General features: G+C 32.5%; 2 protein-coding genes, 2 long non-coding RNA genes and 1 pseudogene across 10 annotated transcripts in view; 2 read left to right on the forward strand and 3 right to left on the reverse strand.

Moving 5' to 3' along the window:
- Positions 1-1,444: 1,444 nt before the first annotated feature.
- LOC118450392 (uncharacterized) lies at positions 1,445-25,295 on the reverse strand. Of its 4 annotated transcripts, XM_085664498.1 has the most exons (6): positions 25,218-25,295; positions 24,817-25,108; positions 13,081-13,586; positions 11,760-11,859; positions 1,794-10,113; positions 1,445-1,719 (listed from the first exon to the last, which is right to left on the reverse strand). In XM_085664498.1, exons 5-6 carry the CDS (start codon positions 1,957-1,959, stop codon positions 1,445-1,447), a joined length of 441 nt encoding a protein of 146 aa, XP_085520624.1. In that variant the 5' UTR covers positions 1,960-10,113; positions 11,760-11,859; positions 13,081-13,586; positions 24,817-25,108; positions 25,218-25,295. The 4 variants fall into 4 exon arrangements, with proteins under 4 accessions (XP_085520624.1, XP_085520625.1, XP_085520626.1 ...); XM_085664499.1 differs by lacking the exon at positions 24,817-25,108 and having other exon boundaries at positions 25,218-25,237; XM_085664500.1 differs by lacking the exons at positions 13,081-13,586; positions 24,817-25,108; positions 25,218-25,295 and adding an exon at positions 12,315-12,453.
- LOC146872057 (uncharacterized) lies at positions 6,599-7,564 on the forward strand (annotated as a pseudogene).
- On the reverse strand, positions 15,480-17,848 carry LOC146872058 (uncharacterized). The gene is made up of 3 exons (XR_014983732.1): positions 17,687-17,848; positions 17,220-17,605; positions 15,480-15,525 (listed from the first exon to the last, which is right to left on the reverse strand). It is a non-coding gene; the product is annotated as an uncharacterized LOC146872058 (long non-coding RNA).
- A 3,045-nt stretch (positions 25,296-28,340) lies between the features above and the next one.
- LOC118450395 (uncharacterized) lies at positions 28,341-33,733 on the forward strand. 2 transcript variants are annotated; one of them, XR_014983705.1, is made up of 6 exons: positions 28,341-28,616; positions 28,781-29,081; positions 29,450-29,616; positions 29,704-30,023; positions 30,107-30,264; positions 30,351-33,733. It is a non-coding gene; the product is annotated as an uncharacterized LOC118450395 (long non-coding RNA). The 2 variants fall into 2 exon arrangements; XR_014983704.1 differs by having other exon boundaries at positions 30,107-33,733.
- Positions 33,734-70,827: 37,094 nt separating this feature from the next.
- LOC118450394 (uncharacterized) overlaps positions 70,828-72,089 on the reverse strand; it is a 2,245-nt gene continuing 983 nt past the window's right edge. For 2 of the 3 annotated variants that reach the window (XM_085664509.1, XM_085664508.1), the window contains 4 exons: positions 71,787-71,953; positions 71,390-71,699; positions 71,138-71,295; positions 70,828-71,050 (listed from right to left, as the gene is read on the reverse strand). In XM_085664509.1, the coding sequence (XP_085520635.1) occupies positions 70,964-71,050; positions 71,138-71,295; positions 71,390-71,447 (303 nt within the window). In that variant the 5' untranslated portion in view covers positions 71,448-71,699; positions 71,787-71,953 and the 3' untranslated portion in view covers positions 70,828-70,963. Of the gene's footprint in view, positions 71,296-71,378; positions 71,700-71,786; positions 71,954-72,089 lie in introns of all 3 variants that reach the window. The other variant, XR_014983725.1, reaches the window with a different exon arrangement.

Consider the following 72,089-nt stretch of genomic DNA (forward strand, 5'->3'; position numbering starts at 1 on the left):
CTTTAATGGCATCAACTCGTTCGCACATTGGAATGTAACCATGTTCATTAATGGTGTAACCCAGGAAGTTTATTACTGTTTGGTTGAACAGGCAGTTTTTGAGATTGATAACGAGGTTGTTGTCTTTTAAGCGTTCAATGTGTATGTGTACCAGATATTAGTCTTCATCGTCCGAGAATACCAGAATGCCATACACGTAGACGAAGACGGAGTCCAGTTCTCTTAAAAGAGCGTCCATAAATCGTTGGAACGACTGGGTGGGGTTTTTTAGACAAAAAGGCATAACTAAGAACTCAACCCAAGGTGTTACGATGCCAGTTATTCGATGTTGTCTACGTGCATAGATAGTTATAGATACACTTTTTCGCAGTCGAATTTGCTGTAATGTTTTCTATCATGTAAAGAGATCTTGAATGAGCGGAGAACTATATGTCAGAATCAGTAGCATCATCGAGTTTACCGTAAATATAGTCACCGCACGTTCTCCAGGTGATGTCTTTCTTTCGTATCATATGGATAGGATTGGCGTAAATTCTGCTGGAGAATCTAATGATTCCGGAGTTCAGAAGTTCTCTGATTTGAGTTTTTGCCGCCGTTGCCTTTTCACCCGCTAGTTTACGTGCTCGTGCAATAAGACTAGTAGACCATGCGTAATAATTTTGTGCGCAAATGGACGTACTTTTAAATTTAAGCATGTCTTGCTCTAATTGACCAAGTGATTTCAACGAATTGTTTTAAAAGTTCAGCATATTTAGTAGGCAAATCTGAACTTATGGATGAGATGCCGTAATGCTGTGCTTCCATTGCATTACCTTTTGACAAGAGGTGAGACACTGGATCTATCAATTGTTGATATTTTTAATCAATCAACAAGTTTTAGTGAATTAAGAAATCAGTTCCGACGATTGCTATTTCCACGTCTGCGATGATAAAAGACCAGCAAAAACCTCTACGGAGATTTAAATCAAAGTTGATAATTTTCGTGCCGTATATTTGTGATGAATTTGCAGCATAAAGTGTGAGTCGGTATTTCTATTTTTATGAAACGTTTTGCAGATGTTATAAACACGACCGACCCAGAGTCAAACAAGAATTTCTGTTTGGTAGTGTAGACGGAGCTCTTTTGGTCTGGAATTGCTGTCTTTCACTGCTCTTACTAATGACAGCGACGTTAGTTTCCCTGATTTGTTGTTGTCAGGTTGTCATTGAAGCAAATTTACAAGGTAAAAGGCAGCGTTTTGCTTCGCTGCCAAAACTTTGGTGATAATAGGAGATTCTATTGCGAGTAGGTGTCGATGATCTTGGACTGCTGCGACTATAATGCGTCGGAGATTGTCAAGCCTGTAGTTGTTGGTTTTGTTGTTGCAGTAGAATGAGTTGTGATATGAACACATTGATCTCCATCACAAAAAATTTTTGAATTTCTATGAACTTTGAGTCAATGTCATAAAGAGTCGGTGATGCAAGATAGCATGTAAAGGTTGCCATACATAACCTGGTTATTGTGTTGAACGTAAGGCATCAGCTCGTAAAAACGGTCCGCATTCTCGGCTATAGGATCATGTAAAAGTTTACTTGTGGTAATCATATAGGTTTTGATATATGTTGGTATTCGTTCAAGCCAAAGTTGTTGCAATATGCTATCATCAACGAAACCATCAGCCAATTCGCGTATTTGTCGCAGTAGCTGAGGTGTTCTATTTGGGAGCATTGTCTCATCTAAAAATTTCTTTGTTTATGTCTGAAATCAGAGAGTCGTGAGATTACCTCGTTTCTTAAAGCTTTATATTTACCTGTAGCGGGCTCCTGTTGTATCATGTCTGAAATCAGGGCCTTAAGGACCGTCAGGTATTTTACTTTATCATAAATGATTCCAAAAGTAGTGAAATCAGCCTCAGCCATGATGAACCAGAGATCCGGTCGAATTTTGGTGAACGCCGCAAATTTAAGTTTACTCATCGAATAATATTTGTCACGCAATATACTGTTACAGCCAGGTGATTGATTACAATTGTACACAGGTTCTACATACCAAAAGTATTTCCTACTATTGTTCCTGTTATTGACGCTGGTGCGATAGAAAAAACTGTCGCAGTGTTTCGTGGCGTCATTTGTCCGTTGTTATTCTGTTTTTTTTTATCAGAATGAGTTCCTTTGTCGTCTGTATCTTCTGTGCTTAACTAGCCGTTGCTGTTAATTCCTGGAGATTGGATTCAGTTTCGCGCTAAATCCTGTGTATCACGTCTGAAATCAGCTCGATCGTGTCTTAATCAAGATCCTTAAGGACTGTCAGGTATTTTAGTCTGTATATATACTGTTGGCTCTTAACATGGTGTTCGATGTTTGTGATTCTTTTTCAAGTGTTCTGAACATGAGGCCCGTATTTTAAGATGAGGCAGGATGGCTGACGCCGATACGTTTTTCCTTTTATACGATATCTTGAGGCACAAGGATCACGTCAGTGTCACCAATTGTTGTCAAATTATCGTTGATAAGTCTCTATGTGGAAAGAACTTCGCACATTCAGTAACAATAGTGATAACAATAGTGATCAAGTAACAAAAATAAGTACATAAATATAATTAAAATGATTCTGGAATGAAAACACGAATTAATCGATTTGATACTCCATTAGACTACTACAAGCTATTCTTTTCCGAAGAATTGATATTATTAATTGTTGAAAAATCAAATCAGTTGAAAAGAAAAATCGGACACAAAATAAAAATTCTGTGTTCATTTAGAAAACCTTATGAATAAGCAACAACTCTGAGTGAAATTTATTGTTTTTTTGCAATTAGGTTATTAATGTCGCGAGTTAAAAAATAGCATTACTCCGAATGTTGGATAAAAGATAAATTTTTGCCTAATGACATTTTCGGACGCAAGATAAATAGATAAATATTTCTCATGCGAATGCTTTACTTCAGTGAGATTAGAAATAGGCTAGTAAAAATAAGAGAATTCTATAATAATCCTTGCCTTTCATTTCAAAATAATTTTAATCCATTTTGTAACATATGCATCGATAAAAATTTATTATTATACAAAGGCAGGTTATCGTTCAAACAGAATATTCCATCCAAACGGAATAGATTTGGCATCAAATCTTTTATATTCTACGACTGTAAAACTGGATACGTTCCAAATTTTATTGTATATGCAGGCAGGGATTCGCAGATAACAAAAATAACTGAAAAGTCTCTCGGAAAATCAGGTGAAATTGGAATTCCATCATTAGAACCATATATAAGAAAAAAGCACACCTGTTTATTAATAATTGGTATATTAGCCTGACTTTGTTCGCTTGTCTCCGCAATAATACAACAAACGTACTGTAAAACAACATCGAAGAAAGGATATGACTATCATGAATGAAAAATTAAAGGCACGTGAAATATGTTTTCGGTCTTTGTCTAATATGTTATCGCTCAAATGGCAAGACAAACGCGAAGTATACATGCTGACCACTTTTCACTTCGCAGATTTTATAAACACAAAAAGATTAAATTACCAAATGAAGTAAGTTATCCGAAAAAACAGTCTTGCATAGCAGATATTATATTATACTGCAAATATGGGCACGGTAGATAATAGAATAGAGATAAAGTAATAACTAACGTTGAATCCATCAAGAAAAGTACTAAATGATACAAAAAATTTCTTCCTTTTATTTAATGTGGCTGTTTGGAATGCATTTTGTTTCTACAAGATGAAAAAGTGACAATGCGTGCATTTCACCTTCAATTACTAAAAGATAGTTAAAAAACATAAGACGTTAAACAATAATTATAGCAATCATAATATTAGGTCCGTGCGTATGAAATGTCGGATTTTCTTTAAATGTGAACGTTTGTCTCCCTGTTTTTGTTATATTTTTGTTTTTGACATAACCTGGTTTATAGTCGTACTGTCCATTGCCAGAATCACATTTTAGCAAAGAAGATTTTCTCAAAAGTGTTTCCTTTTGTTATTTGCTATGAATTTTGCACCGATATGAATTCAACCGATATTCGTGTAATTTTCTTATATGAGTATAAACTTGGTAATAATGATGCAAAAGCTGCGCGCAGTATAAACCAGGCATTTGGGGAGAATACTGTGAACGATCAAAAAGTGCAGCGTTGGTTTGAAAAATTTCAGTCTGGTGATTTTTCCCTGCAAAATGAACCGCGTGGAAGACCCGAAACGCCTGTGAAAAATGATACTCTGAAAGCATTGGTGGAATCCAACTGTTTCTTCAAGGGAATTTGCTGCCAGAATGGAAGTTGACCATACAACAATATTGCGATATTTTTCTGAAATTGGCATGGTGAAAAAAATGGATAAGTGGATACCGCACGAACTAACCGAGCGAAATAAGCTGGATCGCTTGAACGTATGCTCATCATTGCTAACCCGATTTAATCGAGATCCATTTTTCGATCGGATCATTACTTGTGATAAAAAATGGGTTCTTTACGACAATAGGAAAATGTGTGCTCGGTGGCTTGATAGGGGCTCGCGCTTGTGCTCATACTCTACGACCATCACTTCATCTACGGAAAATTTTAATCACAGTTTGGTGGAATGTGACTGGAGTAATACACTACTCATTCCTTCGAACTGGAATGACAATTACAGCCGTAAAGTATTCCCAGTATATTGAAGAAATGCATGAAAAATTGAAAATTATACGCCCATCACTTGTTAATCGGCATGGCCCAATACTTCTCCACGACAACGCTCGGTCGCATACATCGTACAAACAATTGCGAAATTAAATGAATTAAAATATGAAATTTTGCAGCACCCATCTCCTTATTCACCAGATCTTTCGCCAACCGACTTCCATTTATTTAAACATTTAGAACTGTTTTTACGGGCTAAACAGTACGAAAATGAAGACAGTCTGAAAAATGCCATATCAGAGTTCATTGATTCTAAAGATCAGAATTTCTTCAAGACAGGCATCTATCCATTAAAATCTCGTTGAGAAAAGTGTATTGAAGTAAATGGAGCATATTTTGATTAAATAAACAGCTTTTAGAAAAAGATATGCAGTTTAATACATTCACTTAAGAATCCGACATTTCATTCGCGCCAACCTAATACATCTACTGCCTATCAGTCATAATGATTAACAGATAAATATTACCCGTCATTCTGTAAAATTATGAATAGCAAAAAAACGTTGCGAAACTGTGTAGGGTGGTCAAAAAATAATATAAGGAGAAGATCACGGTACGAATATAAAGATTGTGATATGTGATTCTGCATCGTTCCTTATTTTAGCATATATAATTATACTATTAATTAATAAAGTATAAGTCTTCTTATTAGTTTTTTGCGTATTTTTCAAACTTTTTACATAAAAATGTATAAATAAATTATAATTTATTCCTTTATAACGCTACTTCGATTTAATGTCATAGTAAGAAGCGTCATGCACAGTTTACGCGCAGTTCGTGTGGAAACATGCTGTACAGAAATACAATCCCGCGGAAAGTCCAGTCGTAACTAAAAATTTAAGAAATTACAAAAGGAAGAAGAGAGAAGGATTAATAGCAGAAAAAAATATTGATACCATCAAACTTGTAAACTGAAAATTTGCACAATCCATGTTTGGAATCTATACAAGTAAACGCAAATAATTCTAATTTCTCTCTACCTTCTTAGCAAATAGAACGCATATCAAATATATTGTGTTGTTCGGAAAGTTATCTCGTTTTTTTCCCAACAGAGGTATCTGTTGTATTTTTAAGCAACTAACTTCATTGTTAAACTATATTGTTATTACATATTTTAACATCTAACATTTAAAGGAATGTTTGTAAACAATTCTGTTTGATTCTGTGCAACTGTTTTTTCTTGGTGTATTATGAAAAATGAAATATCAAAAACAGCATTTTTGGCCTATTTTGCTTTTTTATTACGAAGGCAAAAATGCTGTTCAAGCGAGGGAAAAGTTAAGTGACATATATAGAGAATTTGTCTTAACGTAACGCCAATGCTCAAACTGATTTGAAAAATTTCGTTCCGGCAATTTTGATATTGAAGAAGCATCACGTTCTGGAAGGCCAATTGAAGCTGATAAAGTCTAAAAATAAAGGTATTGCAAACTGCCCAATAATAACACAAAACATCGCTGCGAGATTTAGAACACTAGAACTACCGACCGGTCAAAATGACCAATTATATTAATTGTTCACAAGATTTTGTCTTGAAATTTTATTTAATATTTTATAATAATGTTATGACTTTTACTAAATTCATGTATTTAACATATATTATAAATTATTTTGATCGTTCACTTAAATTCATTTCAAAATAACCGGTCAGTATTTTTAATGTTTCTGTGTGAAACTTTTTTATTTTCTTATTGATAACTGTTGTATACAGTTGAAATACCTACACTCAGTACAGTATTCAGTAATTTTTTTATTGGCAGTTTTTGTATAAGGTTGAAATAATTTCAATATTGTGGACAATTGTGCTGAATATATTTCTTTCAATTTATAGTTATCGTAGCTTGAAATGTAAGTAAATTGTGAATATTTTTATTATAATAAGGGAAAATATATTTAGAATATTTCTATCCAGACACTTTACCCTAAAAATGCCGAGATGTCCGAAAATACCTAAAATTTTAGAGAACATAACAAATATAAGAGAAGACTTTTCCGATATCGACCAAAGTGATTTTGATCCTGAGATTGGACCAGCAGATATTTCAGAGGATCAATTAGAAGAAGAAGCGTGTGTTTCCTCAGACAGCAATAGTGAAGAAGAGAACATCCTGAATGTACGTAAATAAAGAAGACTTTTGAGATTGTCGTCATCTTCGGATGAGAATGACCGTCAACAAACTGAAATTGCTCCTGATGGAATTATCTGGATAAAAATAAAAGTTGGATCCACTCCAGAAAGGACATCAATAAATAGCATTTTCAAATCAATAATTGGACCCACAGCATATGCAAAACGAAGTATAATGAAGGGCACTGTAAGTAGTGCTTTTCTTTTGATAATTAATCGACGAATGATGGATTATATTAGAACATGCACAAGACTAGAAGCTTTTAGAGTTCTTGGTGAAAAACGGGATCTATCTCAAGAAAAGTTTTACGCTTTTCTTGCAATTTAATATGCACGTAGTGCTTATGAAGCTAAAAATTTGAAATTATCTTATTTATGGACTCAAAAGTGGGGACCAGCGTTTTTTTCGAAAACTATGAGTAGAAAGGAGTTTACGGATATTTTAAAATTTATCCGCTTCGATAAAAAAAATGAACGGAATGTACGATTACAAACGGATAAATTTGCATTGATTTCAAATGTTTGGTATTCATTCATTGAAAATAGCCAGAATTGTTACGTTCCAGGACAAAATATTACAATCGACGAGCAATTATTTCCAAGCAAAGCGAGATGCCGATTCACGCAGTATATGCCGAACAAACCCGATAAGTTCGGAATAAAATTTTGGTTAGCATCTGATCTCCAAAGTAAATTTATAATAAATGGGTTCCCATATTTGGGAAAGAAAGAAACAAGACAGTCATCAATTTTTTGTTCCAATTAGCAGAAGAACTTATCACAGAGTATAAAGATTCAGCTGAACTGGAAAATTTGAATGACTTCTTGAAGAGCCCCGAGAGTTCTAATATACGAAAAACTCGCAAAATAGGTTTTTGTAATGAAAATAAAACTATGAATATATGTTTTGGCTGTAAAAAATATGTTTGTGGTAAATGTACATTGAAAAAAATTTCTTTATGCAAAAATTGTGGTGATCCAAATAATAATTAAACCTAAATAAAAAACAAATAATAGTATTACCTTTTATGTAAATAGATGTATGTATCATGTACTTGCAACGTTAGAATAAAATATATTTTATTTTCTTTAAAACTTTTCTTTGAATTTTTATATTTTGCCAACTAAATATTAGACCGGTCAAAATGACTGGTTTGGTAAAAATAGGTATATAACAACTGTTGGTAGTATTAAATCTGTCGAATTCGACCATTTATAATCACGTGAAATGATTTGATTTTGTTTCAAAGATCGATATATGAGTTCCATATATTCTTATAGAAAAAAATTGCTCCGTCGGATTATGATTTGCTTCTCAAACGACAAAAAAATGATCCATTTCTAAAGCTAAATCATAACTGGAGACGAGAAATCATGGAGCAAAAGAGATGAGCTCGCTCAAAGTACCTCGAAAACACTAATTCGAACATTCTCACCATTGATAAGCCAATCTACTGGCTGCTAACTTATAATAAAACTCCTTATCTACTAGATTTTAACATCTTAAAAAATTTAAACTCATAAATTGAATCATGCTTAAAACTCAGCTCTGACCACTAACTTATAATAATTACATATTGGAACAGATCAATCGTTTATAAAAAGTCATGAATCCTGTGTACTGAAAAAACAAATTAAATGCTATTCAAAAAAATCGTATAATTAGAACTGAACTGTAACATTCTACTAAGGACTCCTCTTCAAATTAAAGAAACAGTTAACAAAATAAAAATGTTATACAAAAGGCCGCATGAATAACAACCACACAAAATGATTCATCCAAAAGAATCCTGAATTATCCTGACAATATTTTTTAAACCAAAACAAAGATGACAAGACAAAGCTAGGTGGTAGAAAAATAAGACAAGAATAAACAAAAGACAATTAAACAAATTAATCAAAGAAGTAAACATAAACATACAAAATATCCAGAATAACAATATAACAATAACAAAAGATACTCTTTAAAGACCCCAGAAATCACTTTCACCAGTAACACAAGCAATAAGACACAAAATTCTTTGTGCAAAATAGTCAAAAGATGTAAATGATCAATAATACCAATACCGGACATACGAAAACTCCACGGCTCATGACCAAAAATACAGAAGATTAAATAGAAACATTCACTGATCACATAGAAACAACACTTCACAAAGCACAAATTTATCCCGCTAGTCAATAATATTTATAGAAATACATCCTGCGAAGGCTTGAAATATATATCCTGAAGATATATATTAAGATAGGTAAAAAATTAAACAATATGAATTATATTAAATCTATCTGATATATATTAAATCTATGATCTTATAAATAGAGACGTTGTCTCAATGGACATATTATCCACATGCTACTTTTCATATATAAACAATTTACCTAATATCTATTACTGACAAATTGTAATGAACATGGAATATAAAAAAAAAATTCTATACATTGCTTCGAATTACAAAGGGACTGCCTAACAAATCGCCAAAGAAGTGTAAACAAATGTAAAAAATCTGCATCATTCTGCAAAGAAGCAAGCATATTAAATACAAACAATTAAAGTAATAATCTCCTTTAATTTAGAAGCATAAAATTACCATTGAAGTTTGTACATGACCACGTTCACTGGATGAAAAAGTGAAGAAATGTAATTTTTTAAATTAACAAAATAAGATCTTAAGCTTATCTAATAAAAACAGGCATGCATAATATAAGAAAACAAGGAAAAAAGGCAATTAAAAATCCTAAAACAGAATTACTAATGGTCATGCTTGCCAATAACTTATTGGAAAAATTATAATCAGTAATTTATGTCGCTTCGAAACTTTGATTGCCAGCATAATGTAAGATTAGGAAGATATTCATTTAAATGTAACTTTCGAAAGAATAGTAGAAATAATACTTTAACAACTATATTATATAAATTATGTAATATATTATTATATATATATTATAATTTGTATCATATATATAGTTATTTTGTATTCACTTTAATATTTTGTATCGTATATTGTATCGTATATATATTTATAAATTTAAATATTATAAAATTTGTAAGGTAAGTTAAAGCAGAGCAGAATAATTCAGTTTTACCAAGCATCGAATGTCAAGCAAATGAACAAGAGTAAGTTTGTATATTACGAAAGATAATAGACAAAAAGCATTTGTAGGTTTCCAAATACTTTGGCCTAAACCCAACTACAATAACAAATACTAAAGCGACTTGAATTTGTTCACTTACTACTTAAGAAGTTCTATGGTTCTGAGGTTCCAAAATACTCATTTGCGATGTGAATCGAAATTGACTTGAGAAGCAATGATTATCTGAAAAAAGATTACAAACCAAATTTATATGTTTTATATAAAGTAGGTATTTCTTCTTTAAATGAGGATGCTTTAAATAGACAAGTTACAAGCAGATATCGTATGCTTTCATATATACACTTACAATAAATTAATCTAGTACTAACTAGCAGCATGAGCAAAAACACAATTACTTATTTTAATATCTTAATAGTTTTTTAATAATTTAAACATATGTAATGACATTATATTTTGATCATGGAAATAATTTTTTCTTTTTTTCACGTAAAACAACAGACATTTTACAAAAAAATAAAAGATACGTGAAAATATCTTCTTTTTTGAAAGAAATATGTTAATTTTAACAGATAACAGATACGATTAAAATCCTATAGTTTTCTAAATATTTTTGGACGGTATACGGAAAATTTATAAGGTATTAGAAAGATTAAACAATAATGCGATATCTACGACTGGGGTATTAATCCGTATCTTTACAATTTCCGTTTCTTGATATATCAATATATTAAGAATAGATAGTTAAAAGAATAGATTATCAGTGTTATTTTGCAGTGCAGTGAAAAGTTAATTATCTCCACTAGTATTAAATTTATTATAATAAAAAGAATTGCAAAATTACATTGGCTAAAAATTTCAATATTTACAAACTAATATTATTCTATAAAAGAAGTATGTTAGTATTTTGATCATCTTCCATGATGCACTAACTCTTTTACACAATAATTATTCATTAAATAAGGAGGCGGACAATAAATTGAATTCGTTAAAATCTATTTTAAAATTTGTTTTAAATGTAAATACAGATAACCGAAATAACAGTATAACACAAATATTCCATTCCATAAAAAAGACATTATATAAATTCCGTTATACGAGATACAGATCTAGTACAACAGACGAAGTTAATTTCCGAAATTTTTCTAACATTGATTAAAAATTTTTTTATATCATATAAAAAGCAACTGACGTGACTAATAGGAATAATTTCTATCTCATCCATGTAACAAATAAGGTAACATACAAAAGAAATTTTAATTTCATGCACATAAAGCATAAATATTTTCAACAAAATAAAATAAAATAAGTGAAAAAATAAAAATCTAACAATTTCAATACCGTTTTATATCGTTATAAGGGGGTTACTTGTAAAGTTTGTGATTATAAAAAAGAAGTTAAATAAAACCTTATACGAACAAACATTGACTCTAAGATTGTTTTGCGCGCAATCTATTCAAATACACATATTCCTCAAAATTAATTGAAATCGCAAACCGTAAACAAATTTAAATAAACGTAAAAACTCAGTTAGCTTCGCAATTCTTCTTTTACTTTATTGAATCAAGAATCGACTCATCTAAGGCTGCATGGACAACTGCACAATAAGATCTGATATAAAACGAAAGCAATATTACTAGTATCATTATTATAATATAGAAAACTCTTTGTGAAAGTATATGTATGTTAAGTAAATAAAAAGAGGTTACTTGAATTTTTATTAATAAAAACTAATTGAAATAAAAAAAAACAACACAAAATAATAAGGAATTAATAATTTTGGTTTATTTAATAATAATAATTATCCTAAAATAAAATAAAATAAAATTTTCAATGATATAATTAACAAGAAAATAATATTACTTACGTACCTCTATTTGTATTGTACTTGTATTGTACCTTGATCATATTACTGGATAGTGAGAGGGAAGTCACCTTCCTTGTTTATCATGCGAGAACAAAACAACTTCCCTAAAAAATACCAAGCAAAATAGAACAATAGAATGTTCGTCCTTAATGTATGTGCTTTTATTAGAATTTACTTAAAAATTTTAAAACCACACATTTAACTTAACTTCGGCTACATACGAAAAGCAGTAAAAAATAAATCTACGTTTCCAGTATATACGTACCGTGTATAGAGCTTCGTCAATTCGTAGAATATCATGTATTATAAAATGAAAGTGTTTTACTAATATAAATCAAATATATATATATATATATAAGATATTTTTTGAAACCCCACCTGGAAGATACGAATTGACTAATTCGAATAAGTCTTCGTTAATACGAACTTTATTGACAAAAATACTATAACTAGAATGTAACAACTTGGAAACTATAATTATTTTCTCATAATCTAGCCTACTTAAAACATTACCCGTTAAAAGATAAATCACGCTCTCTTTGACTACCAATCGGTTTACCTCACATATCCATACATACACACGCCTAATTAGTCGAGAATATTCCATCGCTTCGTTCAACTGTCGACCGGTACATTTCTCACACACACACACATGACTAACTAGTCTGGAACCTTCCCATTCCATAATTATATATATATATATATACACACACGAATGTGCAAAATCAGGGTATAGAGCGAAATTGAAACAATTGATCTCACAAAATAATTTAAAGAGTATATATGTGTATATATATATGTATTATATATATATGTATATATATATATATATAATAATGCTACTAACGGTCCGTTCGGCAACACAAAATCTTACAGAATGTTCTCTTTTTGCCTTTCAAGTTTTTTTTCAATCGTAACTGTTTTACAAACCTTTTTTTCAATCGTAACATTCAAGCATCTAAATGCCTCAATGTCAATACCACGCACTTGGCAATAACAATCCTGATATATGTATACCCGTATATATGCGATTTAGAGGAAAGTCGAATATAATAGATAATACATAATACAATCAATTGATTAAATAACCTAAAAATGATTGCATTAATCACTATTAAAACCATAACAAAGAATACACATTACGAATATAAGAGCTGAAACTCCAAAAACAAGTACAACGCAATAAGCTCCACGAGGGGCATGTCTAGATTACAATTTTATTTTCACGAATATATCTCAAATGCAACACTTTTTCAACTTGAATAGTATATTTCGATTAGTATATTGGAAGAATCTGTAATTTAAAAGAAATAAAGTAGATTTACCTGTAAGTAGCAGAACGACGAACTTCTTGGCAAATTGTACCAGCACGCGCAATCTTAAGTGGTCTTGATAATAATAACAGTAGACGATGTCTGTGGATTTATCGTTGACAATCCACTATGTAGAGAGAAACTTTGCACATCAAGTAACAATTGTGATGTTTATTCAGCTTTGTTCGGTGTGTAGCAGGTATAATTAGACTGTGGCTTCCAGCAGTTATGACTGTTGTCTCTAGGAGAGTCGAAGAAAGAACAATGATTTTCTTTGTGTTTCCGGCGTCTTTTTCGTCACTTTTGTTTATTGGTTCCCCGCGTATGCGCTTGATGGCGCCGAGACATGTTAGTTATGTGTCTTGCCGGAAGAGGCGTAACAAGTCCCACATATATAGCACCATATTGTGAACATTTCGTAAAATAAACCAGGGCCGCCTTAATAGTTTGCAAATCATATGCCTTTCCATCATATATATTTGACTCCTTCATTCAGTCCGCGAAAGAAATGGTACATCCTGTAAATTTTATAAAAGTTTAAAAAGACATCAAAATTATATAGCTTTTTATCCGTATACGTTTTCAGCTATGAAAGTGATTATATGTCAATTTATCTAAAAGTTGTGAATACGTTCCTAAAGCAACCATCCTCATCGCGTACATTTGTCACAACAAATGAATACATAAGAGCGAAAAATAAATCGAATAATAAATAAATTTATCTGCGTAATAAATTTCAATCTTTCTTATAAATATTTTGAAGAAGTAGTATTTATCTGTATCTATTCATTTTTATTTAAAAACGTCTATTAATATAGAATTTATAATTGAAATGAAATATTACGAATCGATAGAAGTCGGAAATTATACGAAATCTTCGGACGATTACTAAGTAGAATATAGTGAAGCGACAAATTTGCGGCAAAGTAATAATTTTAAATAAATTAAAAAAAATAATCGGACAATGAAGACTATTATATAAATCCTTCATTATATATATTTGTCTCGAAGATTATCGTCTTACTCTTTTGAAAGAAATTAAATCCTTTAAAATCCAATTCCTTTTTCGTATTTATAAACAAAATTATATATTGTATGAAAGTTATATAATATTATTTCTACTAGTATAATTATACTATATACTAATTATAAGTATTACTTACATTTACGTTTTCATATTATATATAAAAAAACTAAACAACAGAAAAAAAGAAAACTGGTTGTGTATTTACCACATAATGAAAGTGAAACTTCATTAGTTAATTTAATTTTATTTAATATAGTTTTTCAATTTTAATCTTCCTTGTTATTCCCATGTTCAGTTTCTCTATCAGCAAGTTTTAAAAGTAAAAAGATAGAGCAAGAGAGAGAGAGAGAGAGAGAGAGATTTTTAATAGTTATATACTATATTAAATATATTGAAAGTAACTTATTTATATAAAAGTATTGTTTTATTCTAATTCTATATGACGTAATCAACATACAGGCATCGGGACTAGAGGAATGATAATAAGAATTCGAAAAACAAAGGATGAATCAGGAAGATACTAGTAGGAAATGAGAAACAGAGAGATTGAGAAAGGTAAAGATGCGAAAGCTTCATCCGCTCTCTTACGCTTAAGATAAACAATAGCTCGGAACTTATGCTCTGTTTCACTTTCTATTTCTCTCTCTCTATTCCTACTTTGTATACCTATTTCTTTTTATACTTTATCTCACTCTCTCTCCCTCTCTCTTCCTGTTTCTGTATATTTCTCTCTTCTTTTATTCTATGTCATTCTCCATAGTAACTATATTTAATTCGTATACATTAACTATGCTTTCAAAAATACAAACAATCTTAACATTATTGCTACGTGCTTTAACATCACTCTTTTTATTTCACACGTTGCAAAATAAATAACTAATAACCTTACAGAATATTTTTATTTATTTAATCAAACCTATGTTTTCTGTGAACCTATAATGTATATAAGAATATTCATTCCCCTTTCCACTAAAAAAAGCATTTTCAATAAAATAAACATTTTATTTTTAAAAACTTTTGAATCTTTTTCTTACAAATCAAGTGCCGTTTATTAATTGGATGTAATATGTGATCGTTTTAAATTATATTAGAAAAACAATTGTATACAAATTAGTAGATTCCTGGGCATATTTAATAAAATTAACACTAAGACTTTTTCATCTTTTGATTTCCAAGTATTCTGATTATCTTGTGTCAGAAAATTTATTCCATTTATATACAACCACAATTTGTTGCAAATGAGGACGTTTTTTATTTGCAGCTTCCAGGTTTATAATTCGTATCGCTTAAAGCTTTTTAACTTGATGCGTTGAAGCATAATAGCCATGTTCTTTTTAATCTTTTTATTCCACAATGTAAAATATATTCTTATGCGTTTTTATGCGTTTCCTTCCTTTATTTTAATTCGACGGCACATTTGAGCCCATAATCTATCGGATTATGACGAAAAAAATGATTGTATGTGATGGAGTAACAATTAAAAACTTGTAAGTAATGCGAAAAAATTACATAACTTAATGTGATACATGATTTCGTTGCCAAAATCATCAACTAACAATGTCATGATAATAATATTAGACATAGACATGCATATGACATATGAATATTATAGAGAGTGCTTTGATATGTGCTTTTGCATCTTAAATTGATTTGCAACAAAAAAGAAACTACAGTTGGTCGCCACGTATTCGTATTAGTCACGTCATTAAAATCTTGTTTGTCACTCTAGGAACGAATTATTTTTAGATTCTTGACAACAGGTAAATATAACAAATTTTTAAATTAAATGAATATAAATACATTAAACAATTAAACAATGTTAAATATATATATATAATAACTCAATTATCACCTTGTAATAAACTCTAAGCCTAAAGTACAAATAAATGAATAAATAAAATAAGATAAAATAAATATTATTCGTTTAATATAAATATTTGCAATAAAAAAATTTAGTATTTGAGATGATCTAGAATTACTCCATGACGAGGCTGATGGTGTAGAATTATATAAAATATTCAGACCCAATGATATAATTTCCAACACTATCAATTCATTTTCATTTGCTTTCATAGTTCCAGTTGCATTTGGTATCATTTTTTTTCTATTTTCTTGAATGTGAAAAACTAATATTTAACCTTAACATAGATTTAATATCATTGTTTTTTATACATTCTAAAACCATCTAAGAATTCGAAGAAACATTCACAGATATTTGAAGAAAATTGTAATTTTCCCTCAATATGTAGGAGAATCAGATGGAAAACACATAGCTATAAAAGCTTCTCCAAGTACTACAAGCTACTACTATAATTACATAGAATTCAATAGAATTCAACTAATGGTTTTCTTGACGTAAATCATGTGTAAATTTTAAAGTAATCTAATGAAAAAGTTTCTAATAGAAATGTATCCAAGAATAGTACTTTATTGGATACTTTATTAAAGAATTCACAAAATTTTCCTCCTGTAGAACATTTCACCGAACATACGAAATCTTTACTCCATGCCATTGTTGCTGATGATGTATTTACCATGAAAACTTATCTATTATTATACTCTTTTTGTATAATAACCTGCACCGAATTGTGTATTTAATTATCGTTTCTTGAGAGCTAAACAAATTGTAGAAAACGTATTTGATCTTATTATTAATCTATTTCGTATATCAAGTAAACCACTAGAACTTTTTACAAAAAAACCACTTTTAATGTTAGCATTATGCGTATAACACAATTTTCTTCTGACACAAGAAAATAAATTGTATGCAATACCAAGTACTTTGGATAGAGATGAGGAGCATGGGGAATGAAGAATTTTTGAAATGACAAAATCGTACTTATTAGAATTACAACGAGAATAAGCACATAAATATACAGAAATTTCTGAAGTTGTACAAAACAAATTTAGTAACTATTTTGTTTCCTACATGTAGAAATACATTAAGAATAATGTATATTAATATATGATATAACAAGATAAACATATATAAAAATATTGAATAAACTTTATAAATGGTGTATATATAAATAAAAATTCTTATATTATTATATATGCTTATATACTCATTATTATATTCTATTATGCATATATTCTCATATATGTTTATATATGCTCTATTTACCAAATTGTTAGAGTTCTTTCATCTAAGTCTTTTTCATGAATAAACATTACGGCATAGAAATAATTTCGATTATTCGAATATATATCATCCATCGTATTATCGCTATATTTTACTTATATTTTTCTCAATTCCTGATAGAAATGTGTATGTAAATTGTGTAATTACATTTTCACTGATATTAAATTCACTCGAAAGATTATTTAAGACATTCCGTTTTTGTATTTTACTCCGATAATTTTTTCTTTTTATATCCCAAAATTCGGAAAAATTTATCCACTACGAAATCAATCTAAGTATCCCTTCCTTCGCTCAACACATTTTTTCCATTATCTTTAGCACACGAGTTCTTACAAAATATTTGGGACATCGTTGGAAGTTAGAAATAACTATGCGAAAGAAGAAAAAACTGTTTACACTACTCGTTGTTTCGCTATCTGAAAGCAATTATGGCAATCAGTTCAACTTACCAGTTATTATTTTAGATGTGTTCACACATGTTTACACATATTCTGTTACACATGTCACAAAAGTTTCTCTTGCAAGAAATGTTGCATATTACTTGCTAGTGCATCTGCGACATATCCGTTGCCGTATCAAAGATAGAAAAAAGGGAAAAAATCTAAAAGTAGTCGTTTAGTAATACAGTAAAGTATAATAGTAGTAGTAGTAGTAGTAGTAGTAGTAATTATGTTAGGTTTAGATTAGGTTAGAAATACGACGACGTATCATAATATAATTAATGTAACATGACGCACATGACGTAGTAGAGTAGAAGTTTTATGTGTTGTATCTTTCAACATATTTTCTAAGGTTTCTAATTTCACCATATAAAGTTTGTTAAATTTTGTTATGGAGATAAGATTTTATTCTTGCAAAATTTAAGTTCCTTATAAAGTCAAATCGCTTTATATTTTTTTAATTTTTGAAACACAAATATAGAAGATATGCATTTATTGCAGAAATGTTTATCATTATGAAAAAAATTGCCAGTGTCCACCAATGACTTCACTTACATGAATAATTGACGATATATATATATATATATATATATATATATGTAAAGAAAGTATACTTTCTTCAGGTAGATTTGCCGCGCGTTTCATAGCCCCCCCTTCCATTGTCCTTTATTATTTACAATTTCTTTTGTGACATACAAATCGAGTCGTTAAGATTTGGAAGAGAAACGGGCAGTATGAAATATAACAGAAGAGAAAAGTAACACAAGGAGCTATAAGAAAATTTATAATATATAATATTAAATAAAATTTAACAATGTGAATAATAAACGTAAATTGTTGTTTCTTTGTTCACGGGTAAGACTAATTAGAAACTAAGCATTAATTAACAAATAAAGATTTATCATTTTGTTCACAGAGAAACATATTTTCGTTTATCACCTCCCATAAGCAATCCGAGATATTATATATATACATATATATATCCATTCTTATATATATATATATATATATATATATATATATATATATATATATATCTATTCAGTAACAAAATGCAACTAAGCCAAAGTTGATTTAACATCTGTATTGTTAAGAAGGTACAGGAAAACAATTTATGAAGTGTTTAGAAATCAGTTTTCCTTGAATGTTCAATTACATTTATTTAAATAATTTTAATTGAAATGTTATGTACACATATTATTTAATATTACTGATATAATATTGATATAGACAAAAATTTGTATTTCATGAATGTTTAAATCATTAAAATTTCTTTCAAATTTCTTTTTGTAGACCGTTATCGAAGTATATACAAAATTATTAAATATAGTTTTAGGATACAGTCAAGAACAGGGGGTTAACGTAACTCTTTTTACATTATGCTTATATTGATATATATATATATATATATATATATATATATATAAGCAATACACAGAACAGAAATTCGATAGAATGTTTCTTGGAAATATTGGTTGTCTGTTCTTGCCCTTTTTGCTAATCTCATCACTGATGAAGAAATAAGATTTAAAATATATAAATTACAATCACATAAATTATTATATGTGCAAATAGCGTAAAATGAAGCAAAATATTGCAACCTGATTATACTAACACAATTACTTAATCATAACTGTTCAAATTTTATAGCCAATTACTACTGCATAATTCAATGATACCAACGAAGTGTGTTATTTATTAATGATCAAAATATAATTCATGACAGTAAGAAAGATTGTTGAGAAAACTATCAAAATTCGGAAATGTACATTTTCATCCTTATCACAAAGTCCTTCAAATCAAATTATTAAGCTCCACATTAATTGTTACAGAATGTACGATGATTTCCATATTCTCTGGATACATTAGAAAAATATTAACGGTACATTTGAAAGAAAAGAAGTATAAAATATGAACAATTATTAATACCTAATTGGCAACTTGGAGATAGTTTTTTTGATGAGAAACATTCTGATTGTAAAATTGTTCAGATAATAGTTCATTTTATTTGTAATAATTATAAATATAAAAAAAATCTGAAATTGATAAACATGTTGCTATAATTTTTTTGCGGTCATTATATGTGTACATGCACATTTTTCGAGAATTTAAAATTGACATTGTTTTTACCTCTTAAAAAATTAATGCAGAGTCATTATATCTACTGTAAAACTTTATGAATTTTTAAATATTTATGAAGATGTCGGAGTATATTTTATTAGTGCGTTTCATACATATGTATATGTAATAATACTATTATATTATCAGTTCCCATGAATAGAAGTGGTAGTAAAAGAAAAGTAACAGAAAGATTTACTTTGTCCATTGTAAACAGGATTTTTACACAGGCAATTACTTTATCTCCATATGTGTTTTAGCCATATATATAGTGCTATATTGCCAGTCCCCATAAATGAAAGGATTGTGAATTAAGCGAAACAAGAATTCACTTAGTCAATTGGTCGCAAAATGTTATATGCAAAAAATTTAATATAAAGTTGAATTATACAAATGTTGTGGACACAGCTAAGAGCAGAATAGAACATAGAATGTAAATAAAATTGTAAGCTGTACTTATGTAGAAATGGTTTTTTATAATTGAATAAGTTATTAAATATTATAAAATATATTAAACTAGCTTTGGAAATAATTTATTAATAATAAGTAATAGTAAAGCAATTTAATAAAAATAATAATAGATAAATAGTATTCAAAGAATATAAAATTAAAAATAAAAATTGGACTATAAAATTATATTCTTTTATAAAAATATTAGGCAGCCTTTAATTATAGATTAAACAAAATAAAAAATAAAAATAATACGATTACCAAATATAATTGACATTTTATTTATTATATCCTATGGCGTAATTATAATAATGTAAAAATAGTCAGTTTTTGATCAAGTCGTGAAGCCTTTACTAGAGGTTCATCTTAAAAAACTTAAATTCGATCTGATAGATAAATAAATTAGAAAAAGAATGAGGCAGTAGACAGAGTATTAGAATAAATTTTACAAGCTTCTATAAGTAGTGTGCGTACAAGTTCGGCTCCACGTACCAATGAGTTAGTTGGACAATGTTCAGTAAGAGAATAGAGAGCTGGTTGTAGACTCATTGATTTTTTAATAAAATCTTACAAATTTATTAGATTCTTTATTAAATTCAATATACAGATTTATTAACTGACCTATGAACAGTCTCACAAAATGAAAAATATGGACTTATTACTTACTAATTACTCATTATTCTTATTGGTTAACGATTTTACAGATTGCGAAATGAGGACTTATTAACTAATTACCAACTTACCTAATGGCTAAATACAAAATTCGGGCCGAAGAATTAATCATGGATTTACTAGATCTCTAATTTTTAGGTACTACAGAATCACAAATACTGGAGAGACTTTCCAGATTTTCTCTGAAAAGTCTCTTCTGGTTTTCTCCCCTTCAGATGCATCTAGCTGATTACTTATGAAATTTACCCAGGATAAAAAGTTTGCTTCCTACAGGATGACAATATTATTTTTAAGATTCTGGTCTATACTTTCACAAGAATTCTACTACATCAAAAAGCAAGATCTGGCTAACACCGAGATTTACAGAATTTGTCAAAAAACATATTTACAAGGAAAGATAGCAGAGATCTAAACTGCTTTATGTCTGAGGAGGTGAGAGTTGGATGCATGACTGATTTAAGGGTGTAATAGTTATAAAGTGTTCACAACATTGTGGCAGGAAAGTGAGAATTTTCTGAAAATGTTAAAAGGCATCGATTTACTTCCTATTCTAAGATAGTCCTATGCATTATACTATAGACAGCATACATACTATAGACTGGTATAATGGAGAACAAAGTTTCTTAACAAAAACACGTAAATTTTCTTTAATGCTAACTCATATCTCTTTATCAAACATAGTTGTCTTATAAAAAAATGCCCTCTTTAAGCATTGCGCTGTATATCTATGATGATCTAATATAGTAATGAGATGTATTAATCATATAATCGTAAGTAATATTCGATAAGAAATTAAAAATGCTCTGGATTCTCATATTTCTTCGGTACCAAAAGTAAAATAATAAAAATTAAATCGAAATCATAATTTTAAATAAGATTTTCTTGCAAAATTTTATATTATCAATTAACAAAATGTACCATTTATATATTTCAGAAAATTTCGATTCTTCAATTAAATTAATCGGACATATAATTATATATTTATTATTCACGCTTACGATATAACATCGAAACTATATGATATCGATATCTAGAGCTCAGAAGGACATAAGTCAAGCTTGTAAATTCAACGAGTATCAAAGGGTAGCCAGAAAATTCGCTTAAAAATTTTTTAAAAAACTACAAGAATAATAAAATGATATTGTTTTAATAAAAATTGATTATTCGTTTTTCTACCTTTCTAAAAAATGTTTGTGACGTGATGGTTAATTTTAAACCTTATTTTTAGCATACTCTTAACTTCATTTATTTTGTTTAAATTCTTTGATCTTATCAGTTAATTATCAACGTCGTTATAATATTATAGTAATATCGTTGTTCATATTTGAATCTACACATGAATTAATTGCATTTTTCTTGAAATGTATAATTATAAAATGATTATCAAATATTTACTTAGTAAAAACCTACTAAATGCCATTCTCTATCTGTCTGTTTTAGTCTATATAATGGTTTATTTAGTTTACAAATTTTTTTTTCTTGGGAGATTTCTTCAAACTTTTTTGCTTCGATTATGTATATATTGTTAGATAAATAGCCTTGAACATATACTTGGTGCACAAATATTGTCTTTTCGAAACAACATGCCAGATTATAACGTTTTTATACTTACTAACTTTTGTAAAAAGCTTAGCTTAATAGACTTCTTTTCCTTCTTAATCTCCATGTGCAACTAATCTCCGAATTTTTCCAGTGATCTGTCCTATTTTCTCAAATTTATTCATTAAACTTTTTTATCTTTTCGTTTAATCATCAAGGTGTATGTGTTGTTTTCTAAGAAGCTATCATATTTTCCTCTCGTCGCTTCTAATCAGAATTTTTTTAACTATCCATTGCTTCTTGCAGACTGGTTGGTATATTGTATCGCCATATACTTCCTCTATTGTTTTGTAAAGCTATTTTGATCGATATAATTTTCCAGTTCTTTCAATATTTAATCGTCCAGAATATCTTTTAATGGAAGTGGTCTCTAATAATATATTTCTATGATGTTCGTATTTTCTTGTTGCATCAATTTATTCAAAGGTACTTTAAAAATTGTATTTTTATTTTATGAATATGTTTTCTCGTCTATCGGGATTTGTATATCTTTTTGTTTGCTTTAGTCATCCAGCTATGTCGTCAACAAACAAATTTGTTATGTACTAACGATTACGAGTCCTGATTGTATCTGACCCTTACAACTTTTTCTTTGATAACACTGAACTTACACATTTGTAAAAAATGGGACAAAAAAGTCTTTGGCGTAAAGGTTTTAAAGGATTATCTCATGTATCGACTAATTTCCATTTTTTTTGGCCGAATATCCTTCGCGCACTTTATATCGATTTAAAGAAAAAATTCTGATAAGCATCACATGAATTAAATATTATTAGATACTATATTGTCATGAATTTTCGTTGATAGTGATTTTGTAAAGGAAAAAAAAATATCTATATACATATATATATATACTTTCTTCAGGTAGATTTGTCGCGCGTTTCATGACCCGCCCTTCCATTGTCCTTTGTTATTTACAAATTCTTTTTGTTACCTACAAATCGAGCCGTTAAGATTTGGAAGAGAAACGAACAGTAAGTAATAGAACGTAGAAAAAAAGTTAGCACGAGAGATTATGCGGATATTCATAATAGATAATAAATAGTAAATAAAATTTAAATAACGTGAATAATAAACGTAAATTGTCGTTTCTTTCTTCACAGGTAAGACTAATTAGCATTAATTAACAAATAAAGATTTATTACTTTGTTCACAGAGAAACATATTTTCGTTTATCACCTCACACAATTAATCCGATATATATATATATATATATATATATATATATATATATATATATATATATATGTATAAAGCATCATCAAAATAAGGAGATAAAGATAAACGCAGACATACTGGAATAATTATAGAATTATAAAATTTGCTAGAACTTTGCGTTATACCCGGAGACAGAACTTTGCACTCCATTCTAAATTACAACATTCATCCGGTCCTACCTGCTTGAAATTAAATATTCGACCACACAGAATAACGTGTACTACTTGCCTACCTATAATCTGTATTTAAAAAATAGCAAGAAGATCATTCCTATACACACACTCCATGACTATCTCTCATACCACCAGAGTGCGAAAACAAATAGGAAATATGCCCCGAGGCACTTGCGATACCCTAACTCAAGCATGTAAGATTCTTAATTAATAAGGAGTACGTACCAATTGCTATAATCGATTGTCAAGGCTAATGATTATTACGTAAATGACTAAAGCAAAAAGTACCAGTACATGCTACAATAGAATATATGCGCACTAGTAATATACGAGTATTTCCATGCAATATGTTGTAAATCTACTACACAAAACGATATAAATGATAATATATTAGTATAGTAGTAGCACAAAGTATGAATTAAAATGATGAAACAAGAAGATCCTATCCTGAGCTAATAAAAATAAGAATGCACAATTGATATAGACAATTAAAAATATGCCACCTGCGAATAAATCCAAAAGAGGAATTGCATATGGTCATGCTCGTCAATAACTTATTTAAAAAATTATAATCAGTAACTTGCGCTGATTCGACCCTTCCACCATCATGGCATGATTGAGCACTGAAGGTATTTTAATTTTGTTCACTCACTATTTAAGAAGTTCTACGATGGTTCCAAAACACTCGTCCACGATGGAAGTAAAAATTAAAGGAATATGGATCCATAGAAAGTTGAAAACAATGTAGTTTGATATATAAGTAAGTTAAAAATGAAGCTTAATTTCATTGTAGGCTGATAAGACACGATCATAATGATGATCAGTAAAAAGACAAACAAATTTTTATTAAATTTAAATTAATAGAAAAACTGTGAAATTATTAGGTATGAAATTTAAAAATTCACTTACCAATATTTTTTTATAAAAGAAAATGTATTTATCATTCGATTATCTTTATTGATGCACTGACTGTACTATGCGAATAGTGTGACAGTATGAAAAGAAAAATAATTTTAAACTTTACAGGAAAAAATCATAACTGTGACTGACTGCTTTGCTCCCAGTACATTTAACTGCATATGATACTAAATCTTAAATCGCGAAATATGGACGAAATTAAATTAACGAACAAAGGATCCTTCTAATTCAGGATTATTATATTATTTAACCTATACAACACTATCATGGTTGCATTGATTATCTGAAAAAAGAAAGAAAAATAAAGTTATTAGTATAATAACTTTGTTCTTCTTAATAATGAAAGATTTTTTGAATTATGAAGAAAATGTTCAAAAAAGAAATTTACTTACTGTAGTCTTTGCTGATCCTTTGCACGATAAGCATCCTACCTCAGAACGATGACAAATGATTTTTCTTTTATTGAACTTGAAAAAAGGAAACAAAATTATTAGTATCATTGTTATATAATAAAAAATTATTAAAATTATTAAAGAACTGTCTACAAACAAATTTACTTATCAGTTTTTGTTGATCTTTTGCACGATGACCTTCCTGTCCTAGGATCATGAAGAATATGTATCAACACTGACTCCACATCGCGAATTTATATTGCATCTAATTTTATTTAATCAGATTATTTTTAAAATAAATCATACGGATTACGAATAAACACTGCTTCTACTTCATATATTAAACTATATATATATATAATATATATATATATACACGAATACTGAATTTAATACATCGATCGATCACAATTATAAACACAAAATCATTAATCAGTGTAAAAGCGAGAAAAATATTAATATTATAAAAATAAAGCTAGAAAATAGAAGACGAAAAAGTGCGCAAAATATCGCGCATTCCGTTATCAACTGATATATTGGAATGTATGTTAGAAAAAAATCTACTAATTATCTGTAACTATGCAAAGCGACAAGTTTAAACTCCGTGTAAACTCGTTATATCTTCCAAGATGGCGAAGGAACCTCTAATAAGAAACAGAAATCACTCCTATAATTTGATTACGTCACATTATTGCGGATACAACGCGAGTCAATGAAAATATTATTATTATATTCATTTAGTTAAAAACAATAAAAATATATAATAAAAATATGTGAAAGTATCAATTGTAATTAATTCGATTTTAAATATAAACAAAAATTTTCTTTCCTAATTAAATTTTAATATAAATAAAGAAATATAAAATAGACTCACACATGAGTAAAAGCGTATGCAGTACATCCGTATACTTTCTATATTACGCGCGAAATAATGAATAATTAATAAATCCAATAATTGGAATGATTTATCTATTTACGTATTTCTCTATTTATCCACATCTATAATACGTTTCTACATGTATTTGGGGAAGAATAATACTTTGTCGAATTTTTATTTATAAATATTGAATAATAGGTTATTTATAATTATAGTGATGTGTATCATAATTTGGTAATAATCAGATGGGAAATGTTCGATTTTCGAAAAAGAGAAAATATATATACGCAAGCAACCACACACACATATACAAATATGTAAACGTGAAATGTTCAAAATTTATATTCTCGTCGTAACAACTTAGAGAATTGAAAATAATTATAGGGAAAATAATTATACGCGGACGAATGAACATTTTCCATATATATTTTGTCTTCATGTTTAAGAGCTTTATTTCTACAGGTATCAAATTAAATTGATTAATTTTCTCATTTAGTTTGGACTGACAAGGCATCCGTTTAGACAGTTTATAAATTCCTGCATCATATTTTTAATGTTTCGATATTTTAATATAATAAATCGAAAAATTACAAACTTTGTGAGGTCTATAGAACAAATGACATAATTCGCATGAGGAACGATCCAATTAATTTCTTTGAATTTACGATGAATTAATCAGTTTGTAAAACTTTGTGATACAGGTTGCAACCAAGTCTCGTCGACTTGTTAATTGTAGGTAATTAGAAATTTTTTCAATTATACATTTATTTTATATATTAATCAATTGTTAAATAGACGACTTTCGCGCGTTAATGTTGACATGACATGGCATCATTTCGTTTAACGAATATCTGCGAAAGGAAAATCGGCGTCTCGGCGTTTCCTGGTGTTTCTATTTTGAATTATCTAGTCTTATATTTGCAGTGTCAGTACTTGTTTTACTTTTGACGTTTTTATTATTTTTATAAAAAATTAGTGGAAAATCGTCGTACACCAAATCATGGCTTTTTGTAAGTAATGCTATTTTTTCATCGGGCTAATGCTTTATTTTTATCTCGTTTTTAAACGTAAGTAACTAGTCTTAGGGAATAAGGATGACGATATCTATATGATAGGTTTTGTGAAATTTTGACGAAAGCTTTTTCTATTTACTGTTATTTTATTTCTGTCAGTTCTTTTCCTGTCAAATATGTAATATCATGCGGAAGATGCAATCTGTTTTCATTGGAGAGGTTTCTCCTAGTAATTTCTTAGCTCACCTTTTTTATTAACGCGAAGTATGTTGCGTGACAACTAAGTCGAATTATTGTATTTATAAGATAAGTGAACTTGGCAAAGTTTAAATGTGAAGTTAAAATATATCTAAGATAATTGATAGAACGAAGAGAATACCTACAATTTTTCGATTTTTTTTTCTGATCTTATGTTTAATTCAAATATATGTGTTCTTATACGATTCTCGTGATTGGCTAATTTTTAGCGCTGATGAAGAACGTTGAGTAGTTAGTAATTGGTTCTTAGGAGTACATTGGTTAGTAGTTGCATATTTAAACATTGAGCTCGTTGATTGGACAGTAGTTGCGGGTTAATAGGATAATGTTGTTTGATCGATCTTATGAAATAATATTTGTGTCTGGTGTATTTTGTCGGAACGAATTCATTTCATTCATATAGGAAGATTTAGCTGTATTTAAAAATAAAAATTTGAGAAATAGGGTTTTCGATATTGCGAGGTAAGATGTGATTTAAGCTTTCATGTGGCCGAGTGAGAATACTTTTCTGTTTTTTTCCGCTCCTAGTTCCTTTTTTAGGAATGTTTGCAGTTTCTAGTATTTAACCGGCTTTGTTAATGATTCGAAATGAAAATGTGGAGAGGTTTAAATTTTTTCGCCAATGACATAAACGGTAATGATCTTAAATGGGTTCGACATATATTCATTTTCATTTATAAGAGAAAAATCTTGTTGAATTGTGCGAGCGAAATTATAATATTCATTAGTACATTATCTTTCCTTCATACTAGCTTCTTTTTTAAGCAATCAAAAGAACGGTTTTTATGATTTTTTGATCTTTTGAAATTATACAATATGTGAGATTTAATAAAAGTTTAATAAAAGATTAAAAAAGAAAAAAAAGAAATAAAGAAAAAAAACTTGTCCAATTCAAACACACTTTTTCGTAATTACGCTTATACTCTCCAAAACCGTAAATCTATGTTTTCTACAAATGCAAACCTGGTGAATTAGTGGCGCTGTTGTCAATAAACGTGTAAGGTTAAATTAGTTTAACATTATATTTAATGCTTATTTAAAAAGTAGATTGATAGGTGCGTTTGATCCTATAATTTTTTAACTGATATGCTTTCGTTGTCTATAACAAAAATGTTGAGTTAATATCAATTTACAGAAAATCATTTGCATAACCATACTATCTACATATATATCATAAAATGATATTTTACTCATGTGTTTGTTGTGAATTATTCGATATCAACGATACACTATTTTTCTATTAACTGCAAGGTAATTCTTCATTTTTAAATTATTATAAATAACTTTAGTAAAAAAATTGTATTTTACGTTACTATATATTTTTTTTCTTTCAGTCATTTTCTTTTTATATTATTGGTAATATTGATCATCATTAAAGATAATAAATATAAAAACCGTAGGTCGTTTTTTTTCAGGGAATCATTACTAATTAATCCATCCAAAGGAAAGGGTAATGTCGTCGTTGAATTTAAAAGAGATTTCAACGCCACGTTTAGGTTATCTATTAAACAGAATTACAAGAAGCAAAAGATTCTATCAAACATTTAAAAAGTTGGTTGAAGGACATTATGAACAGGTCCAGTTAATATATTGGAGAGTAAATATGAAGGAAGCAATTAAACGAAGTAATAAGGCAAAAAAAATAGTGATAGGCTGTAATCACAAGGGAAAGACTTTTTGGAATATTTATATCTACAGTTATTGATTTCTTTGTCAGTAAGTATGAAAACATTGATAAAAAGTAATTATAGCTGTAAGTTGATTTAGTCTTCAAGTTACTTGAGACGTAAAATTTGCTCGTATTAAAATAAATCAATTTTACTTTAATAAAATTTTCTTCCTTTAATTGTTTATATATATGATGTGGCAAAAAATACTCTTACTGGATCATAGGAAGAAATATAGATATAAAATTTATTTATCGACTGACAAATATTTACCTAAATTTATTATGTAACATAAACTTAGTTAATTGCGTGAGGGTACTGTTTTACAGGACCTATGCCATTGTTTCTATCACCTGTGCATAGATCCATCATTATATATTGTCATGTCACTACATTCATTATATTATTTATTTGTAGAGTACTCTGATCATAGCAATGTTAAATATTTGGATCCCAAAAAGACACCATAATACAAAAATGTATTGACAAAAATAATATAAAGTAAAGGAAATGTTTCTACAAGGAATATTTTGGGAATGCTTCTGTGACCATTATTTGTGTTGAGACGCATATATATCACACAAGTAAGTACATACTATATATTTCTAATAGAGATAGAGGATAGTTTCTTCTTTATGCTCTTGAATCATAACCAAATTTAAATGTTGCAGACATTTTTTACTTTTGCTTATATTCACGCACTTTCTTATATTATAAAATGAGTTGCAGTGAAATCAAAATGTATTCAAATCTATCATTGCGCAAGGTGGTACACTTTTCGAGAAACAGAAGTATTTTTTAAAGTAGTTGAATATGCACCTGTCTTATGAAAATTTAGCATTTATTATAGGTTTCTTCTATCAGGTGCAAATTTATTTTGAAATGATATTTTGCTTTGTACATTGTACTTTATTGGTCATTTCATGTCCATTGAGCAATTGACATCCGGAAATCTTACGGCATTTTTGATGCCAACATAGGTAGTTCAAAGGTTCTCTCTCTAGTATTTTGTTATTCTTACTTACAAAATTTTATATAAATTGCTAATAATTGTATGTGAATTTTATTTTATAGTACTTAAGTATGCTATCATTGCCAATGATGGTGGGAGAAAAGACATTAATACATTAGGAAAACTCTTAAAAGATCTGAAGAAAGCATTATCTACAGTCAAGGACGTGAATTATTTAGAAAACGAATTAAAAGAGAAAATCCAAAACCATAAAGGATCGGTAATTTTATAAGCTCGTATAAATAAGAGATAGATGCCAAAAAATAAAATAGATTAAGTAAACTACCTGGAAATATAACATTTTAGAGGAAGAATCGAATCTTAACAGCAAAATCATGGAGAAAGAACAATGAGTTAAAGGATCATTCACAAGACGTTTTTCTTCAGAGGTAGCTTCTCATGTTGTATTGCAAAAAAAAAAAAAAAATAGAAAATTTTCAATATTTAGAAGATCATCCTCAAATTGTCGACCATGAATTGCACAAGTAAAAATTAATGCGCAAAAATTACATGAGCATAATGTAATCCTTTAATGCATAAGTATACTTTGAAAATGAAGTAGAAGAATACTGTGAATTTCACAGTCATATTGACAAGACGTTGAAAAGGAGCCGCCTGAAGAAAACAAAGTATGGAAATGGAATAAAGGATTCAGACCAAATAATCTGGATTTAGACCATCGAAGAAAAGAGCCTTCAACAATACGGAACAAGCAACAAGGATGTTACACAAAAGCGAGCCTCTTGTGAAAGTCAAATTTAGTAGGTACAAATGATACGTCAGCTTACATACTGCAATGGAATATTCTAAGATATACACATCAATAAAGAAGTAAGAAGTAACGTTTTATATCAAAAATCAAGCTCGGAATTGCGACAAATAGAAACACTGAATAAAATAAGCATTAAATCACAGTTTTAAGATAATCGAAAGGATGAAACTATTACATATATGTAATCTAATATTCGATCACCGATCTAACGAAATAATGATGAAACGCAGAATGGTACCATGAAAAAGGATAATCTGCAACAGCATAGTAATAACACAAACGCATTCTAGTAAAATCACTTGTCAGCTGATTTCTTTTTAAACGTAATGGTTAGTGAAATAATAATCGAAAAAAAGAAAGTTACTCAAAATTCACTTTTAGATTCCAATTAACAAGTAGGTAATATACTTTGATATGAATTTTAAATAAGCTAAACTTTTCATAAAGCTCACATCAGAAGATCCGAACATCTGAAAATTTCTGATAGTTTTATAGACCACCATCAAAAAATTTTTAGGATTGTATTCTTTCGGATCAATTATATCAATTACGCTGGGTGGACTTTAATCTATTAATCTATTGAGCCAAAGAATGTACAATATTATAGTAAGAGGAGTATGAATTACCGACAAGAATCAATATAGAAATCTTTAATATCGACGTATGAGAATCGGAAGTATAAACTAAATGCTGACGTCATAAATATCAACGGAGCAAACGGAGAAAAATCTAGATGACTCACAGCGGACGTGAACATGACTGAAAGGATCACCCTGTTGACTACAGGTTCGGTGTAGTAGGGACAGATTTTCGAACCCATTTGTCGTTGGCATGATTGAAAGATCGAAGAAATTGAAAAATTCACCCATCGCTTAGAAAAATTCTGCGATGGTCCTCTAACACGCCTACTTCACAGCTACTACGGTAGTCACGCGAATAATGAACTCCATGATATTTCTTTTTATAAAGAAACAAGTAAGCAAAAAATAAAATGCACGCTGAGCTCTCTTCGATTTCAATTATGTTGATCTTTGCATAGTGAAAATAATGTGCCGGAATAACAAACTCTTAAAGTACAACAGAATAATGGCTCAATTGCTTTTACATGAAAACGAACACAAAAGCAATATATCATCTCTATGCAAGCAATATAGCATAATATCATCATTATAATAAAAAATTATGAAAACTATTTAAGAAATATTTAAAAGAGCAAATTATCTATCATGTAAAACAACCTTCTGACAGAAAAATTACTATTATAAGTAATTTGCTCATATGAGCTATTGTATTTATATTATTAAATACATTACAAGTCTTGATTAACATTCTTGAAAGTAGCACATTAAAAAGAATAATATTCGAAAGTATTAATCATAGATAATATATTATATTTTTCATTTAATCAAATTAATAAAAACAAATTATAAGTTTGTAATATGCCAAAGTATATTATCATCGAGACATCATTATATTTTGATTAGTAAATCTCATATCAAATCGAAAAATGAGTGAGTGTTATTGCACATAAAATTTATTTTCACATAATCGATGGATTATTACTCCGCAAAAGAAACAATGAATGAACAATAACTTTCACAACAATTTACTTCTTACCTTTTACTGCTTTACATATCTCATGTGTTTCTCTCACTCTCTCTACCTGTATCTATTTAATTGATCTAATGATAATCGATTAACTCACATTAAAGCATGATTAAATTAATTTTACGAACATCAATAATTGCTACAATAATATAAAATTGATAGTAAGTGAAACTTTTAAAAAATTTCCCGATTCTCCATAAGAAAAAAGATAATAAATAAAAATAGAATAAAATGGAAAGATTCATGACCGATTTTAGCGAAAGCTGCTGAAAACTTTTAAGTGCGATCACTTAATCATAATATAATTTAACTTATAAGACCGATACATCAACGGCACGATCTACTTATAAGACCGAAACTGATTTCCTTGCGTCGAATACTCCTTCGAATGCACATCGACAAGATTATAAGCCTCAAACGATTCGATCTATCAACGTAAAACGATGTTTACATTTCCGTTAAAACGATTTTGTGAAAATAGTCTACGAGCCACAGTCTTCCATGTCACAAGCACGAGATATGTCAAAGAACAAGAAAACAGTATAAAAGAATAAACATGATTTCCGATGTGAAGAGATTAATATATAAGCGAATAAAGTTCAATTACTTTTTTCACGAGAAAACAAACATTCGTGTCGATTGGTCACGATCGACCAATAAACAAAAAAATCTTCAAAATGCAATAAAACATATACACAGATTAATGATACAGAGATGAAAAAACGTGAGCGTTTGTATTCACCAATTGTGCAAACAAAGCCAACGTACATGCCATTGTAAAATTTGGATCCTCTTTTTGCACGAAGACGAAATAGAGAAAATTCTTTGAGCACGAAATTAATATAGAAAATGATAGAGAAACGTCGAAAAGAAATTATAACATTTCTCACGGGAGATAATGATCCTTTTGCTCTTGTGATGAAGGCTTAGTGTAATAGCTACGGTACGAATGGAAAAAACCGTGCTCGTTAAAACACAATGTACTTACGTGTTTTTAAAAAGAGATATGATATTAAAAATAATAATAATGACGATAACGATAATACAATACTAATAGATCACTTTATACGCAAGCGATAATACGTTGAGTAATTTCTAAGAATTCGGGGTGGAATAAAAGAAAAAGTGAAAAAATAAAAACGTCAACTATTTGTCCGTTCGTTCTTAGAGATCGAAGGCTATAATAATTTCTTTAGTAATGATCGAGAAAATGTAATGAAGAAGGAAACGAACAGTGTGTCGCAATGAATAACCGACCCCGTTGTCTGTTGATCGAGAAGGCGACCTCTACTAGGCTTCACAACCCTACACGGCCATGTCCCGGGTAAGGGGACAAACCCGTGGTAGAAGAAGTACTTACTGGTGGTCGGACGAACTAACGAACCTTAGGGCCGTTGCGACGACCACAGTAAGGAAACTTTCCAGGGCCAGGAAGAAAAAGAAGAACAGTGATGAAATAGTGCAGTGCCTGGACGCTCGAAGGGACGCAAGGAGGGCACTGTCTAGGGCTATTAAAGTGGCCAAGAGGAACTCATGGAGGGACCTGCTGGACTCCATAGAGGAGGATTCATGGGGAAGACCCTACAAACTGGTCTTGGGGAAACTAAGGCCTTATGCCCCACCAGTAACCGAAACCATGGAGGAGGAGGTACTGGAAAAAATCCTCTGTGAGTTGTTCCCAGGAGGACCGGGAGTTGACGAGCCGCAGGAACCTACGCTATCGGAGGTAACTATCTCGGAAGAGGAGGTCTTGGCTGCTGCCCGGAAAGGAAGAGGAAGAAAGGCTCCTGGATTGGATGGAATACCGGGTGTGGTTGTGCGTGCTGCGTCGATACACTGTGGGAAAGGGTTGGCGCAGTGCTTTTCCGCATGCCTCAGCACAGGAAAGTTCCCAACAGCGTGGAAGATAGCGAGGCTCGTCCTTATTAAAAAGAAAAGGGACGCGCCCCCGGACTCATCGGGATCATATAGACCCATATGCATGATTGGCGAACTGGGGAAACTATTCGAGCGGATAGTCGTTGGCCGGATCAACAACTATTTAGAGGAGACTCGTACCCTGTCGTCATCACAATATGGGTTTAGGCCGGGAAGATCCACTGTGGATGCCGTCCTCGATGTTAAAAACTTCGTGGAGGCATCGACGCGGATCGGGAAGGTGGTCATCCTGGTGAGTCTGGATATCTCGAACGCCTTCAATTCCTTGCCGTGGACTGTGATCGTTAGGGCTATGGAGCGTGGAAAATTTCCACGTTACATAGTGAACATTATAAGGAGTTACTTGGACAAACGCGCCATAGCATACACGAACAAGTATGGACGCGTCGTGAAAAGACAAGTGTATTGTTGGGTCCCACAGGGATCCGTTTTGGGCCCAACGTTGTGGAACAATTCCTATGACAGTGTCCTCCGAATCCCGATGCCAGGTGGCTCCCATGTCGTCTGTTATGCGGACGACACGGCCCTCCTGTCATCGGGATGGGACTTGTCACAGGCCATCGTGAACGCCGAGCAGGACGTGGAAGTCCTGGTAAGGGAGATCGAGGGATTGGGCCTTAAAGTGGCGCCAAAAAAGACGGAGGCCATGGCCTTCCCTGCCTCTGCCTTCTGCAGACGCAGGAATGTCTCACCCCCTAAGATTTGCCTTAGAGGGGTTCGCGTAGAGGTCAGAACCAGTGTGAAATACCTGGGCATTGTGGTAGACTCAAAAATGTCGTTCAGGCCCCACTTTGAGGCCGTAATTCCAAAAGCCGAGGGTATCCTTCGGTACCTTGGAAGGCTCCTTCCGAACCTTCACGGACCGGGCGAGAGGAAGCGGCGCCTCTATAGCGGCGTGATCCACTCGGTGCTCCTATATGGGGCACCGGTGTGGTGGCGCGCCATTGTGGAGGATACGCGAATCGGGCGGGCTGTGCGGAGCCTCCAAAGGAAGGTGGCGATCCGGGTGTGTTGTGCCTATAGGACGATCTCCTTCCATGCGGCTATGATGATCGCGGGGATTATTCCTCTCGGTCATTTAGCACCCCAGCTGGCGGAAACGTATGCGGCCGTTAGAGGCGCGGAGGAACCTGTTTCCCCGCGCGCTAAGGCTGTATTGGGTGCTCTTGCCAGAAGGAGGGCAATAGAGGCATGGAAGGCTGAGGAACTAGAGTTTGTCGGGTCCCCAGAGGCAACGGGAGTGCGCACGAGGGCGGCCATTGCCGAATGGTTGGCTGAGTGGATTGGAAGGCCGTTCTCTATCGGAACGACATTTCATACCACGCAGCTGATGACCGGTCATGGATGTTTCTCGGCGTATTTATATGGAATAAGGAAAATCCCCTCCCCACGTTGTTTTCACTGCGAGGGGAGTGAGGATACGGCGGAACACACCCTGATCGACTGCCCGGCGTGGATGGATGCCAGGAATGAGTTGATCGCCGCGATGGGGGGAGGACAGCTAACCCTTCCCGAGATAGTCAGGGTTTCCCTGACTGTCCCGGGAGGATGGGCGGCCTTTCGGACCTTCGCTGGACGGGTTATGCGCGCAAAGGAGGACGCTGAGAGGCGCAGGGAACGGTTGCGTGCAGATGATGGCAGTGTGAATGAGCGTGTGGGTTCGTACGTGGATGGGAGCGCGAACGATTGGCCGCATAGGAGAGTGATTCCAGTGCGGCCACCTCGGGCAAGGCTCCGAGTAGCTCAGGCGGCGCCTGGCTCAAGCGTCGCTCCTCTATATAGACGTTAATTCGTGTAAACGAAGATGAATGGGCCTGGTCAGAGCACCATGGGGTGGAATTCGGGCCAATGTATATAGTCAGGGAGTATTTTGCGTCTCCAGGGGCTCGTTGGCTCCTGTCGAGTGCGCTACAGTGGTGTGAGTGTGGATGTATGGATGAATGAGAGCAAGGCGAATACCGGCCTGGCTCACCGAGGAGGGGTGGTGGGTGAATTTGTAATACGCATATGCGTAATCCCGCCCACCACCTTGTTTCCTCAGCGCGTTAGTTATAAGAATCGGGAGGTTTTTTAGTCGGTAGGCGACCCGTTCCTGGGAGCATTCCCAGGCGGGCTGAATCCGACACTCCTCTGAGTACCGGGCTCAGAGGGCCTATGAAGGTTTTTCCTCCTGACGAAACAAAAAAAAAAAAAAAAAAAAAAGGCTTCACAACCCTACTGTTCGATGTCTCCTACTTAACTGGACTCCACTCATTTACGAGTAGTCAATCGGATTTGAAACTGCATGGTGCGATGCGCCGATGCCACCAATATTCTATCTCTATGTTTCTTCCCCCGTAGCGGAGGCAATAGTGTTATACTTTGTATGCACCGTACTTTAGCTTCAACTACTCGACGCAAGAAAAACGGATACAAGGCCAGGTATGGCATCCTTCGTTGTTCCTGCCTTTGACCTTTCTCCTTGATTTCTCTCTCTCTCTCTCTCTCTCTCTCTCTCTCTCTCTCTCTCTCTCTCTCTCAATATATAATATATAATATAAGCATGGTAGTATCCGTAACGTACTTCCACGCTTTCACATAAGGCGTTATAATCTCGTTGCTCTGGGCGACGTCGAATAAAGTACTCACGGTACGTCGGTATAACGCGAGGCACCAACTATTAACTCATTAGTCGAAGTTCTTCGTATTATCGCATTCTCTTTGAGACCGCGCCGGTGTTCTCGTACTTACGCTGCTACCCGCTTGCTTGTGGATTGGATCGAGAAAGGAGCCTGTCGGAGGAAAGGGTGGGAAGAGGGCGTGGGGGAGGAGGTAGAGGAGAAGGGGGGAACGACCGGGGTGGAGGTGATGACAGCGAATGTTGGAAGAGAAAGAGAGAGAGAAAGAGAGAGGGACGGCGTTGGAAACTACGATGGGGTTGGGCGAGTGGGTGGTGGTTGGTGGTAATAGTAAAGGTAGTGGTAAGGGTTTGTATGAGAGAGATAGAACGATAGATACAGTGCACGAGAGAGAGGGAGGGAAGGAAAGAGAAAGATGTAGCAAAAGGACGAAGAGAAAGATAGATGAAGTTAGATGGAGATAGGTGAGGGAAGGTAGAGAAGGGTGAAAAAGGGTTGCGAGGTGATTGCACGCCCAGTATTGTTTCGAACTGCCGTGTACACGTATATACATCTATTTGACACATAGGTAAAGCATCTTAGAGGCCGCGTAGAAGGGAACTCACCGTCGGCGTTGAGGATGAGAGAGAAAGAGAAGATAGATAGATAGAGGGAGAAAGAGAGAGAAAGGTAGATAGAGAACACCACCGACAGCGCCAGTGCCAACAGCAGTAGCAGTAGCAGAAGCAGTAATAGCAGTAGCAGTAGTAGCACCAGCAGCAGCAGCAGCAGTAGTAGTAGCAGCAATAGCAGTAGAAGCAGTAGCAATAGCAGCAACGGCAGCACCACCAGCCAGCCATCTTGCCACAAACTTGACTCGACCGATCAGCGTCGAGGCTGTGGTCACCGTTGTATCCTCTCTCCCTCTCTTCCTCCCACCCTTTTCTCTTCTCTTCGCTTCTCTTCTCTTCTCTTCTCTTCTCTTCTCTTCTCTTCTCTTCTTTTCTCCACATGTTCCTTCTCTCTCTCTCTCTCTCTCCCTGTTTTCATCCTCTGTCCTTTTCCTCTTCCTTCTCCTTATATTTCCCCTCTTCTTCTTCTTCCTTTTCTTCTATTTCTTCTTCTTCTTCTTCTTCATCTTCTTGTTCCTCCTCTTCTTTCTCCCAACAGAGCAACCTTTCACCTTCTCAAACCCTACTACATTTGATGACGGAACTACTCCTCGTGGACGCTTAGAACTCGTTCTAACCGTCTAAATAATTAGAGTGCGGTGATTGATTGCACCAGGGCTACGTTTACGATTCTCTCTCGTGGCCAATGTTCTTGTTACTTAGCCGAATTACATAGTAATCGATCCGTAAATCCATTTATTGTCACCTTACTTGACGTAGTGGGTTGGAATTTTCTTTTCTTTTCTTTTCTTTTCTTTTTTTTCACTTTCTTTACTTTTTTCTTCTTCGTCTTTTCTTTTCCTTTCTTTTCTTTTTTCTTTTTTTCTTTTTAGTCGGCATTAAAGGGAAGAAAGGGATGATAAAAGGACGTTCACAGGAAATAAATCCTCAATGTCGTACTGATCGCAAATTCGTTTCGGGCACTGGCAGAGAGTAAGACTGGCTTAACGAGAAATTCGATCTCTGGCAAGTGGAAGAACGATCCTATGTTCTCTCTCTCTCTCTCTCTCTCTCTCTCTCTCTCTCTCTTTTTCTCTATCTCTATCTATCTATCTATCTATCTCTCTTTCTTTTTTTCTTTACGTCGACGTATTTCGATGTCTCTGATCGAGTGTGGGGATTCAGGACGACGAAGAGAAATAGGTGGGCAGATCGATTTATTTACGTCGCCGATTGGAACTCGCTCAAGACGTTTTTTTTTCCTTTAATGTTCGTGAATACGCGAAACGATTTTTTCTTCTTCTTTTTTTCTTTTTTCTTTTTCTTTTTTTTCTTTTCTTTTTGTTTCATTTTTCTAGTAACTTTTAAAAAATATGAAAAGCATTAGGTAAGCAAAGAGTTGATCCCCTTGAGATTCTAACGAAAGAAAAAGAGAGAAAGAGAAAGAGAATTTTATTTAACTTTGTCTCTAACGAAAAAAGGAAAAAGGAATAAAAGAAAGGAAAAGAAAAAAGAAGCACAAAAACGAAATACGATAAGAAATCTTAAATCCAAAAATACATTTTATATAATCGAATGACATAATCCATTAATATCGTTCGCTTTATTTTCGTTCCTTAATTAAATACTGTTTAATAATATCGATTTATAAGTAACGTTTCAATGAATATTGTCATTATTATGAATAAGAAAATATTTTTATAATAAGATTTCTATGATATTGGTATAGTAAAAAATGAGACTAAGGAGAGAGAGAGAATGATTATGAAAAAAAAATATACAAAAAAAAAAACAAAAAATAAAAAAATAAAAATAATAAAAAAGTAAAAAAGAAATGGAACGAATATTTCTCCTCGTATATTAAATGTAGAGACGTTGTAAACTCTCTCACTCTCTCTCTCTCTCTCTTTCTCAACATGATAGGTTGCAAAAAAAGAGAGAGAAAGAGAGAGAGAGAGAGGGAAAGAGAGAAAAGAAAAGCAAGAAAAAAAGGTACGCTTAAATTAGCGTTAAAAATGATTAAATCGCGTTTCTCTCCGCTCGAAATATTATTAGCCTCGAGCAAACCTTGGGTAGTATTTTCTCGGCTCGTCGTACGTAATAAGCGGCGCGTGCACGTAAAACGAGTTCATTACCCTTTAAAAGTTCTTAATCACCACGGTTACGGAGAAAAGTGGGGTGGGTCGAGGGAGGGGAGTGGTTGCTTAAGGTCTTAAGTTCTTGACTTGCTCACCTGTCGATGCGGAATACTTTCCTCCTCGTGAAAGACGTCGTTTCGAATCACGTTTTCGAAAGTCAAAGAAAAGCAAGCTTGCTCTGGTTTAAAGTAGAAAGAAAGAAAGAAAGAAAGAGAGAGAGAGAGAGAGACAGAGAGAGGTATGTAAGAAATTAAAAGAAGCTAGCTAACTAATCGTTGTAAAACGAGTTACCTTCGAAATCGAATGCAAATTTAATGGTATACGATAACTTTATTTAAAAATGAGAGGAAAAGAAAAAAGAGAAGAGAGAGAGAGAGAGAGAGAAAAGGAGAGAAAAAGAGAAATATATTATATATGTAAATAAAATATTAATCAATTCGATATCCTTTCCCTTTTTCAATCATTTCTTTCAACTTCCTTTATCGATGATATATTCGATAATAACGATAAAGTAACTAAGGAAATAAGTGATTCTAATAATAGTGATCGCTTCGGGATGAATCTCTTGATTCGTGTGAAATTACTTAATAAAGCAAACGACTAGCTGCGACTACGTTGCTCCTTTTTGTCTGTTTGGAGATGCACGGTTCTGGAAGGACGGACGGACAAGTGGAGAGGAGAAGGAGGAAGTTTCGTCGGGGTGAGGAGGGTGGACGGCGGCGGTGGTAGCAAGGGGGACGGGGTTAGGGAGCAAGGAGAAGAGGGTGAGAGTTTAAATGGGAAAAAGTCTGTATTCTTTCGTGTGGGTGTGCGAGAAACGACGAGGAGGGTTGACTGACTGTGAAAGAGAGAGAAAGAGAGAGAAAGAGAGACAGAGAGAGAAATGAGAGGGAAAGAGAGAGAGAGAGAGAGTGGGAGAGGGAGAAAAAGAGAGAGAAAAAGAGGGACAGATCTATCGTGGATGAGAGGAATGGTTGGCCGATCTTTTTAGCAAGGGTGGATCTCTCACAGACGAGTTTGCGACACAACGACGACAACGACGAACGACGACGACGACGACGACGACGAAGCGTCGAGTGGTTTTCAAGCTAATAAAAAAATTACCCTGCCTCATGAAACTCGACGACGTATAAAATGTCGGTGAACTCGACGATTCAACTACCCTCCCTCGCTCTCACTCCCTAAACTCACCTCCGTACTGGCCTCCCCTCTTCCCTTTATCTCTATTCCATGTTGGTTCTTTTGCTATTACAGTCTTTGCTACTCTGGCTATCACCAGCAGCAGTAGCACCATCTCTTCCTTCCCCCTTATTCTTCAATATGGGCCTCATTGAAAGGAATGAAAGACCATAAGGGCTCGTCAAACTTTTGTTTTATTATTAACACGCGAACATATAGAGACACACATACATATATAAATATATATGTGTGTGTGTGTGTGTGTGTATGTTTTTTTTTGTCTGTATTGTTATAATGTTAATTATAAATTAAAAGTACACACATGAAAGTTAATTTGCCTTTGGGGGATAAAGGAAGAGTAATTTATAGTGATATTACAAAATATAGTGATATTAATTCGATTTAAAAAATATTAAGAATAAAAATATTTCATTTTGAAGTATTAAAATTACAGATAAAAATAATAATTAATTTAGATAATTGCGGACTAAAGATATTTTTTAAATCTTCTTTTATATTAATTATATCCGCATTTGTATATATTTGTATTTTATAACGTTTTGTATATTTATATATATATATATATATATGTATGTATGTAAGTACAATCAACAAGGAATTGGATTGTCATCGTTTTAGTTACATTGAAAAATGACGAATAAGAAAAGGAGGTTGTCTTGAATTACAAAGAATCGACTCGTTTGAGGTACTCAAGTAACTACTGAAATTACAGTATTACGGCATTAATTAATGAAGCAAACTCCCTAAGGAAACGCGGACAATTGAAAAAGAGAGGAAAGAAGAAAGAGAGAGAGAGAGAGAGAGAGAGAGAGAGAGAGAAAGAGAGAGGAATGGTTAAAGGAGGTTCAATATTTGAGCCCTTTTTTTCCCTTCATTGACCGGAACGTGCTACTTTGGTCAAGTATGCCAAGCTGCCAATTTGGAAGGACAAATAATAAAATATATGTATTTCAGTCGACATTGGAGAACAATATTAATATTGATCTTTGTCAAATCGAAAGACTCTGTTATTAATGTCTCTCTTCTCTCTCTCTTTCTCTCTCACACTATAGATTAATTCTTAATTAAAAGAACAAAAAAGGATAAAAGAAGGAAAGAAAAGAAATGAAAGAAAAAAAGAAAAAAAATGAAAAAAAGAAAAGTAAACCAGAAAAATCATGCCAAAGAAGAGGGTAAGAAATAGTTGAAGAGATTTTTCCAATCGGAGATTCGGTCAAACGTAATAGCAAAAAAGAAAAAAAAAAAGAAAGAAAGAAAACAAACGAAGAAAAAGAAGCAAAAAATAAATTCAAAGAAGGAGAAGAAGAATTAAAAAGAGAAGACAAAAAACAATTAGTAAAACTAGGTGTAGGTAGATAGGTAGGTAGGTAGGTAGATAGATTGGTAGGATAGAAAAAGTTCGCGCGTGAACAAACGAACGAACGAACGAACGAACGAGCGAACGAGCGAACGACCGAGCGAGTGAGCGAGCGAATGAACGAACGAGCGACCGAGATGAAACGAAACGAATCGAGAGAAAAGAGGAGAGAAGAGAAGTCGATAAGAGAGGAGTTCGATGAAAACGAGGAAAACTCGCGCTTGTCGTTTTTCTTTTCGATAATAACACAACGATTCTCGAAATTGTCGTCTGAGTTTTCAGGTCAACCCTCTTGACCGAACACGAGAGAACGAGAAACGTATCTAGGGGCTGACAAATGCAACGATGACGACATCGACATCGACGACGACGACGACGACGACAACGACGACGACGCCGTCGACGTCGACGAAAGAGAGATGGAAAGAAAAAAAAGAGGATGCAAGAAGAAAAAAGAAAGAGAGAGAGAGAGGAAGAAAGAGAATGGTAGAACGAGTGAGGAGGAGTAGGTAAATTCTAAGCCAGAGATTCTTCATCCGCTTGGGGGAGTGTACCCCTGGTGCTAATTAAAAACCGCACCACGTATCTTTCCATGCCATGGTTACGAAAAATAAACGGAAAAATATCTTTTCAACTCTGTCCGCACTCCTGCCCTCCTCCGTTGACTTCCACTTCGTCTTTCTCTCCTTCTTTTTCGCACGTCGTGTTCTTTCTCTCTCTCTCTCTCTCTCACTCACTCTCTCTCTCTCTCTCTCTCTCTCTCTCTTTCTCTCTTTCTCTCTGTGCTTCTTCCTCTTTCGTTGTTTTACATCTGCATTTCTTTGCACCTTACCAGAGAAAAGAGAGAGAGAAAAAGAGAAAAAATTATATATATATATATATATATATATGATCGAATAGCAGCAGTTTTTCTTTTACGCCTCGGAAATTTTTCCCTTCAACAATTTTTCCCGCATCTACTACGTTCTACCGAGATACGCATCGGTTCGGTACGAACGTGCATTTTAAAAACGTAGAAAAAGCTTTTCGAATAGTGTTATTCTTGATCCTGCAAGCAAACCCACCTACCTTCGCTGATCTTTGCAAGAAACCTTGGGGTGAAAAGGAAGAGAGAAAGGGGAGAATAAGTGAGAGAGAGACAGAGAGAGAGACAGAAAGAAAAAGAGAGAAAGGGAGAGGGAAAGAGAGAGAGAGGTTGAATTTCTCGAGTGTGCCAGAGGAAATCGCGATTGAAAAGCTTTGCGATTTCGTTCAACTCTGGATTTCCGTGAACGGTTTTCGTTTCTTCTTCTTCTACTTCTTCTTCTTCTTCTTTTACTATCTATCTCTATCTCTTTATCTCTATCTATCTTTCTCTTTTTCACTTTTTCTTGAGGGTGGTACTGATCGAGGGTAAGCATCTTTGAGACGTATCTTAAGAAGAGAAAGAATGAACGAATGGATGGATGGATGGATGGATGGATGGATGAAAAAGAAGAGGAAGAAGAAGAAGAAGAAGATGGTGGAGGTTACATAGGGTGAAAGACGAAGAGAGAGAGAGAGAGAAAGAGATGGTAAAGGCCACCATCGGTCGGGGTTGAAGTTACCCTCGAGAGAAGGGTCTTCTACTGATATATTGCTTCACCCGCAACCCTCATGCGCCCTAAACCATCCCTTACAGCCGCCATCTTGAGGGAGTCCCACCTACTCTTCCTCTCTCTCTTTCTCTCTTATTCCCATTGGCTGTGGCCTACACACAGACATACACATGCAAATGCATATATATATATATATATGTATATATGTATATATATATATATATATATATTCCACCACCCACGATCGAAAATCCCGTTAGACTTATACGAGCTTAGCCCGTCCATTTTGACGAGGGAGTGCGTGCCATCTCTCCTTCCCTTTCGTCAAACTTTCCGACGCTTTCTTCTTCTACCACCTCTTCCATCTCTTTTTCTTCTTCTACTTCTTCTTCTTTTTCTTCTATTTTTCCTTTCTTTTTTTTTCACTCTCCATCCTTAAGCGAAGGCATGTTATCTTTTTTTTCTTCCTTTTCCTTCTTTTCTTTTCTTTTTTTTTTTTTTTCTTTTATCTTTCTCTTTTTTCTTCACATTGCCTTGCCAAATGTCGCAGGATATTTTCCTTCATTTCCTTTGACTAACTTTTTCTTTTCTCTTCTTTTTCTTTTTTTTTTTCATTTCTCTCTTTTTCAAACATATCGACGAATCAAGCGTAATATTCGAAAAATAATGTAGGAGAAAAAAAATGCGATTTTTAATAAGATTTTTAATTATCAATGTCCTTTAATAGATTTTATTTTATTTTGTTTTTGGCATCGTTCGAATGTAAATAATTATTTGTTGGACGTTTATGTAAGGAAAAAAAAAAGAAAAATATTGACCGAAATGAGTCGCCCTCTTTTTTTTTTTTTTTTAAGAGAAAGAGAGACTATCTCGTTATAAATGGAATCGTTTACGATTCAGAGAAATTAGAATAATCTGACCCGCGGAACAAAAGGAGATTTAATCGCCGGTAGAGAATCACCATAGAGTTTGATGCTTCGAATAAATCTATTCCGTCGAAGCTTGTGTATTCCATTTATGTGATATAAGTTGATGCCATATCGCCTTTTAATTTTCTGCTTTCTTTTTTTAACGTTTTACAAGGTAATGATTATCAACGATCTGAAAACAAAAAAAGAAAAGAATGACCGATAGATATTTAAATCATTATCGTAGATAATTATAATTCTTTACGATTTAACATTTTGTTTTTATATTTCGTTAAGACGATAAATGAATTATAATTAAAAAAAAAAAAAAAAAAAAAAAAGAAAAAGAAAAATATAATAACACGATAGATGACGAGAAACTAAATAATGGGAGTCATTTAAAAGTAACGATATAGAAAAAATAAAAAAAAAAGGACATTATAAATTATTCCCCAATCAATATAAATACAATCAAATAAAAGTGTTCAAATTAGAAAGAAATATGTACGATCAGTCAGGCGTTATCTCGTCGGTGTGAAAAATTTCCTTTGGTGTTTCGAATTTATTCCTGGAATTTCACTAGGGGGTTGATAAGTCAGTAAATACTATCGTACCATTTGCAAACCCCTCGAACATCATGACCAAACGGTTGGTCCATCTTCCCTAAGGTATGGGGAAAAGTTGAAAGTGCATTTTTCGAAGTCCTCGCGTGCTCAGAGGATTTACCCTCTCTGAAGACAGAACGGGATGAGAAGAGATGGGCGGAGGATAGGAGGGGTGATGGAGGGGTTTGAGAGGGGAGGACTCTCTCTTCTGTACTTCGCATTCTCCCACATTGTCGTAGGATTTGATTATGCAAAGCAGAAGCGCGCTGGCAGTAGTATCACCACTACCATTAAAACTACACCACTACCATCACCATCACTACCACTATCAAACCGTTTCCGTGTTTTCCTTCATTTTCTTTCTTCTTTCCTTTTCCTTATCCTTTCTTCCTCTTCCTCTTCCTCTTTTCCTCTTCTTCTTCTTTTTCTTCTTCTTCTTCTGTTTCTTTTCTTTTTCTTTCTATGTACCACTCTTAAGCACGTACACAGTTCGACTAGTCAAATTGCCGACTCTTGATGGCGACGCCATCGAGCATTAAGGATTCCGACGTTATTAAAACAAAATTATTCTTGATGCTCTTTTACCGAACCCCCCCCAAAAAAAAAATGAACTTCGAATCTATTATTAGTTGAGTTTTATCAATGGAACGAACGAAAATTATGACGATTAGTTTCTTCATTTTTTTTTCTTTCTTCTTGTTTTTTTCTCTCTTTTTCTTTTATTTCTTTTCCGTTTTTCTTAATTCATTTGTCAATTTAGTCGACGTAGTTTTCGGTGTTTCTAGATAAACATTAAAAAAAGAAAAATAAATAAATAAATAAATAAATAAAATATGTGTCAGAATTGTATTTTTATTTTCGTCGTTCGGATTTTAAATTAGATACGTATGTACGTACATACATAAAGTATATAACTCGGGTCAATATCAATCACGGATTTATGTATGTACATACATACATACATACATACATACATATATATATATATGTGTGTGTGTGTGTATATATATATATACATGTGTACTATATCTTTCGTTAAGGTTCCAACCAATAAGCCGTATTTAAATTTCAAGATATCCGAAAGGCAAACTCGTTCGTAACTTTTCCCTCGTATTTCTACAACGTGAACATTTCGATAAAATCCGAACGAAGACGATATCAAATCGGTAGGCACTGAGCTTAGATAGACAGATACGTCACTGGATTTGAATACTGTCTTTTTTCGATCGTTGCAGATCACGCACGAGGAACGTGTCAAACTGTACCAACGATCGTTCGACAACGTTCATGCTATCGAAAAAAGGAAAACACTGAGATAGAAAGAGAGAAAAACAGAGAGAGAGAAAATAAAATCAAAAGAATAGAAAGAGAGAGAGAGAGAGAGAGAGAGAGAGAGAGAGAGAGAGGAAGAAAGAAAAGAAAAGATGTATATAATTTGGGACCCTGCCGGCAGCTGCGTGGGTCCCGATATGTAAAAAAGGGGTTGCTACCAGGAATTAGAATATCCTCGCGGTCTCATTTGAATTTCAATTTTGCTTTCTCTCTCTCTCTCTCTCTCTCTCTCTCTCTCTCTCTCTTTCTCTCTCTCTTTATCTCTCTACACGGACACTTTTCAATAGTGTCTAACCCCCAAGGGATCTCGAGTAGGTATCTACTTACCTAGGATTCTCAGGTAACTACCAATGTAAAAAGGGTTGCGTACGAAAAGCATAAGAGAAGGAGAGAGAAATGGATAGAGAAAATTCCTGAAGGGGGATAGAAAAAGCAGAGCACACGGCGTCCCATTAAAAAATTCGTTTGCTACCTGAACGGGTATACATATATATATATATGTGCGTGGCATACCTCATTAGAGCCGCGTTAAACTCTAAATCCGGGACAACGGTGTTCTACCCTCTTCTACTACCCTCTCTTTCTCTCTGTCTGTCGTTTCTCATCTATGAATGACGAAAAGTGTAACGTTGACGTTTACATGTCGATCGAAATAAAATCATTTTCATTTCGATTTATTATTTTATTTGACAAATTCGAAGAGAATAATTTCGAAATCTCTATGTACGTCATCCATTCATTTTTTTCTTCTTTCGTACTTTCTTACTGTCGTCTTTTTCTTTTTCCCATTTTTAATATTATCTTTATCCTTGCGAAATATAGATTAAAAGAGATTCGATAATCATTCGTTTTTTTCTTTTTTTTTATTTCTTTTTAAAAACCTATATTATAAAACGTTTCGAAGGAGACGCGATCCCAACCATCCATCCACCAAACCACCCACTTAACAACGTCCTCCTCGGTATAGTTTTCGACGAAATAAGAAGATCGAATATGTACGCCATCGTTGTTTCTTCAAGAGAAGAAGACGATGGAGCTCGTTGAAGTTCCGTCGTGTGTAACGAAGAAACATGGCTCTCCTGTGCGATAGTAGTAGAAGCAGCTTTGCAGTTCGCCATTCTCATATCGTCGTGGCATGCACGCGCGTAAAGAGACACGCGGAAAGGGAGTGCCAGGAAGAGATGGTAACGGGAAGAGAAAGAGAGGAGGAGCAAGAAGAAGAAGAGAAGGAGGAGGAGGAGAAGGAGGAGGAGGAAGAAGAGGAAAAGGAGAAGGATGACGAGGAGAGGTTGAGAAGGGAGTGTGTTAGAGGATAAGACGAGAAGCCATAGCCCGAGTCCTTTCCTTCTGTACAGGAGAGGACGTCCTATACGTTCATCTCTTTCTACTCGAGTGTATAATAGGTATTAAAGACCGAGAGAGATAAAGATATATAAAGAGATAGATAGAGAGAGAGAGAGAGAGAAAGAGAGAGAGAGAGAGATTAACATCACTCCTCCCACTAGTTTCCTTTTCCATTCGTGGGCCCTACAAGAAACCACCTAGCCACCCTTATTTTCAACGATAAAGCCAACGATTTCGATTGGTTGGCCCCCGGCTGTGATTTCGAGATCGCTCATACGCGTATATTTTTCCGGATTTAGAATATAGAACGAGAAAGAGATGAATAGATAGAAAGAGAAAGAGAGATAGAGCGTGTGTGTGTGTGTGTGTAGGGTGTAACTCGAATCGAGAGAAAAGGAGACATTTATCGTCCTTTCGCGTAAGCTCGATTTCCTCGGTGACACTGAGAAAAATCTGAAAATGTCTCTCCTTTCTCCCTTTTAGATTTCTTTCCTTCTTTCTTCTACTTCTTCTTCGTTTACATCTCTCTCTCTCTCTCTCTCTCTCTCTCTCTCTCTCTTTCTCTTTCTCTGTCTCCCTATTGCACACCTGTACGTCTTGTCTTCGTCGCGCATTCGGACATTTATACGCGTTGCCTATAACTTTTCAATATGTATTAAAGCATTTTTCTACGACTCACACAAGAATCACATTGCTAGATGTATATACATTTACATATACATATATATATATATATTTATATTTATATATATATATATAGCTATTGCGCATAGTATCTCGATATCGAAGATTTATATCGGCTTTAGATTTCTTAAAGTCAACGTGTCTCGTGAGAAACGTCGTCTTTTTCTTTTGGAAACTCTCATAAAACGCTAGCCGTTCTCGAAGAAAGAGAGAGAGAGAGAGATAAAAGGAAAAAAAAGAAAGATTTTCTCATTCTCGGCGAGTAGATTCGATCCGTCGATTACTTAATCCAACTACTACTACCATAACTACTACTACTACTATCTAACATTATTATTTTTACTACCACCACTAACAGCAATGCCGTCACACTTTACCATAACTTACACGAGTAGTTCTCATCGGCACGCTAAAGATTTCCAAGAGTTTTCCCCCTTCCTCCCCTTTACGTCGTAAAACTTTCGCGAGCCTTTCCAAGGAAGATTTACAAGGTAAAATTTTAGGGATTCCAAAAGTGCGAAAGCCAGATTCTTGGCGGTAACTGTACGCAAGGAGGTAACGTCAGGTCCGTCAAGAAACTCGTAAATGTAAGAGGTAGACAGAGAGAGAGAGAGAGAGAGAGAGAGAGAGAGAGATAGATGGATAGATAGATACATATATATATAGATAGACAGATAGATAGTTATAGATAGAGAGAGAGAGAGAAAGAGAGAGAAATCGTATATGGACTGTGAGTTTACCGTAGTCGTCGTCGTCGTCGTCGTCGAGAATGTCGACGGCACACGAGAATGAAAGAGATAGAGATAGACGACGACGACGACGACGACGACGACGACAACGACGACGGAGAAAATTTGGACCATCATAAATGTGCTCGTTCCCGGACGTGGAGCATCGTTCGTGGCACGTCTTGTAGTGGCTGCACGCCTGGAAAGTTCTGCCCAAGCTCTCTCCCGACCTATACCCACGACTCAATCCCCCCTTCCTCTTTCCACCGCCATACCATCCCCAACCCTCCTAACCCCCAACCCTCTCCCCCTTCCTCCCTCTTGCCGCCACGTAGCCCCGGGGATTTTGGTTAGAATATTGAATCTCGCAGAGTGGAGGCGCTGTAACGAGCACACACCACCACGAGCCAGCCCGACCAACGTTTCGTATCCTCCTCTCTCACTCCTCTTTCCTTTTACCAAGAGGACGGGCATACCGGGGTCGTGGCTTACGAATGAAATAATCTATTTCCTCTCGTGGAATAACATACGTTTGGATAGGTAACATTTAAGGAATAAGACTTACGACGATCACTTTCTATCGTTCTATGATATGATTTTTAATCGATTTAATACAAATCTCATGATTTATGATAATTAATTAATTATTGATTATAACAACGTTAACAATTTGATATTGCCGTCTAATTGATTGAACTTTTTATCATTAGCTCGAAATCATTACTTTTGTTTTTGTTTTTTTTTCTTCTTCTCTCTCTCTCTCTCTCTCTCTTTTTTTCTTTGCTTATGATTTTACGAATTGCATTATACGTAGGAGATAAGCGTAATTATATTAACAAAGGATTCTCCGATAAATTTGATAATTTGTAAACGTAGAAAGAATTATATTAGATATTATCTTTATCTTCCGAACGGACATCCACTTTTCACTGTGGATATTTATAAATGAGTAGCAATAAGTAGTAATGGATCAATGGTACGGACCGTTCAAGAGTTTTTCTTTTTCTCTTTTTCTCTTTATCTTCGTTCTAATATCGCGTATTTTAATTATTTTAAAATTAACATGAAAAGAATGATTATCGAGATAAACGAAACTGAACGTAAATTATTATCTGATAATAAGATCGCAGATATGTAATTGCGATCAATTATTTGTGATATTTTCCATTCAAAATCAATAGAATTAATTCGCTTTCCCATGTGAGATCGTTGATTGAACAAAATTGGATATGAAAAAAAAAAAAGAAAAAAGGAAAGAAAAGAAAGGAAAGAGAAAATGTAAAAGGAAAAACAAGGAAATAATAAAAGAAAAGCATAAAATTTAATTTTAATGAAGCATAAGCGTGACCAGTTTGTTACTCAATGCAAAAAGACGAAAAAAATAGATATATGGCGAAAAGTTTCGTGGACAGTTTATATGATATACGAGGGTCAGGCCATGTTTCCGCCTGTTTTGACCACCGAAGAGGTTAGGGCCGGGCCGCACGCCCAAGGTCAACGGATGACCCAACTAGGGCACACCGGTCATGCCCTGAAATTTGGCGCAAAAGGGGACACCAGCACGTGCCCATCCTTTTATAGGCAAACGAAAAAACGGGACTGGCTCATCTTACTGGTCAAACAAGTCCAAATTATCGGGACACGTTCGGAGAGTGGTTCGTATCCTTCGAAGAGTGGTTGGTAGATATATATGTATATATATCAACATATCGTAGGTACTTTCTCTCTCTCTCTCTCTCTCTCTCTCTCTCTGTCTCGCTCTCTCTTTTTTTCACCAATGAAATATGGGTCGTGGTAGAACTTTTCAACGATCTTGTACCGGATCGAAACTATTGTGTATATATATATATACGAATGGCTATCACTTGCACGCCATTTTCAAAGAGATTCGAGTTATACCGTTGCTCTCTCAACTCACTAATCACGTTAAAGTCACTCTCTTTTCCTCTGTCTCTATCTCTCTCTCTCTCTCTCTCTCTCTCTCTCTCTCTCTCTCTCTCTTTCTTTTCTTTTCTTTTTCCCTTAAAGTATCGAATTTTCGACGACTTCATTAAAAGCGTAACATCAAAAGTCCCTATCCTAGAAATTTCTTTTCGTCGTACAATACTAGATGGCCGAAGTAAATATTTTCGAATCTTATCGAGGAAAAAAAAGAAAAGGCTCTTTCTTGTCGTCTCGTTCGATCTCCAACAATACGTTATCGCTCGGTTAGCTTCGAAGTTGAGACGATGTATTCATCATCGTCGATATTATGTAAAAAAGAGCGCGCATTACGCGAAGTCGTGCACGCCGATAGATTTTCTACTGTATGCTCGTGTACAATACACAGCAAGATGTATGTGTGTATATATATATATATATATACACCAACATATACGTACGCACATATATATATATGTGTATGTGTAAGAGAGAAAAAGAGAGAGAGAGAGATAGTATATCGACGGCAAAATAAGGGATTGCTGTGGGAGGGTGTCTTTACACGAGGGATGCTTCGCGAAACCATAGACGTTCCGTTGCTCTCCATCCATCCGTCCTCGTCCGCACGACGAGAACCACCACCATCACCACCGCCACCACCACCACCATCAGCACCACCACCACCACCACCACCTACCACCTACCACCCTACTACCTACCTATCTATCCCCAACACACACCGCTCTCCCGCTTACTCGCCACCCCTCGATATTAAAAATTTCAATATCCTAGCTCCAGGGGTGGAAAACACATAATGTATTCAGGTGACGTCCCGGCCATTCTATCGGTGAGAAAAACGTACAGTTTTCCGAGGAATCGAATCCCTCCTTTTCTATACCACGAGTCATTTCTCTCTCTCTCGCGTTCGCGTTCATGTTCGCGCTCTTTCTCTCTCTCTGTCTCTCTCTCTCTTTCTCTCTCTCTCTCTCTCTCTCTCTTTTTCCTCTTTCTCTACGCGTAACTTCTCTTTCTCCTTTTTATTTATTTTAACATTTTTATCAAGCGAATTCCCTGAAGCAGACGGAAGATCTTTCTCTCTCTCTCTCTCTATTGTCCAATCTCCATCTTCCACGTTCATTCTTTCTTTCTCTTTCTCCGACTCTACAAAGAAGTCCTTCTATATTTCAGATATAAAGACTTTAAACACCCGTCTAAAAATCTAAATCCCTCGATGATGAGATCCTCTTTCGATAATAGAACGATCCCATGATGATGCAGTGATGAAAAAAAGAAGAGTAAAATTACTACTATAAAGTATATGATAATTACCGAATTAAAGAACTATTACTGTTGATCTTACTTTAAAATGTGAAAGAAAAGTGATAAATCTAATGCAACCCAGACGCAACCCTAACATCGAGATTGTATAGGGGCAAGAACGAGTATCAACTTATAATATTAATCGCTGAAAATCAATTATTAAGTACTAAAAATTAATTAATTTATTTCAGGGTCTACGATTCTGTGATTGTACAAGTCTCTTCATCTTTTATCAATGACTCTACTTGACTTTCTTCTTCCTAAAGTATCAACTTTTCTCGACTTTTTTTTATTCAAAACCAATGACTTTATCGAGACTTTTCTTTTATCAATAAAATTGATTAAATATTTGATTAATTTTTATTTAATAATGTAATACAAAAGAGAGTTTCGATGCTTAATTGCCGAAATTCCAAAGGAAGCTGACTCGGCAAGCGTTAAAGGCAATCAAGAGCCCGTTTTCGTTAATATTACAAATAGCCAACGACCGCGAGTTTAAAATTTTGAAATATTGGAAGTTTAAATAGCTTTTATTTTGTTTATTGCCTGTTACAAACTTTGTAATGTTTAATAGATGTACTATTGTTTATGCTGAATTCGATCATGCTAGACTTCTTTTGTTTTACCAAACAATTTAATTATTTGGATAAAAAGGAGAAGTTCTATCTAATCATGTATATACGTATTAGCCATATTTAAGAAAGAAAAAAGTAATTTGTCAGTCAGTAAAATAGATCGGTTTTTCACAATCTATATATGAAAATATATCTCCGGAGAGATTACAAATAAATTATAGGATTATTTATACCTGTGAATCGAACATATTATATGCATTGTAATACGGCAGAAATATCAATGCTTTTCAATAGAAATATTTAGAATAAAAAAGTATTCAACTGATAAATCAAAGGTAGATATCTGTTTGAGTCCCAGACGGTATTGAAAAAACATTGTCGAAGAATCTCAAACAGCGCAACCGCGCTTTCCCTATATATGTTTGAAAGTACTCAAGCAGCGCGATAGCGCTTCTTGTATGAGGTAAGTAACGTGATTCACGTATTTTTTTCATCGCTTTAAAAAATTTGACAATTCGTCATGCACCGTCAGTTGTCCACAATGCTCGAAATATGCTGGGTTTTCTCGACATAAAATCTAAACAGCGCGATCACGCTGCTTGGGACTCAAACGGTTAAATACATAGATACATATGAGAGAGAAGGTTCTAACTACTTAGTCGGAAGTATGTGTTTGTATGAGATAATTCAATCGACAGTTAGACAAGGGATGGAAAGTTGTAAAATTAATTAGTTGTATGTATGTGTACATGAAATAAGTAAGTTTATTAGTAGTTGTGCAAAAAGATGAAAAGCTTAGCGTTAGTTAGCTGTGTATGTGTGTATGTGTTGTGAGACAAAATAGTCGATAGTCGAATACAACATGATCTGAATATAGTATCGTTAACTTTCATAATTCAATTGTGCTTTTCATTACACGATCAAATCATCGAGGTTATTGAAAATCTGAATAATTTAATCATTGACGTAACCTAGATATAGTGTTACATTCATAAAAGTTTCTATATGCTACTCGATATATGTATATATATATATATATGTATATATATATATATATATAAAATAACATTATTATTTAAAAACCATCTTCGAATTTATTATTTTTCAATGATAATTAATTTAATAATTATTACAATAATATTAATTAAAAACTTTTATTTATATATTATTGTTAAGTTAAATCAATTAATCATAATAGAACATGAATAAACAAATTATTATTCTTTTTTTGTAATTATAATATAGGTTTATACGTAGATAGGTATCAACTGGAACAGTAAAGATCAAGATCCTCGATCTTTTTTTCGCGAAATGAATTTTTTTTATCGTGGTAAATTAAAGTAATGGGATCTTTAATATACCTTCGTTTGTTGTCTTTATTCTATCAAAATTGTCTAGCAAATTTAATTTATTCTTTTATCGAATATCATCATATTAAAAATCTTTATCTTTATCTTATATCGTAAATTCATTCATTATAAAATAAATATTTTCGAAAAGAAATTCATATAAAAGAATTATCAAAACAAATAGAAATTTTTTAAATTGCAACATATTTTCTCTCTCTTTCTCTCTCTCTCTCTTTGTTTTTTTTCGAATATCATTGTACTAAATATCAATATCTCCATCTTACATCAATCATTATAAAATTCATTAGAAAATCAATTAATTGTAAAATTTTGCTTTGAAAGAAATTTGTATAAGAAAAGAATAAAAGAGAGAGAGAGAGAGAGAAAGAATAAATAAATAGTAAAATAAATATTTAAATCGTCTCTTTCCAATCGTAACATGTCGAAATATTTCATTTCTTATATTTTTCGCTATGAAGACTTTTCGTTTCTTATTAAAAGATAGCCTGTGTATCTATCCTTAAATTTTCAATCCTTCAATTTTCTCTTTTTCTTTCTTTCTCTTTTTAAATATCATCATGCTAAGAATCATGGAAAATACGGATGTTAATAAAAGCGCATTTGTCCTTCGGTCCGACGGTCAACAAGATCGTTGTTGACGTAAGAATGAAAGCGTTCGTTTAACACGCTTTTGCAGTTGGGTGCGGTGGGGTGACTTGACGGTGGGGTAACCTCAATCCCTTGAGGTTAAGGGATTGAGGTCGGATGGAGGGATTAAAATGTTGATTAATAATAACAAAATACGAACTTTTATTTCTTTTATTCGAACATACATACACCTATGCACGCATGCACTCACATACATTTTGAAACTTTGAGTTCATTTCCTTTCTTAATCTATTTTCTTACTTTTTCTATATTTTTTTATCTTTTCCTTTTTCAAATATGGGATAAGTGTAAATCCAAGGCAATGGTTTCTAGTTCTGAGTGGCAAATACAATAACGGTGAAGAGCATCCTTCTATTTCGCCGATCTTTTGTAGGACAGTTGAAATTACATTCTTTTCTACTTTGATAAGAGTATATTCTGTTGCGATGATTCTCAATCCTTTTTGTCTTTTTTCTTTCTTTTGTTCTTTTTTTTCCATTTTGAGTAATGTCTGGAAACGCTTTTATTACTTTTATTCTGCAACTGTTTGTGTTTATATATATATATATATATATATATATATATATATATATATGTATATATATATGTAAAGAAAGTATACTTTCTTTAGGAAGATTGGCCGCGCGTCTCATGTTCCGCCCTTCCATTGTTTTTGTTATTTACAAATTCTTTAGTTACCTACAAAACCGAGCGTTAAGATTTGGAAGAGAAACGGGCAATAAGAAATAGAACGTAGCACAAGAGTGAAATGTAAAATTTAAATAGTGTAAATATAAGCGTAAATTGTCATTTCTTTTTCACAGGTAGGAATATAGATAGTAAATAATTAGCAATTAACAAATAAAGATTTACAAACTTTGTTCACAGAGAAACTTATTTTCGTTTATCACTTCCCATAAACAATCCAAGATATTATATATATATACATATATATATATATATAAATTTATATATATATATACAAACAGGAAAAAGAACGAAAAAAATTGTACTAAAAGAAGGAAAAGAAGAGATGAATGGGGGACGAAGAAGAAGGGACGTGACAATGAAAAAAAGCGTTCTATCTTTTACGAAAGATAGAAAGAGGAAAAGAAAGAAAAAAGAGAGAGAGAGAGAGACAGAGGGAGAGAGAGAAGATAAGATGCCGATAAAAGTTATAAGAGATTACGCCATACTTTTAATATTTTTTAAGTTCATCTTCACATTTTCAGTTATGATATTAAACGATGCTCGTATAACTTTTTCTTTCTTTTTTATTTTTTTTTTCTTAAGTAGACCCTCTTACTATTCTCACAACGTCTCTATCCTGTAAAATACACAATTGACACATCTGGCCTTATTTTTTGATGGGAATCGAGTGAACAGAAAGTATTACATTTCATTATTTAATGTATATAATTATACCATAATAGAAAATTTTTGGATATATATATGCATGTATGTATATCAATATATGGTTTTATTTATTTAATGAAAAATATAATTGTCATTTACTTTTCAAATTAATATTTTATTTTTTATTAATTTCACATATAAATACATAAATACAATAATATATTATATTTATCTTTATCTCTTTCTTCTGCTCTCTCTTTCTCTCTTTCTCTCTCTACATACTCGCGAGTTTGAACTTCCAATTTACAGACATTATTCTTCTTATTCTCATTTTTTCTCGGATACATTTACGTGTAATGTAAATTAAATACATAATATTAACATCTACGTGTACTTTAAATGTGTGGAAATAACAAAGAGATGGAGAGGGGAAAGAGAAAGATAGAGAGAGGGAGGGAGAAAGAGACAGAAAAAGAAGAGGGTGGAGATGTCAAAAGGTGCATTGTTGCATTATTGCATGGTGCAAAGGTGCATTATTGCTTGGCTTAATCTCTGTCCCGCCCGATCCGCTTCTGGTCTCACCATTCTTTTTAGAGAAGACTTTATTTGTGACTAATTCGTCCTTATTGACTGTTTTGCATTTTACAGGAGTTGTTAAAATGACCCTCACGTAGTATTGGTCATTTTCCTACATTTTCATGCTTTTACTATTATTATTATTATTGTTATTAATGTTAACTTCGATTTGAAATTTATAGAAATTTCAACAAACAATTTTTTGGACGAACTTGCTTATCATCCGGAAAAAGAAAAAAACTTTGAAAAATATAAATTTCGATAAAATGAACTATTGAGGTGACAAATAATAGTAGTAATAATAATAACGATAATGATTATAATGATAACAAAATTAAAAAATGAGAAAAGGAAATATATAAAAAAAAGCCGCGAATTTTTCATAAAATGGCTTTATAAATTAAAAACAATTTTTGCTTGAAATAATTTCTAATACATATCTATATAAGTTAAATTAAAGTGTATGTGTAAGAAAGAGAGCGATTGAGAGAAAAAGAGGAGGGAGACAGAGAGAGAGAGAGAGAGAGAGAGAGAGAGAGAGAGATGTCTTGCAAATGTTTTTCAATACGAATCTTCGCGCTTCTCAATTTCGCGAGTTTTGCCTATCGGCCGATTGCATCTTCTAAACTCATTTAAATTTTACCATATTTATACCCATGTTCGTAGACCATCACGAAATTTTATGAACCAAGAGGGGAATTGGATCAAGGGGAAGTTTTATGGAAGGAGATCATTCGACTTTATCCATATATTTTTAAGAGAACTAAATCTTGAGAATAGATATCATATTAAACATTTGTTCGATTATTCCCATTTATTTTTTTTATTTCTTCAACTTCAATTTATTTGACCACTTCTAATTTGTTTGTTTACGATTATTATTTCTTTTTTCTTCTTTATTAATTCTATAATATTTATATAATTTTCCTGGTTCTCTCTTTCTTTCACCTTCTTATATTGATTTCTCTATAAACATTTTTCGTATTCATAACATTTTCATTTGTAATTAAATCATATGGATAAATATATACACATATGTATATATATATGCATATAAATATATATATATATATATTTGTATGTATATGTATATTTTCTTATAGATAAACAATATGAAGTATACTGTTTTATTATTCCAATGTTTATTAATATGATGTTTATCTATTTCTTTTATTTCATCGACGATATTAACGATATAAACGAGCAAACGAAAATTAATTGAATCATAATAAGTGTTCAAAAAAATCGGTCTTTTTATTTTATCAATAGAAAATATAGATATGCGTGTATCTGTGTGTGTGTGTTATTACTACACTTTTTATTATCAACATTTGATATGATATAAAGTTGATCTAATCAGCTATTTTTTAATTAAGCGATCCCAAACACCCTGTTCATATATTATGAAAAATAAGCGATATTTATTCTTTTTTTTCTTTTGGTAGATTCGACTATGTCTGTGATTCGTTGCTTATCAATCGAGAAGGAAATGTCTCTGATAAGTAACTTTATAAAATGTAACGATATGAAATAACACTTGCATAGATATTTTTTAATTAGAGTTAAGCTAATTAAAAAAAACAGAGAATGAGTGAGAGAGAGAGAGAGAGAGAGAGAAGTATAGATGGCAAGTAGGATGCTGGAACGAAGCTCGACGAGGAACAGAGAGACTATTCGATGTGTGCGTGACGACTACTTGTGTACATGTAGTCACGACTAGAAAGATAGAAATAAAAGGAAGTAAAGAAAAGTAAAGAGAAGTGACGAGAAGAAAAAAGGGCAGAAGAATGAAGACGAGAGAAGAGGAAAGGAGAAAGAGACGAAAACTCCTGCTCATAATGCGACCTCGTATTGGTTGATCCAATATGACATGATATACATCGAGGTTACATATGATAATATCTAACCGTAATTCCCAGCCGAGCTACTACACCACCATAAACTGGCATTGTCATCAGTATTCTTTCCACCATATAAACAGAGAACTGATTCATCCCGTAGACTAAAGTGTCATAGATATACCGTGGATTACTATCCGTTAAAATTAATTCCAGAGCAACTTTTCCATTCCATTTTATGACATATTTTCATAATACATTATACGTGCTTTTTCTTAAATTAGATATCAACCTCTACTCTCATCCAACCATTTTTTTAAAAAATGGATATGTATATGATAAATATAAAAATAAATATAAATATATATATATATACATGTAAAGAAAGTATACTTTCTTCAGGTAGATTTGCTGCACGTCTCATAGCCCGCCCTTCCATTGTCCTTTATTATTTACAATTTCTTTTATGACCTACAAATCGAGCCGTTAGGATTTGGAAGAGAAGCGGTCAGTATGAAATATAACATAGAAGAGAAAAGTAACACGAGAGCTATAAGAAAATTTATAATATATTAAATAAAATTTAACAATGTGAATAATAAACGTAAATTGTCGTTTCTTTGCTCACAGAGAAACATATTTTCGTTTATCATCTCCCATAAGTAATCCTCCCATAAGCAATATATATATATATATATATATATATATAATATCTCAGATTGATTATGTGAGGTGATAAACGAAAATATGTTTCTCTGTGAACAAAGGAATAAACCTTTATTTGTTAATTAATACTTATTTACTATTTACAGTCTTACCTGTGAACAAAGAAACGACAATTTACGTTTATTATTTACACTACTTAAATTTTATTTAATATATTATCTTTTATGAATTTCTTTATACACTATCGTGCTACTTCTCTCGTCTAAGTACTATTTCCTACTGCCTACGTTTCTCTTCCAAATCTTAACGGCTCGATTTGTAGGTAACAAAAGAATTTGTAGATAACAAAAGGCAATGAAAGGGCGGGCCATGAGAAGCACGGCAAATCTACCTGAAGAAAATATACTTTCTTTACATATATATATGGATATGTATTAATATACGATAGAATTGAAAAGCTCCGTTCCATCTTTACGTTCGAGAGAATGATCATTCGGACGACAATGAAACGAGATGAATAAGAGAAGAAAATCGGGGAATCGGGGACAAGGAATGGGGAGAAATAGTATTAATTGGTTGGGTTTGGAGGGCTTACAAATGATATCAATATATATCCATTATGACCTTTCCTATTCCCTCTACTCTTCGTTCTTAACCATTCTCCTTTCTCTACTGTCCGCCTCTTTCCATAATATCTTTTACGAGACAATATTTAGGGTTTATGATTGTCAAGCAATCTTCGATTTCGTATCGATGAGCCCTTGCTAAGTTATGACGTAAATGATATCGATCGACGAGACAAATTGTACCCACGCACTCTTTCTACTCCTTCTTTTCTCTTATTACTACTTCCTCATTCACGTTATTCTCCTTTCACATCCTGCATGACGATCTTTTTTCCGATCCAAAACAAAAGATCATTCAACGCGCACTTGCTGTTTCTACTTCATAACCTTGAATCTAATTACTCCTTATTTTTGGTTCATTTATTGTTTCTTTCATTCCTTCTTTGAAAGCCTCTCGTCTATCATCGTCCGAGTTTCATCAGATACTTTCATTCGATTAAACTTGTTTTTCTTTTCTATATTCTACATAAGCTGCGAAAATCTCGATCGAAATTTTCAGGAGTCTTTTACCGTCTTTAAAAAACAATAAAAAAATAAAGAAAGAAAACAAAAAAAAAAGAAAAAGAACAACGATCTACCAATAGAAAATCAAACAAGTAGAAGAATAATAAAGAGAAACAATAGTACGAAAGAAAGTCATTAAATAGTTTCCCGGGCTTTTAGTCGAATTATTTTTATCAACTATGATTATGTAGTAATCCGATTACATATCGAACGCGTGAATATCCACGCATTTCATACGATAGCAGAATTCTCTCGAGGATTCAACGGACTTTCCCTTCCTCTCTCTTTTTACTACATACTCACTGACTCATACGCTCTCTTTATCCATATATCTATCTAACTCTCTTTCGTACTTAATATTTCACTTTTGATCGAAGAAAACGTGTTCACTGAACGTTCCACATGCGTCTAATTGCTAAGGACTTCCAATCGAGTTTGATTTGATTTGATTTGATTTGATTTGATTTGATTTGATTTGATTTGAGAAAGAGAAAGAGAGAGAGAACATGCTGAAAGTTCTTTCCGATGCCTTTTTTATTAGCTCTTTTTCCTTTCTATCCGTTATAGAAACCACCAATCAACTAATCCACCTCCTATCTCCTACTTCCCCCTTTTCCGCAACCATTCTATCGTTAACTGCATTTGAAGAGAAAGTAACAAATATTATTCTTCGTGGAACTTTAATTTGTTTTTCTCTGTTTAATTCTGTTCATGACTCCTAGTTTTTTAATGGATCAGGCCATAAATATATTATAAAATAATTTTTGACTAATTTTAATGAGCAAGCTCTCATTTTAAAGACGAAGGTTTAATATAAGACTTATTGGTATCAAATATTGGATAAAGGTTTTTTTCTTCGAAAAAATAGCGTATTAGAAAATAGTATTTTTGAAAAATAATATCCACAAATAAAAATCTTTTATAAAAATTTCAAACCAATACACTGTAAAATATACTTTTGTCTTTAAAATGAGATCTTGTTCATTAAAATTGGTCAAGAATTACTTCTGTTCTCATTGATGTTGTATTCGACATTTTTTGCGAAGGAAAAGTTTAATACTACGGTACCCCTCGAAATTTGTAACAAAAGAGATAAAGCTCATACCCCCGCTACTGATTTTCATATAAACGCTTGAATAGTGTATGTTTCTGTCCGTGAAAAAGCTATTGCTTACTTGGTTGTGTAAGAAAATAGCTGATGCTCAGATTTTTTGAATATTTCCAAACGCAAAGAAATACGGTTTCCGATGAAGTTACAATGAATCACTCGATCATTTTAATAAGCTTTGGCCAGATGATTCTGTGGCAACAATAAGAAAATACATGTTCAAACGTTTATGCCAAGAGATTTGAGTTTCTAAATTGTTATTAAATTTTGGAAAAATGTATAGTTCTTTTTAGATTTTATAAACTAAAAGGACAGAGATTTTATTAGCAACGCAAAATACTTTGGCATGCGTCTAGATTCGTAATTCAAGAATTCTAGGTTCGAGCCTATAATAATCTGGTGATTTTTTTGTATTATATGGATGTTAACGAAAATAGTCAACTAATTTACTCTTTTCTCCTTATTTGAAAATTTATTAAGATGTTTCTCTCCAATCTTTTATATTTATTTCCTCCACTGATGGCTGAAGTGAAATTGCGGTAATCTGTGCTAGATAGGTCACAGCAGTAGTATAATTTTGTTCGATGATAAATGCATATGATATATATATTGTTGATTAATTTTTCAAAATTAATAATTAGTGAACATATACATTATATTTTATTTTTAATAAAGATCAAAAGATGAATTCGTTTTCACATTTTCTATGAAATTTTTCTCCCAGCGTTGTTTTGTTATGATTTCCTCTGTAAGAGTTAACTTCATATCATTATTATTCCTACTATTATTACCATAATAATGTGTAATGAAATAATATAGTAATGAAAATAGTAATAATAAGAAGAAACAAAAGAATGTATTTATATTGAATACATCGTGACACAAATGATGACGGTAACTTATGATAACAACAGAAGGAAAAATGTATCATTTTAAATGTTGGTTTGATGCGCGAATTCTCAACAAATCGTGTTCTTGATAATTTCGACACATGACCGTCCATCTAATACAAATGTCATATGAAGAAAAATACAAAACGTTTCTTTTGTTTTTGTCCGCTATCGATTCTTCTTGTGTAACTACTTTATGATGGTTATGCATTTGCTCCATCCGGTTTCTTTCGATTAATCGAAGATAATTGTCTTTACAATTGTAGTATAAAATGTATTAAATAATATTTGGATGTATATAAATAATTTTTGAAGACAATATATTATTATATTATATTTTTATTATTATTGTTATATTATTATTATCAGGAATTAAAGTAGAAATAATAGTAGAAGTAATATAGAATGGATTATTCCTACAGGAGAAATCATGTAAAAAAAGCACTAAAAATTCTACCTCATATGTAGTGTGGAAATGAATTTATATTTTATTTAATTAACGTATATTTGTATTAAAATAATATAAAATATAAGTATTCACTAATTATTTTTAAGAAAATATTAGAAAAATTCTTATTTTTTGTCGCAAATTTATATAACAATTCCTATATGTGTCAATTAAATTTATTATTTTCTATACATTTACCGTGCAACCAATGTGTATCTAGCACGGAACACTGCAAGACGCGCGCCCTATCAAAGGACAATATACATATGAGAAAACGAAAAATGTGTGTTCACAGTCTACTAAACTACTTACACTAACTCACACGAAAGCAATTGTTATGTATGTGTGTGATGGGAATAACTAAACAAGCTTATACGACGATAAGATAGATGCATGTTTGGGACAGCGTTCCTCGCTTGTTGTGTAGTTCATATATTTTGTAATTCATATTTTGTTCATACCTGTCGTTGAAGTTACGTACGTTTCGAGCGAAAGATAGTGAATATAATTAAATTATATTAAATGCTACATAATTCTATTAAACATCTATACATTTTTGTGCATCGATGAAGTTGCAAAGTGCAATTACAATTTTTGTTTAATAAAACTCTAATTTTGAATGCATTGATCGATGCAATTTTTTACCCTATACAAAATACGTTAATAATGTTACCTCTTAAAATTTTCTAAGTATTATTTTAATTTCAAACATGGTGAATCATTTCAATGTTCATTGGCACCCCTGCACCTATATGCCGTGTATTCAAGGAGGAGTATACGATCTGGCCATATAAGAGAAAAAGTAAGAGAGAATATGCAGGCATATTTGGGAGGGGTTTAATGGAAGTTCTCCGTCTCCGTGAGACAATTAATAGAGGCGGCAAAAAGAGTATTGAAATTTAGGCTACTTTATTTAATATTTTTCTATCCTATCATCCTCTAATATATCCAAGCTTTATTCAACCTTATCGCCCCCTCTCCAATTCACTTGATTACATATAATTTAAATAATTGATATTTTGTAAAGAAAAGCATAACATATTATATAAAAAATGAATAATGATTATAATTATAAAACTCACAGCAATTAATTATTTGTTTAATGTAAATAAATGAAAATACATGAATATCATAGTAATTAATTACTTGTTTAATCCAAATAATGTGAATAAATGAAGATACAATGTTACTTTTTCGTAATTATAATATTGATTTATATGTAGACAGGTGTCAACTGGAACGATACAGATCCTCGATCTTTTTCCTCACAAAATGAATTTATTTTATTGCGGCATATCAAAGTAATGGGATCTTTAATACCATTTTCTTGTTGTCTTCATTCTATTCAAATTGTCTTATACATATTTCGTTTATAACATTCTTTTATTGAATATCATCATATTAAAAATCTTTATCTTTATCTTATATCGTTAATTCACTCATTATAAAATAAATATTTTCGAAAAGAAATTCATATGAAAGAATTGTAAGAACGAATTGAAATTTTTTAAATCTCAACATATTTTCTTTCTCTCTCTTCCTCTCTCATTTTCTCTCTCTCTCTCTCTCTCTCTCTCTCTCTCTCTCTCTCTCTCTCTCTCTCTCTCTCTCTCTCTGTTTTTCTCGATTATCATTGTACTAAATATCAATATCTCGTTTATTTCATCAATCAATATAAAATTCATTAGAAAATCAATTAATTATAAAACTTTGTTTGAAAACAAACTTATATAAAAAAAAATAAAAGAGAAAGAGAGTATATAAATAAATAGTAAAAATAAATATATTCATATCGTTCCTGTCTTCTTCCAATCGCAACAACAAATTGAAATATTTCATCTCCGATTTTATTCATTTTTTTCTTAAATGTGCTCTCTCACTATATTCACAACTTTTCTACACCATAACATAATCTATGTTTCAATCTATTCCTTTAGTCTTATTTTTTGATGGGTATCAAGTGAACAGAAACCATTATGTTTCGTCATTTGATATATATAATTATAACATAATAAAAACTTTTTGATACGTATATATATATATATGTATATATGTATATATATATATACGTATCAAAAAGTTTTTATTATACGTATATATATATCATCAATACTTGGTTTTATCTATTTGATGAAAAATATAATTGTCATTTATTTTCCAAATTAATATTTTATCTCGTATTAATTTCACACATAATTACATAAGTACGATAATGTAATATATTTATATTATCTATCTCTCTTTCTCCCTCCCACTCTATCTACCTTTCTCTCTCCTTCTCCCCTTCCACTCTTGTATCATTAGTAAAACTTTGATTTAACACAGCGGATCAATGTTTGTTCTATCGAACTTTTAAAATGCAATCCTCCGATTGTATATCATTTCCTCATTCCGCTAAAAGAGTATAAAATTTTCAAGATAGGAGAGAATCCATTATGGTCAGGAGAGCATAATGATCGAGAGCAATTTGCGAAGAGCATGTATATATAAAAAGTTTTTTTCATGCGGATCTCAGCGAGAAGATAGCGAGAGATGACGGCAAGAAGTGTAAGATGGAGGAGGACGTGGAGAATGTAAGGAAGATTATGAATAGACGAGAAAACTACTAACGCCATCAGATGATCGTGAAGCCATTGTGAATCTCTGTTTCGACGAATATAGAAGAAGTTGAGTAGATAGAGAGTATGAAGAAGAGAAACAGAGATAGAGACAAATAGAGAAACGACTGTGGAGGAGGAGGAGAAGGTGGAAGAGTATGATAAAGAACGGCGAAAAGAGGAGTGAAGTATGGTGATGAGGAGTGAAGAGGAAGGGAGTGGAGAAGAGAAGAGAGGAGATTAGGTAGGTAACAAGTTGAGAGTGGAAGTAGACCGGCTGAAACTAAGAAAAGATAGATAGAGTAAGAAGAGATAGAAAAGATGGCCAGTAGGGGGAGATATAATGAAAGAGGGAAGGGGCGTAATCAGGAATACTGGGCGAGTCATAAATGAAGTAACAGACGAAACGAACGATATAGTAGCCATGTTATTCTACGACTTTCCGGAACGTCAGCATTTCATTTTTTCTTATCTCGTTATCCTTCTACTTTTGCACGTCCTCGTGGTTTCTCGTGGATCCAACCACGCGATCTTATATTCCAATTCTCTCTGTTATATACGTCATTTATCGATTCTCCACTTCACATTCGGATTTCTCTCGGACCTCCTTCAAACAAACCTCACTCCCCTCCAAACCATTACGTATCCTTCCTATCTTATGATATTGGATAAATCAATAGAAATACTTCGCTTTATGATATTAGTAGGAACTTTACGACATTGTTAGGGAGTTTAGTCGGCAATTTGAAGCTCCTTTTCTTTCTTTCGTCGATGAAAGCGCCGAGGAGAAGTCTCTTTCTCTCCCTTTCCCTCACTTTGTACTACTACTATTTTGTTCATGTATAATCGGTTTACGAAGGCAACTTCACCGTTGCTACGTTACTTTCATAATCAAGTTTCGAATGACGATTATGGTTTACACGATCAGTTCCACTACAAAGTTACTACAAGGTATGTAAATTCTTTGACAGAATGTTGAGACAAAAGAAAGGAGAGAGAGAGAGAGAGAGAGGGAGAAAGAGATAAAGGATGGATGAACGAAATAGGCCAATCACATCTTAGCATCGTCTTTTTTAAAAATGGACTAGATAAGAAGACTACAAATATTCAAACTAAAGCTTCCAACTTGTTTGTTAATTGTTATTTAAGATTTCCAATATAAAACAGAATATAAGTAAATAAAAATAAAAGAGTTAAACAAAACACACAGATAGAAATAAAATTCATGCACGTGGGTGATTCCAAGGTGATCGTTATTATCTTTTAACACTCGTCTGCTTGCTTCTGGCCAGTTCCATCTGCTTTTATTCATATTGCTCACTCTCCATCACACTCTTTCTTACTTCCTCCACATTCACTGTCTATCGCTTTCACCAATTTACTCTCTCTCTTGAGAACCTGAACTATCCCATTCTCTCTCACTCTCTCGCACGTACTTTAAACATATCCACTGCACCAATAGCATATTGGCGTAGTCGATCCTTCGCACTGTTTAAATTTTTACGAACGAATCATCTCGAGATTTCGTATTTACATTTCCCTTCTTAGTCCTATTTGTACACATATAATTTCACTTTTATATTTCACTGACATTTATATTAAAACATATATATATATATACACATTATATATATTTGTAAATACGTATGTGTATGATATTTTTCGTAAACCTACCTGGAAAAAACAAACGAACTAACTCGGATCACTTACTCTTGCTTCATAAGAATTTTATTGATAAGGATACTACAATTAAGATAATAAACTCTTTACTCTGTGCCGCACTTCTCGTTACTTTTCGTTGGTCCATTCAGGACTTTTTAGTTATTCTTCGTTTGGTCTACTCAAAACTACCCTCCGTAGTTCTTTCTTCACGTACACCCCATGACGCTTCTCATCTCTACTCATATTCGTACATATCCATTCGGTAATTTTGTACACTCTTTTTCCTATTTGGTATTTCGTTGCCTACGACGACCTATCTACACTTCCATGTTATTTACACATTCTAGATTTTAGCCCTTTCTCTTCTTCCATAAACAAACGCCCCACTCACATAAATGAAAGATCATGCGCTATTTGACTGTTGATCACTTTGTCTGCACACACCCAGGCACACGATTCTGATATAAAAGACAACGGTATTTAAATTACTCTGTTGATGTATGTCGGTATTATAGATTGCTATATTAAATTAGTGTCGACAAATCATACTTTTCTCCCTAGGATATTGTAAAATTTTTAGCTCAATAGAATAATCGATAGCTATTAACATAATAAGCTAACGGATAAATTCTGAAATAGACACAGATAGAGAGAATGTGAGAAAGACACATGAGATATGTAAAGCAGTAAAAAGTAGAAAGTAAATTGTTGCGAAAGTTATTGTTCATTCAAGTCTGTTTCTTTTGCGGAGTAATAATCGACCGATTATGCGAAAATAAATTTTATGTGCAAAAGCACTCGCTCATTTTTTGATTTGATATGAGATTTACTACTCATTTTCGTGTAATAATCAATTTTATGGAATGAAAATATAATGATGTCTCGATGATAGCATACTTTGGCATATTACAAAATTATTATTTGCTTCTATTGATTTGATTAAACGAAAAATATAATATATTATTTAAGATCAATACTTTCGAATATTATTATTTTTAATGTGCTACTTTCAGGAATAATTTTCAAGACTTGTAATTTAATAATATAAATACAATAGCTCATATGAGCAAATTACTTATAATAGTCATTTTTCTGTCAGTAGGTTGTTTTACGTGATAGATAATTTGATCTTTTAAATATTTCTTAAATAGTTTTCATAATTTTTTATTATAATAATGATATTATTGCTCTTGTATTTGTTTTCATCTAAAAGCAATTGAGCCATTATTCTATTGTACTCTAAGAGTTTGTTATTCTGGCACATTATTTTCACTATGCAAGGATCAACATAATTGAAATCAAAGAGAGCTCTGCGTTTATTTTAATTTTTGCTTACTTGTTTCTTTATAAAAAGAAATATCATAGAGTTTATTGTTCGCGTGACTGTCGTAGTAGACTGTGAAGTAGACGTGTTGGAGGACCGTCGCAGAATTTTTCTAAGCGATGGGTGAATTTTTCAATTTCTTCGATCTTTGAATCATGCCAAAGACGAATAGGTTCAAAAGTCTGTCCCTACTACGCCGAACTTGTAGTCACCAGAGTCATCCTTTCAATCATAATAGCGTCCCCTGTGAGACATCCGGATTTTTCTGATTGCTCCATTGATATATATGACGTCAGCATTTAGTTTACACTTGCGATTCTCATATGTCGATATTAAAGATTGCTATATTGAATTCTTGTCGGTAATTCATACTTCTCTTACTATGATATTGTACATTCTTTAGCTCAATAGATTAATGGATAACTATTAACATAATAAGCTACTGGATAAATTCTGAAATTATAATAGTGATACTGCTGGGAATAGCTGTTACTTCTATTTTTATGTAGTTAATTTTATTCATGCAGAAAGTTAATGCTAAGGACAATTGAATTTTGAATTAACTTAAGCTAATTTTATCAGCTTTATCAAATAAAAGGTCTAAAGTTTCATTATATATGATGACATATAACCGATAGACGTTTTATTGATAGGCACGTATTATAACGAAAATTAGCAAATGTAAGGTAATAATTCTAGTAGCGACGTTCGTTTATACAATAGTTGAAACAATTTAAACATCCATTCGATTAACGGTGCCGATGTTATATTATATCCAGGGAAGAAAAATTTTTGAGAACTTTTGGAATATTTCGGATGTAATATTTTTGCTTTAATCCGATAAAATCACAGGCAGTGCGACAGATATGAACATTACATTGTTTCCGATATCAGACATTATAGTAATATTAAATTTACTCCATAAATTAACGACTAAATATATATATATATATATATATATATATATATATATATCAATTGAATATATTTGATATATTCAATTCTATTTACAAGAGAAAAATCTTGTCGAAGTGTGTGGGCGAATTTATAATATTCATTCGTACTTTATCCTTCTTTCACAATTACTTTTTTGAATGATCAAAAGAGCGCTTTATAAAATTTTGAATATAGCTAATATAAATAATATAAGTCCTTCATCCAGCGTAATTGATATAATTGATGCTAAAGAATTCAATCCTAAGAATTTTTTGATGGTAGACTAAAACTATTAGAAATTTTCTAATCTTTGGAAATTGTATAATATATGAGCTTTATGAAAAGTTTGGCTTATTTAAAATTCGTATCAAAGTATATTACCTACTTGTTAATTGCAATCTAAAAGTGAATTTTGAGTAACTTTCTTTTTTTCGATTATTATTTCACTAACCATTACGTTTAAAAAGAAATCAGCTGACAAGTGATTTTACTAGAATGCGTTTGTGTTATTACTATGCTGTTGCAGATTATCCTTCTTCATGGTACCATTCTGCGTTTCATCATTATTTCGTTAGATCGGTGATCGAATATTAGATTACATATATGTAATAGTTTCATCCTTTCGATTATCTTAAAACTGTGATTTAATGCTTATTTTATTCAGTGTTTCTATTTGTCGCAATTCCGAGCTTGATTTTTGATATAAAACGTTACTTCTTACTTCTTTATTGATGTGTATATCTTAGAATATTCCATTGCAGTATGTAAGCTGACGTATCATTTGTACCTACTAAATTTGACTTTCACAAGAGGCTCGGTTTTGTGTAACATCCTTGTTGCTTGTTCCGTATTGTTGAAGGCTCTTTTCTTCGATGGTCTAAATCCAGATTATTTGGTCTGAATCCTTTATTCCATTTCCATACTTTGTTTTCTTCAGTCGGCTCCTTTTCAACGTCTTGTCAATATGACAAATGTGAAATTGTCAATATGTGAAATTCACAGTATTCTTCTACTTCATTTTCAAAGTATACTTATGCATTAAAGGATTACATTATGCTCATGTAATTTTTGCGCATTAATTTTTACTTGTGCAATTCATGGTCGACAATTTGAGGATGATCTTCTAAATATTGAAAATTTTCTATTTTTTTTTTTTTTTGCAATACAACATGAGAAGCTACCTCTGAAGAAAAACGTCTTGTGAATGATCCTTTAACTCATTGTTCTTTCTCCATGATTTTGCTGTTAAGATTCGATTCTTCCTCTAAAATGTTATATTTCCAGGTAGTTTACTTAATCTATTTTATTTTTTGACATCTATCTCTTATTTGTGACGAGCTTATAAAATTACCGATCCTTTATGGTTTTGGATTTTCTCTTTTAATTCGTTTTCTAAATAATTCACGTCCTTGACTGTAGATAATGCTTTCTTCAGATCTTTTAAGAGTTTTCCTAATGTATTAATGTCTTTTCTCCCACCATCATTGGCAATGGTAGCATATATAAGTACTATAAGATAAAATTCACATATGATTATTAACAACTTATATAAAATTTTGTAAGTAAGAATAATAAAATACTAGAGAGAGAACCTTTGAACTACCTATGTTGGCATCAAAAATGCCGTAAGAGTGCCGGATGAAGAATTGCTCAATGGACATGAAATGACCAACAAAGTACAATGTACAAAGCAAAATATCAATTCAAAATAAATTTGCACCTGATAGAAGAAACCTATAACAAATGCTAAATTTTCATAAGACAGGTGCATATTCAACTACTTTAAAAAATACTTCTGTTTCTCGAAGAGTGTACCACCTTGCGCAATGATAGATTTGAATACATTTTGATTTCACTGCAACTCATTTTATAATATAAGAAAGTGCGTGAATATAAGCAAAAGTAAAAAATTTCTGCAACATTTAAATTTGGTTATGATTCAAGAGCATAAAGAAGAAACTATCCTCTATCTCTATTAGAAATATATAGTATGTACTTACTTGTGCGATATATATGCGTCTCAACACAAATAATGGTCACAGAAGCATTCCCAAAATATTCCTTGTAGAAACATTTCCTTTACTTTATACTATTTTTGTCAATACATTTTTGTATTATGGTGTCTTTTTGGGATCCAAATATTTAACATTGCTATGATCAGAGTACTCTACAAATAAATAATATAATGAATGTAGTGACATGACAATATATAATGATGGATCTATGCACAGGTGATAGAAACAATGGCATAGGTCCTGTAAAACAGTGCCCTCACGCAATTAACTAAGTTTATGTTACATAAT

Source organism: Vespa mandarinia, unplaced genomic scaffold (assembly GCF_050613455.1).
Source record: "Vespa mandarinia isolate Hongniang unplaced genomic scaffold, ASM5061345v1 scaffold_61, whole genome shotgun sequence".
NCBI classification, from domain to species: domain Eukaryota; kingdom Metazoa; phylum Arthropoda; class Insecta; order Hymenoptera; family Vespidae; genus Vespa; species Vespa mandarinia.

What these genes read in the sequence shown, in the direction of transcription:
- LOC118450392 (XM_085664498.1), bottom strand. Translation starts at nt 1,959, where the DNA reads ATGAGTAAACTTAAATTTGCGGCGTTCACCAAAATTCGACCGGATCTC. An exon ending in ACAACAGGAGCCCGCTACAG is followed by an intron (nt 1,720 to 1,793) that starts GTAAATATAAAG and finishes AGAAATTTTTAG; the next exon opens with ATGAGACAATGCTCCCAAAT.